General features: G+C 42.3%; 1 protein-coding gene across 3 annotated transcripts; it reads left to right on the top strand.

Annotated features, from left to right (window-relative positions):
* Positions 1–2,671: 2,671 nt before the first annotated feature.
* On the top strand, positions 2,672–55,099 carry WT1 (WT1 transcription factor). 3 transcript variants are annotated; one of them, XM_035121989.2, is made up of 9 exons: positions 2,672–3,910; positions 12,394–12,516; positions 14,326–14,428; positions 28,057–28,134; positions 39,176–39,278; positions 40,133–40,283; positions 47,581–47,670; positions 51,223–51,315; positions 53,025–55,099. In XM_035121989.2, the coding sequence occupies exons 1-9, from the start codon at positions 3,508–3,510 to the stop codon at positions 53,144–53,146; spliced, it is 1,266 nt and encodes a 421-aa protein (XP_034977880.2). In that variant the 5' UTR covers positions 2,672–3,507; the 3' UTR covers positions 53,147–55,099. The 3 variants fall into 3 exon arrangements, with proteins under 3 accessions (XP_034977880.2, XP_034977960.2, XP_034978044.2); XM_035122069.2 differs by having other exon boundaries at positions 2,900–3,910; positions 51,223–51,306; XM_035122153.2 differs by lacking the exon at positions 28,057–28,134 and having other exon boundaries at positions 2,900–3,910.
* Positions 55,100–60,948: the final 5,849 nt, after the last annotated feature.

Here is a 60,948-nt window from a genome sequence, read left to right as displayed (position 1 = left end):
TCTCTCTCTCTCTCTCTCTCTCTCTCTCTCTCTCTCTCTCTCTCTCTCTCTCTCGGAGAAGTAAAGGTCCTTTACAAACCATATCCCATACTGAAGTTAAACACGCGCCGATAGACACACGATCAGGAAACAAAATAATTTTGCTGACTTGGTTTGATTCGGTACTTGCTTTTAACTGAGAAATATATATACTTGGAATAAGTACCGGTAGCTAGCGCTCTCTCTCTCTCTCTCTCTCTCTCTCTCTCTCTCTCGAGAGTTATTCCAGGTACCTGTGTATCCAAACTTTACAAGATCCTTTTAAAAGGTATAAATTGCTGCACTAGTTTTGAATGGTAAGAAAGTCTCATAAGCTGAGTCTGAAATTCTAGATGTTGCCCTTTTCATGTACCAAGTAACCTTGTTCCCTAGAGATAGTTATGTTAACTAGGTTGTTTAATACCTGCTGAAAAACTGCACGTGACACCAGAAGAGTGATTTGCAACGTTTTGCTTCCTCTCCTGTAATATACACCGGTAAGTTTACTGCATTAAATTTCATCGGTTAGGAGCTGTCATCAGAGCCAGATGTAAAAAACGGCTCAGGCTGCCATCTTGAGGCTGAGATTCTCTCGGCGAAAGCGCAACTGGTCTCAGTGCGGTTTACTTCCGAGTCGATGTTATTAGCGTCAGCGTCTACTCCTCCTGTTTTCACTCGTAATAAAGTTCCACTAAAACAAGGAAGTGACTGCCTAAGTAATCCCCCTCGCCATAAAGGATCGGGAGTTCAGTGGCGTGCCTAGGGGGAAAAAAATTCAGGGTGGGCACAGAAGGGGCAAAGCAAAATAGCAGCATATATGAATGACAGGCGTTCAGAAATGGGAGGGCAAGTGGGAGGTGAGATTTTTTTGGGGGGGTTGCCCCCCGCGTCTCTGCGGGAATTAGTTGCTTGGAGAGAAAGTCACAACCTCTATAGGTTACATAGGTTAGTTGGAGTGTAGACAGCTCAGCTATTTGGTGGAGCAATTTCACTATGATTTGGGCCTCAGGTTTGCAGCATGAGTCCCTAGGACGGCTGGATGGCGTCTTCTTCCGGCAACTCTTGCAGCCAAACTGGTGCCAAACTTTGCTCTGCTTTCCTTTGGATCACATCAGCGAGGCCAAGAAGTCTTGTATTCTGGGCAGCCCAGGACCTCCATACACACTGCGCAGGCTGGCGCCCCAGGAAAGTCACTTCTGTGCTGTTAACGCAGCAAAAGCAATTATGAGTTACTGGTCTCCGCAGCCACAACAGGCGCTGTGATTCTCTAGCGGTTTGACTTCACCCTCCAAGGCGCAATCCATTGTCTCACAGGACAGGCCACCGATGCCAACAACTGCTTTAAATCCTGTTGAAGTGAGAATTCGCCCTCATTGTTTTTACTGTCCTGATGTATATTAACACAACTACCGGGCTCACGGAGTGTGAAGGAAGCAGTGATTTACTTTAAAAAACACTCTCCCTTTCGTTCTACTTTTCCTGTTAAAACATCGCCAGAGTCCCCCTTTCCCTCTTTTCAGTGGTTGTCACCTTCTTGACACCTGCACATCTACTAGCATTTATATAGTGTTCGGTGCCCTTGATAGTTCTTAGAAACGGGTTGTAATTCGTCTAACTGGCTCGGAAGGTGATGGACACCCACGTATGTTGAGGGAGGGAGACCTCCTGGCTGAGGTGAGATTCGAATCGGAGGTTTCCTGTTTCGCAGCTCAGAGGTAGAGCTGCAAGATGAGCTTCACCAACTCCTTAAGGCCATCGTTAGCTAGACCAGCTTCCATAAAAGCACACGGGGGGAGCCCTAAAGCAGGATTCGACCTCCAGTGAAATTCAGGAAGAAGCATTCTCGGATGGCAGCCGGCCAATCTAATGAATATGAGATGAAGAAGAAGAGGATGGAGTATATTTGTGCCACTTAACCCTGGGCGCATTAGGGGAATCTGCGACCCCAATCGGATGTCTTTAATTTAAGAACTTCTCAAATTAAATCATTGTGTGCTTCTAGATGATGGACGGACATACTGCCAAGACACAGCATGCATTTAAAGAATCCTGGGAACTGTAGAGCTACAATTCACACAGAGCTATAATTCCCAGCACCTCGTGTTTAGGATTATTGCAGGCAGGGCATGCTTTAAAACTCCTGGTCCGTCTTATTTAACAAATTTTGAGCATCGCTTGACTGTAATAAAACCTCCAAGCGGTTTACAACCCACCCCAAGAGAACCTTATTAATAGATACAGTTAAAAGCCGGTATCAAAACATTCAAAAACTAAAATCAGCAATAAGCTAAACATAAATCAAAACACACATAACTTCTCCATGTCCTGACAGGCTGGCCTAAATGTTTTAAGCAGCTCTCCGAAAGTTCATGACGGATGTCAAGGGGCAGGGAGTTCCGAAGTGTAAGGACTGCCATACTACAAGATCGGTTTTTAGTTTTGTTTTGTTTTTACCACTGCAAGATGATTATTGAGAACAGGTGTTATGTGGGCCCGTGGGAATAGCCTGGCTCAGCTTTGTCCGCCCTGTCTCCCAGGGTTTCATCCAGGGAGGGGCATTTCCTTGGAATGGCCGGGCGCTGAATTGGGCATCTTTCGCTTCCAAGTGCCCTTTCTCTCCCTGAGCCTTGTCAAAGTTCCTTTCGCAAACTAAGCCGCTTACTGAGCCAAGCCAGCCTCCGAGCATTTCGCCTCAGCAGCCTCCAGCTTGCCTGGGAAAGAAACCCGGGTGTGTTTCGGACGGGTGGCTGAATTCAGGACTCCGCGAGGTGCGGGAGGGCTTGGTGTTCCGCCCCTCCGCCCGCGCAATGGCGGGAGAGCGGCAACGAGAGGCGAATGCCTTGTCCCATCCTGCCCCCGGGGCTGTGAGTGCTTCTGAGGCGGCGAGCGAAGTGTGAAGGGAGCTCCCGCGCGCTGCCGCTGCTGCCACTGACTCCTCCTCCTCCTCCGCTGCCGCCTCGCGCGGCTCGCCTCTCTCAATTAGCTGAGCTTTGGGGACTTGAGGGCAAAGCCGCCGCTGAGGTAAGAAGTTCAAGGCGGCTCCTCAGTCAGTCAGTTCGCGCCTCCCTCCTCCCGCGCAGCCACTTCAGCAGGCCAGGTCTTCCCCTCAGCCGCTTCCCGCCAGTCCCACGCTCGGCTTTTTTTGTTACCTCGCTCGCCTTTCTTTTCCCTCACACTCGCTCTGTCTCTCTTGTCTCTCCTCAACTTCGCTGTCCGCCGGACCCGAAGGCGACCCTGGAGACCAACCTTGCGCTGTCGCTTTTGCCCGCTCCCGCAGGGCTGGAGCCGGGGACTTGCGTGCCCAACCCGGACCCCGCGTCGCCGAAAGGGCTCGGCTCGGCCGCCTGGTGCCTTCAGACGGACCCGGGCAGGGGCCCGAGCGCTTGGAGCAAGTGCAGCGCCGGCCCCGGCGGCGCCGGCGGCGGCAGTAGCGGCGGCGGCGGCAGCGAGTGGTTCCCGGCGCCGAGGCGGAAAGTTTGCGGCGACGCCATGGGCTCCGACGTGCGCGATCTGAACGCGCTGCTGCCTCCGGCCGTGCCCTCCCTACCGGGCAACGGTAACTGCCCCATGCCGGTGAGCGGCGCGGCGCAGTGGGCGCCTGTGCTGGACTTCCCGCCCGGAGCGTCGTACGGCTCGCTGGCGCCGCACTCGGCCTTCATCAAGCAGGAGCCCAGCTGGAGCGCCACGGAGGCTCACGAGGAGCAGTGCCTGAGCGCCTTCACGGTGCACTTCTCCGGCCAGTTCACCGGCACCGCCGGAGCCTGCCGCTACGGCCCTTTCGCGCCCCCGCCGCCGCCGCCCAGCCAAGCGCCCGCCAGCCAGGCGAGGATGTTCCCCAGCGGCCCTTACCTGCCCAACTGCCTGGAGAGCCAGCAAGCCATCCGCAACCAAGGTAAGGCCGCCGCGTCCATTGGACACGCCGCGTATGCGCGCCAGCGTGACTGGCTGCCTCGGGGGTTCTCGCTAGCCTCCATCGCAGTGATTGACAGCAAGGGCTGGAAGATGCTCCCGTCGGACGGTGCCATTGCTGGACCACAAGCCGGCGGTGGCAAACGTGGGAACCCGAATCAGAACCAGTCTCGCAGGCGGGCAGACCTAATCATCGGTCTATTGAGCTAACCCCACTCTCCTCATTTAGCCACGGGCTGTGCGTTATATGTGTGCTGTTATATAAAGAGTTGGTATATACGGTGGCCTGTGCATATATATATATCTAGATATTTCAGTGGGAATGTTAACACTGGGCCATCCAACTCACACGTGCTGCAATGCGAGTCCACGCGAAAGCAAGTACCGCCGAGTTCAAGGGGCAAGTCACGCTGCAGCCTTCCTCCCGAGGGAGTGTCACTGTCATAGGATTTCAGCCGTACTTCGCCCAGACAGAGTACGCCAGCAATCTTAACCATTGTAGGGATGCGCATTGTTGGTTTGACTGCATTGTAAATATACCCCTTCTTAGTCAAAACGACAGCCATGTCTATGTGGAATCGAACGGGAGTTGCTTTTAAAGGAAAGTAAAAATCGGGTTGTTAGAAATGTGAAGTTCCGCCGCTCTGGAATTTCACATTTCAGACTACCGGAAAAGCAATAGGTACCGGATTAAGCAGGCGGCAGGTGAATACTTTCGAGCTAGGCGACAATGGGGGCATGCCTTTAATTGTGTCCTATCCATATTGCGTTGTGAATTATAGTCCCCCCCCCCACATGCAGAGAAATTACTACGATATTAAGCGGTTTGAGGGTTCGGGGCTTCAAAACTGCAATTCAAAGCGTCGGAGGTTCTAATCAGTTGCGGTCCTTGCCACGTGTAACAATTATGACATTTAACGCTCCACGTGAAGCTGGAAGGAAGGGGGTGGAAGTTATCGGGCGCTTCTTTGGGTGCTGCGATCCAGATTCACTACTGTACAGTCAGTGGAACACTTAGCACTGATTTTGTGGTAGCTGCCATTTATAGTGTTAGCCTTTCCGGCTGTTCAAGTACCGGATGAGCATAAACCATAGCTGCCAAGTTTTCCCTTTTCTCGCGAGGAAGCCTATTCAGCATAAGGGAAAATCCCTTAAAAAAGGGGATAACTTGGCAGCTATGGCATAAACTCCGCAGACTTCTCTTTTCCTAGTGGCCTTCAAAGAGAGAGATTCAGTGGTGTTTCAGGAAAATAAACTTCTCCACCCTAGTAGCAATGCTGAGTTCAACAGGACTTAATTTCTTCTAATAACTGTACTTCAGGAATGTAGTTGTACATAGGATTGCAGCCTAAATGAGTTTATGAGAACACTTGCTGTTTTTCCTTACCCAATGTGCAAAAATTCTCCGTGTATGTGTGTGTAAATTATCTTTAACAGTTCCACTTTGGGATATCAGTTTTCCTGTCAGTTAGCGTACGTTTACATATTCTCACTCCAGTGGTGCCTGGTGTTAGTAAAACTCTAAAATCCGTGCCCTGAACACACGCCCACTTCGTTCCATTTTTAGCTAACAGGTTGTAGTGCTACTTGGCGATATCCTGTCAAGTACATAATTGCGCTTTTGATTACCCAGCGAAGTGTTTGGTTAATGTTATAAAAACCAAACCGCGGGAATGACACTCATAGCTGCCAAGTTATCCCCTTTTTTAAGGGATTTTCCATTATGCTGAATAGGCTTCCTCGCGAGAAAAGGGAAAACTTGGCAGCTATGATGACACTTACCAACAGGAATTTTAAGATTGATTTGACTGGAACTAAATTCCATAAACTACCTTGTACAGCTTGCACGCAGGATTCTTTTGCCAGTCTATAAACACTGGAGATGGTGGGAATTACCATATAATGGGTTTTTTTTCCTTGCAGCGTTTTTTTTTTAAAGGCTGGGGTGGGAGAAAGGTAACATTAGGCAATTGGCTGACCTGCTCATATTGAGAAGCTAAACCTGCATTGTGCTGAAACCAGTGGGTTTTTTCCCCGGCAGGTTTTTTCCCCGCGCAGAGCTTGACTGAATAACAATTTTTACACAATAGCTGTAAAGGAATATATTAAAGCTGCCGTCTAAAAGGTCTAAGTTCTCAGAGGAAGGCTGTACTAAACAGTACCCCCCATCCTCAGCAATAAGTGTGTAGTAGTAGTAAGTTCTGTTGAAATCCATAGGACTCAAATTGCGATCCTAAACGCACTTTCCTGGGAGTACCAGGATAGTCAGTGGGGTTTACTTCTGAGAAGACGTGTGTAGGACTGCACTATTATCTCTTCAGACTTGGGGGTTTATGAGAACAGTTAAGCTCGGAAACTTTGCTGCAGCCTAAACAAATAAATTGACCTAGACATATAAATTCTATTGATTGCGGTAGAGGACACGTCCAAATAAGAATATATAGAATCCCATTGGCTCAAGGAAATTTGTCTTGAATCGAGGCATGTCATATATAATATATGACACACGTATGGGGCTCTGTTGGTTCTCTTATTCCGGCTGCTCGTCTATTTAGGAACAGGAAAACAGGTGACTGTAAAACTGGAAGCAGCTTGAAACAATTATTTAACTAAAATGCTAAATTATTCTTGGTTTCATCTAGATTCCTATATGCAAAAGAGAAAGGCGTGTCCTCTACTGGGAATTAGTGGGACCTAACCTTAAACACTGCAGCTCCGAATAAATTCGGGGGAACCTCCAGGTGGATTGTTTGTGACCTGAACAGTTTATTGTGCCCTGAGTTTTCCTAGTCAATAGCCTACTTTAGCAGATGCACGAAGTGGAAGTACTATATAATTATTGGTGAATTCCAGAGAATCATTTGTTGTGAATTCCATAATTACTCGTGTTTGCTTCTGTAACTTGATCTGTTGCAATACAACACAGACTGAGGCTCTCAACAGTGTCTTGGAGGGAAGGCATCTTTGAGAACAGCGAAGGACCTCCTTTCGCTTACTTTGCAATTGTCTCTTGAAAATGCGGTTCTTGAACAATGCAGAGCAGCCCAAAATATGAGTAATTTCCAGTAAGAATTCATTTAATCGAATTAACAGTTCACAGTAGTTCACGCAGTTCTTACAGTTCTCCAAGTTTTACTTTTGCACGAAACTACTCAGTTTATCAATATTTTAAGGAAGTTACCAAATCAGCATGGCTAAAATTTGTAACACTTCCATGGATAAAGTGAAGAGAGAGAGAACTTTTAAAAATCATTTTTAGGAAGTGTTACCTTGTTGGCGGGTTTCAAGACCTAGAGCTTTGTCCTGCAAAATGTTAGGTTAGGGAGGCAATCTCTTTCATTATTTTGGGAAGACACTCCTTTTCTAAATAACAGTTAACCTCTCTCCCTCCCCCCCAATCAATTTCTTGCATATGGGTCAATAGTAATTTTTTATGGACCCTGCCCTACTGGAATGCTGATGTTTGGTTATTGGGTCTGACAATTTCTGACTCCTTAGCGAATTCCACATGATGATGACGATTCCTATATAATGTGTGGGTTTCTGTGTATCATGGGGGAGAGTAGTTAAATTAATCAGAACTGTCAGAATGGAACAGAAGTGCAATTCAATTTCTTTTGATGTGAACTGCCAACCTGTTTGCCACCAGTTGATTTTCATTTATTTTCATTTAGATATTATTTTTATTCCACTCCTCATTCAGAAAAAGCTCCCAGACAAAGACTTGCAATTTGAAAATACACAACACAAAAGGAAAATCGATTGGGAAGGCGAAGGAAATAAGCAAACTCAGATATAAGTGATTAGAACCTCAGAGTACTTCTATTGCTATGTTGACCCAATTGCATGTTCTTCGTGTATCTTTCTCCCAGTATGTACGCATGCACATACCTGTGAACATATATAATATACACAGTAATTTTTTTTGAAGAACATTGCTTTGGAATTCTCTCATTGCAGTTAGAATTGTTTTGCATTATATCACTTTATCATTTGTCGATTCAAATTCACATCCCTTCTTACACCTTTTTGTGTGTGAGACCAGAAAGATATTTGTTGTCAGTTATTGCAAAAGAATCTTTATAGATTAGCTGAAGTGTATAGATATAGGAAAAGAGTTGAAATGTAATTGTTAACATTAAAAGAATGCAGGGAAAATTAGCACAATTTAGCCTAAATCCATGCTTTCCCGTGGACACATTAATCAACAGCAACGTTTATATTCTGTTTTTAATCAATCAGATTAGTGTTGTTGAAAAGTGTTAAATAGAAGTTCCACAACTGCATTAGTTCTCCTCGCCTTGTTTAATGATGAGAAATCGCTTTTGGAGGCGTGCATTTTGTCCATACGTCCTACGTCCAAGACACTGTAATTCTGTCAGAAGCCAGAGGCTATATATTATACTAAATCAGAATAGCGAAAGAAAATAATTTACTTCGGTAGGGCAGTTAATGCTTGTAAAGTAAGAATTCGAGTTCTTATAACTGTTGTTCTGATATGATGAAAGTAAGTACATCCATACTTTTGATTTTCAAAAGGGCGCATTGAGAAATATGGGTTTCTTGGCAACGTGAGTCCTGGTCCTGATGAGTGACAGGTTCGTCCAGATACCTTAGATTCAAACTTAGATCCCCGATCTTTATATACTGGAAAGTGAGAAAGTGGGTGATAACAATATGCTGGGTTTGTTTTAATTACTGCATCACAAGACCAACGGTGAGGAAGAGTATGATTTAAAAAAAATGTAGAGAAGAAATTTAACGATAATCCAGAATAAAAACAAACCACCAGCGTCTCGAACCAGGCCAATGCAAGAGAGGGCAGTGGAGAGCACTATGGCAGGACACCAAGGTTTCATTGGGTGGCTGGGAAGAATTTGGGGAAGCTGGCCAACAATGTTTTGGGCACGAATATAATGTTCTTGCTTTGAATCAGTCAAGGTTGAAGTTTAGGTTTCAGACGAGTTTTCCACCGTGGGAAAGATATTACCTTGACGGTTTTGCCAAGGATGGGGGGGGGAAACCTTCCTGCTTTGAATCTCTTGCCCCGTCCGCGTCCCCCTCCCCCGTCGCTTCTATTCTTCCATGCAGCTGGGCTCCTCCAACAATTGTATCCCTTCAGAAGATTTGCCTTCTCCGCCAGATGTCCAGGTCTCAATTATTTTCAGCACATTTTAATCAGCCCGGCCTCCGATAAAGTCCTAATTAAAGAGCCCTCGCTATCAGAGGGCTGGTTCAGAACTCAGTCCCCTTATCGCATTCCTGAAGCTGTGGGTCAGGCAACACCGGAAAATGTGGCCAAAACATCATTCTGCTCCGAGTCGAATTGTGAAGGTCACCCAATAAAGTTGCACGCTGGGCCAAGAGTAACGAACAGATCTGAAGTGTCAGTGCTTCGGGGAAAGTTGAAAAGGAAAGAGGAGGGAGAAAGGGAGGAGGCAAACCTTTGCTTTGTGGGTTATGAGCGGAGATAAAGAAGGCCGGGACAGCTGCAGCAGGGAAGTGCAAGGGTTGGGCACCGGCTGTCAACGCCGTCCGTGCGCCGGGGGGGAAAAGGAAGGCTGCGCGCCACAAAACGCGCCAGGCGCACGCAGCAGTCTTGGAGAGGCGCTTCCCGCTCCCTGCTCCACCGCTGGCCGACTGGCAAGGGGAGAACAGTGCTGGGTACCTTCCTTCGCTTCTTGCGGAGGGAACTCTCTGCCTTGCCCTTCAGGCCCAAACATTTTTGCACCCCTGTGGCAGGGATAGGGGTGGGGAAGAGCAGTTTCCAAAAGCGCTTGAGGAAACCGCGTTTTCCAGAGAGGACAATATAAGAATGCAGCCCATTCCATATCACTGTAAACACTGTGATTTAAGCCCATTTACACCCAGATCTAGGATATACTGTACTGGAGCTGCAACCCTATGCGCACTTGCTCGAGATTAAGCCCAATTGAGCACAGTGACTCTTGCTTTCGAGAAAACAGTTGCTGAGGAAATATCGTGCTACAAAGAAACTTGCTTCCAACTAGGCGGCCTTTAGACTCACTTCAGCAGAAATAAGTTCAGGTTCGGGACCGGCTTTTAGTCCTGCTGACTTCAGTGGAAACAGATCGATTCAAATCTAGCTATTTTACTGTAAAATCTACCTCACTGTAAAAGTTTGCAAGAATAGGAGCCACTGCAAACATTTTATACCGGAAGCAGGTACTCCAATCTACTTTATGCTGAGATCCTAAAGCAAAAAAGTTGCAATCCGCGTAGATAATTTTCATCTGGATCAGTGCCATTGGCATCAATGTGGCACTCCAGGAGGCCAGCACAACAGTACTTTAGGACAAGAGCTTAATTGTACGATCGAATCATTGTTTTCTCGAGCCAAGTTCCATTAAAAGCCGTGAGATTTACTTCTTAAGCAAATGCCTTCACGTTCCGGGTCTTATTTACACTAAAGCAAAAGGGCCCGGTACTCCGATTTCCTAAATTTGTAAATAATAACATAAGTTCCGTTCCAATCGGTACGTAAATCGGTTCACAGGCAGAATAAACCAACGCGGGTGGCGTCCAGATTTCATCCAATGAATTTCAATGGGTTTTCACTATCAAGGATGGTTGAAGCGTGGGCAAGTTTACCAGGGATCACGTTTAGGAAATCAATAGTACTTCTGCGTAAACATACTAAGGATGTTTGTTCTCAGTACACAGATATGTGTTTAAGACTAGAGGTCTAAATTGTCTTCTACAAGAACCTTCTGTGTTTTATGTGTTTTTGCCTTTATTTGGGTTGTCATTGAGTGGTCGGGAAGAATTTCCCTTTCGCCCTTCTCGTCCGAGTTCTGTCACAATCTGTCTAATATCCATCATGATCACCCCCGATCTACTGCTTATTGAAAGAACGGTCGCTCCATCAGGAGTCCGCCAGATGCATCTAGCGAAGTAGGCTGTTGCCCTAGGAAAGCTCATGTCACAGGAAAGTGTGCAGCGGTGCTTTCCCTCTCTGCGTGTGTTGCACAATCTTGCCTGCCCCCATGCCGCCAGTTTGGTGTTCTCTAAATAAACGGTGGTTTTGAAAGGGGGGGGGGGGTTGAGAAGACGCTAGTCTTTAAGTATAGTATAACTAAGAACTTTGCAAGCATAGAGTTTAAAATATATTTCTAAGTCAACATAACGTGTGGTTGGGAAACCAAGGGTAGATCTCATAAGGGCTACACTAAACATTCTTTGGTCTTGGGGTAAATGCTGATGAGCCGAGAAGCCTCAAAGATAATATTACTTTGTAATTACTTTTTAGCTGAAGTTGTTTAACTGGCTCCAAGTAATTAATGAAAGTTGGTGTCCAAACGCCTGATTTACGATTCGGTGTCACCCTGAGGTCACTAGAGGCGATCCGTTTCCATCTGAATTCACTCCGGTTTTTTTTTTAAATAGGCTGTTTATTATTATTTGAGCGAGCAATTTTCGCTTAAAGTAGGAGGCTATTTTTCATTTAACGGCCTGCCGTTTTTATTGCAGGCTCTTCAGAAAGTTAATCTTATAATATAAGTGAGAAGTTAAGAGAGAGCGAGATTAAAGGGTACCTTTTACATGTGAAACGGCAGACGAGTTTGCTCTACAGACGGGGGACTTTCTCTTAAATATGAGGAAGAATTTATGAAAGCATCGCTCACTGCGAGAAGCGACCGGCCTGCCCTTTCCAGGCGTAGCCAAAACGCCTGACTCCTAATTTCCCACCGAAGCATCGATCCCAGGCTTGACTAGTCTTGACAACAACCTTTGAGACTCGCCATCCCAACAGCCTATTTGGCACCTAGATTTCCAAACACAAGTCATTTCCTAGTAAACAAACTTATGATCTCGTTATGACTTGGGGGCAAGTCACATTGAGATCAACGTTAAAAAATAAAGTGCTTAGAACTGTAAGATTCTCCCCCCTGCCCACAGCTCCTGCAGCGCGTGCCTGAGCGCGTCCTACTCAGTCCTCCTTGCTCCCAGAGAGACAGAGAGAAGCGGCATTGCCGTCATTTTACAAAAAAAGAATTGAGGCAGGCACAGCGGGGGGAAAGTAATTAGACATGCGCCTCGCATGTAAAAGGATCTCTTAACACCCAATGATTCCCCTCAGCAGTTCTTGGCCACTAGCAGCCTGTGTGCTGATGTTTATGGGAAGAAAGAGTTACCTTCCACTAGGCCGAGCTCGGATGCTAATTCAGGAATTAAGGAATGACGGAGAAAGTGACGCAAACAGCCCCAAAGACCAGATTTAGAATGGACTCGCACCACAGTCATAAACACAGAGAGAACTATTTTGGTCACGCCGTGGGTTTATCTGGGTTCATTGAGCAGACTCTTTCTTCCCGAAGGAAGTAGCCACCAGCGGGGGCTTCAGGTTTTCGACGCCTGCCTGTCCGGGGAGGGGACATTCTTGCAGGAAGCCGCTTCATGAGAAAGTTCAACTCCTGGTTCTTGACAACGTTGTTCTCTTGGCAGGTTACGGCACGGTGGCGTTTGATGGAACTCCAAGTTATGGCCACACCCCCTCTCACCACGCCGCGCAGTTTACAAACCACTCCTTCAAGCACGAGGATCCCATCGTCCAGCAGACGTCTCTAGGTAACTACTTAGGCTTCTAGGAACCAAACGGAAGTAGTTTTGAGACAAATAAGTAGCGAACAGGTTAGTGGTACTGATAATCATGATCAGGATGACAGTGGTCTGCCCATAAAAACTCCACTGCTGTTCAAAATACCTTCTCAGAAATTACACCATTGATAACGGAACACAAATGTGGTCTTGTGCACATAAAAGTACATTAATCATAGCCTAGGCAAGTGTAGATTTCCTGAAGCTCATATGACCTCAATAGTGCACACCTACCGGTAGGCCTGACTGCGCCTAAGTGTCTCAGTGAACTCAGTGGGATTTATTCCAGTGTAAGAGTGGAACAACCTGCATTGAATACAGTAAGGATTACTTCTGAATAAACATGCTGGACATTATTGTAATATTATTGACTAAATATTCAGAGCATAAAGCAGTCAAAATCCAGCAAATCCCATTGAAACTATCTTGGGATTTCAAGCTTGATAGTGTCTTTTGCTTGGATGATGCTCTTAGCATTTACAAAAGGTGTTTCAAATATTGGAAGTCTTAATGCTACAATCCTGTACACAATTACCTGGGAGCAATTCCTAATAAAGTCATGTTTGGGACAGCCATATAAAGTTGGCCAGTATTACTGCATACACCAGAGCATGGGGAGGCAAACTAAGGCCTGGGGGCCAGATCCGGCCCAATCACCTTCTAAATCCAGCCCGCGGATGGTCCGGGAATCAGCATGTTTTTACATGAGTAGAATGTGTCCTTTTATTTATAATGCATCTCTGGGTTATTAGTGGGGCATAGGAATTCGTTCATTGCCCCCCAAAAATATAGTCTGGCCCCCCACAAGGTCTGAGGGATAGTGGACTGGCGCCCTGCTGAAAAAGTTTGCTGACCCCTGCACCAGAGTAATCGTGCTGCATACAAAAAAGTCCCAAATTTAATCTCTGGCTCGCTTCTGTAGGTAGAGGTGGGAAAGGCCCTTGTCTGAAATCCTGGAGAACACTGCCAGTCAATGTAGTGTTATAGGCAATACTGAACTAGATGAATAAATTATCTGAATTGGTATAGGGCAGCTTCCTATGGTCTTACTTCCATGTGACAAATGGGAGGCTGAGAAAAAAGCACTTTGCAGGTTTATGGTTGAAGGGAGATTTTTAAGGCTTTATCATCCGATAGCTCTCACAGAACTGGGGATCTGACGGAACACTTGCAAAAACAAAGTAGTGTTTGCCTGTTTTCCGTAAGATTTTTGTCAACAACTACACAGCTTAGAAATAACTATAGGCATTAGCTCTGTTCTACTCAATGATGAAATATCTACTGAAAATGGAAATAATTATCGGTTCCAAATTGGAGACTCAGGTGCCCCCTGCCCTGAGCATGAGAAAAAACCCTTCCTCTAGCTTACAGGATGTCACATTACAGGGGTCAGCAAACTTTTTCAGCAGGGGGCCGGTCCACTGTCCCTCAGACCTTGTGGGGGGCTGGACTATATTTTGGAAAAAAATATATGAACGAATTCCTATGCCCCACAAATAACCCAGAGATGCATTTTAAATACAGTAAAAGGACACATTCTACTCATGTAAAAACACTAGGCAGGCCCCACAAATAGCCCAGAGATCCATTTTAAATAAAAGGGCACATTCTACTCATGTAAAAACATGCTGATTCCTGGACCGTCCATGGGCTGGATTTAGAAGGTGATTGGGCCACATCCGCCCCCGGGCCTTAGTTTGGGAACCCCTGCATTAACCCTTCTGAGCATGAAAATCAGCCCTGCTGTGGGGTAGTAACTTCTCTATGGTTTGTCTGCAGGTGACCAGCAATATTCGGTGCCTCCTCCTGTCTATGGCTGCCACACCCCCACGGACAGTTGCACGGGCAGCCAGGCTTTGCTCCTGAGGACCCCATACAACAGGTGTGAAGCCTTTAGTTCTGGTCTCTTCATCTTCCAGTTCTCTTGTGTACAGTTCACCTCCCAGATATTGGCAAAACAGCTTTATTGTTGGTGCAAACGCCTCCGAAGTTGAATTGCTGTCCTATACCTCCTCCTTTCTTCTTCACCTCACCAGACTTTATTTATACAAAACTCTCATATTTAGGCCTCCAATAACATGAGGAAGATCTAACTTTAGCATGTCTCTAATTCTCCTTTCAGAGAATTAAAGTTGACAAAATATAGCTGTCAATGTTAAAATGCAAGGACAGAAAACCGTGTTGCTCTTAGATGCTTATATTTGTTTGCTATTTTTTTAATGATGTGGCAATGTTATTGGAAGGTGCATTGGATAGCATCTAGCCCAAGCCCCTTGATTAATGCAGGATCGGCAATGCCTTTCCTTACCAGAATCCCTGATAGGCTGACCTCCAGCATCTGCTTTAAGCACTTCCAGGGAAGAAGAACCCATCACAACCAGAGGCAGTCTCATCCACTATGGAACAGCCTTTTGCAGTTAGAAAGTGTCTCCTAATGTTTGGCCAAAATCTATTCCCTTGCGGTTTCTACCCTTGATTCTAGTCCTGCCGTCTGGCAAACAAGTATTTTATTCTTCAAACTGCCCGGAGATCTTGTGATGAAGGGTGGTACATAAATGAAACAAACACCATATCTATTTTTGTTATTTTAAATTACTCCACTCTTGTTGCAATTTTTTAAAAATTTAATCAGTAGATTTCTATCCCACCTTTCCTTCCAAGGAGCCCATTCAATTCTCATTGAAAGGATTTTGTGGCTCTAGGCCCATATTTGTTAACAGTGGCTATCATTTAAAGTGGAGTAGTCTTGATAATACAATGCAGCAAAGGCAAAAAAAAAGAAAAGAAAAAAGAGTCTTGTTGCACTTTAAAGATGAACAAATGTATGGTAGCCCAAGCTTTCATGTCCCAATTAACCAGCCAACCTCTTCAGTTAAAAAAATGGTTTTTGACACAAAATGGGTGTATAGATTATAGAGCATTAATTACTTGTATTTGGTGCTAAGCCTGGAACAACTGGGTTTATTCTGTGTTTCATCCAAGGCCTTGTGTCTTGTCCTCTGATAAAGCTGCATTCAGATCTAGAGAGGAACTCAATCCTTTTCTCACAGTCCAGTTTACTAGGACCTTGGAAGCAAGTTCAGTTTAGGGTCCACTGAAGTTAATGGGACCAATCTGGCGGGAGACAGAAGTATTACTCAGTTTAAATGTGCTGGGTGCCTGGTCTGTCAGTGATATGGAAAATTAAGGAGCTCTTCATTTGTTAATTAGTAAGCCAAAGGAAAGGATGCGCTCCTTAATTTTTCTCCATTCTGGTCTGTGGCAAAAGTCCATCTCTCTGACAGAAAGGAGGAAGGGAGTTATCCGGGTGTGTTCCTTTCCACCACCTCAGAATGGCAGGACCAAATAGGAGCTACTTCAAAATGTCAAGGCGTCCCTGAGATAGACAGCATCCCGGAATTCTGGGGATGTAAAGTTTAATCAGCGCAAACGGCCTCTTACCAGAGATGGATACCAACTGTGAGAAAAAAGATCAAACTGCGGGGTTTCACAGCAAAATAATATTCTCATTTTTTCAAAGTCGTATGCGGGATGCAGTAACTGAAATAACACCAGTACAGGAGATGTTGGTCGTTAATAAGCTTTTTCCTTCCCCTCTCTTTTCGCTGCCGATGGGGGAACCGAGGTTGAAAATGTGACTTGTTCAAGGCCATCCACACTGTGTTGATTTTAAACAAAACCGTCCCTTTCCATTCTATCCGGGCTCAGCTTTGTGGTGGCCCGTCCAGCAGGCGTTTAAAAATCAAAACAACCTTCATCTGCTACCCTTTGCCTTGGAACCGGTAGCTGTTGCCCTTTGCTTTGAAGCTATGGTGGAGCGGGCCCGGCCCCGGGGCTGAGGGGAGAAGAGGGAAGCACGTTTCAAGTTTGTTTTGAGCTTGTTTAGGAGCCCGAACAAAACCCTCCTCTCCGCTCTCTCCCACCTATACTTCAACTTTTGGTGAACTTGGAACCAGTCCCATGTCTAGGGAGCTGCTAAGAAACGTGCGCGCGCAAAAACAATGTACGCCTGCAAAGGAGAGAGATACGGGCTTTTGTTCTAACTCTACTGATTGATATTGTGCCGCTCAGTTCTAAAAGGCCCTTTGCTAGTGAGCCTGACTTAAAGTCTTTGAAGGAGGAGACGCGGGGAAAAGGGGTGTGTGTGTGCATGGATCGGAGGGAGGGAGGGAGGGAGGGAGGGAGGGAGGGAGGGAGGGAGGGAGGGAGAGAGAGAGAGAGAGAGAGAGAGAGAGAGAGAGAGAGAGAGAGAGAGAGAGAGAGAGAGAGAGAGAGAGAGAGAGAGAGAGATGTTGCACAGGAATAACCGTGGGGAGCAAATCTCGTCTCTGCGCAGTGCGCACCTCTGTGGTACACCGTAATTTCTTTCTTTGCTGGGCTTGTTTAGTACAGTAGTCAGTTCCACCGTTTCTAAAGGCGCCTGCTCCCAAGTCTGCCTGCGCTGGGTAACCTCCTGAACACGGTTCCAGTAAATCAGGGCTGCGGGGACTTCTGTGCCCCTTACATTATTTCAGATTAGGGCAGATCAAAGGTCTCCGCCCCACGAAACCCCACAAGGGTCCTGTAAGGAGGGCCAAGGTGGGGCGGGGCGGGGCGCGCGGACCTGAGCGCCTCTCCTCCTTCGGAGGTGTTGCTCTGCAGGAGTTCCGGAGCCGAGCGCTGCGCTTGCTTCATTAAGCTTAATGAGTGAGATCCGAGTGTGGAGCAGGGCTGGGGTGTCAGCAGTTAGCGGAACCGAACAAAGTATCCTCTAGGCTCTGTTTGTCGCTCAGCAGTCGGTGCCAGAAGCAATGCGGCAGCAAACGAAGCGGAAAGAGATGCATTGTGTAGCCAAGACTTCGGCTCTAATAGGCTGCCTAGATTCTATGTCCCATTTATTATTGTCGGATTAAGGGTAGCTCTTTTCTGCCCAAGTAATGCATCTCTCACCCGTTTCGCCTCGCACATAGTCCGCGCGGTTTTCTGCTTTAGGTTGCCCAAGTGTTTCTTGCAGAACAATGATTTGCTGACTCCAAACGCCTCGCAGTGGCATTAGCCTTCTGCAAACTACTTTTCTCGTAAGCTGACCTTCCGGTTTGATTGGTTGAGGGGCCCATACCTCTCTCCCCTTGCTTACAGCCCCCCCCCGTACTACAAGTCAGGATGTTGCTCCATAGGAACCACTTCAATAGGACTTACTATTTCAAACCAAATACTATATGCATGTTATCAAAATGCCTCTGCCACCTTAACCTGCTTCTTCATTTATTTGAGAATTTGTTTAGTTTTGCTTTCTCACTGTGGAGATATGAAGATACTCAGTATGAAAACTGAGGAGCAAACTCTGAGAAACTGAAATGACTACATTCCTCAAGGATACTATCTTTGGAAGCACAGTTAATAATATTTAATGACTGGCTGGCAAGACATTCACTCATTGAGCACAATTCCTGTCAGTGACCACAGTAACTTGTTTATCAAAAAAAAATACTTCATCCTGTTGACTTAATAACAGCTAGAATTTCAATAAGATAACTTTCATTATTTGAGAGATAGTAGTCATGTTGATCAAACTGGGTAGTAAGCCTTCTGAGCTGCACAGGAGCCCTCTTTGGACAGAACCACCCTCCTATGGAAAACCCCTTGATGCCAAGACACTTCAGAATGCCCAATAGCAAAGGAGTGCGGAACAGGCTCCAGAAGATTTGGTTCCTAAGCAAGAAAGTGGCGTGCTTCCACTCACTTACATCATGTCCTTACTCTGATGCTTCCGTTATTTCCATTTTGAAGGCCATGGCATAACAAGTAGCAGTACATTTTGAAGTGCAGGAGCTTCTCATGACAGTTCCCACAGCCACGCTCCCTGAGGAAAATGCAAAAATGCAGGCAGCTTGTTGATACACCTACACTCCACCAAAGAGCAGCAGTACGTAGTGTAAAACCCATTTTATTAAGATCATCTATGGCAGTCATAGAATAGTGATCTGGCAACGGGTATGTGTTGTGTGTACTGGTTTGCGTGTTGGATTTGGGCTGGAGAGACTTAGGTTCACATCTCAATTCAGACATCAAACTCACTGAGTGAACTTGAGCTAGTCACTGGGTGAGCCTTTCCATTTTGCCCTCCCCCCCCAAAAAACCTTACAACTCTGGCATATGAAGTCCTGGCATATTACACCATTGCTCTTTCTATGCAGAGAAGTATCAGAGCTTTGCTCCCCTGTGTTCCTCGTCCACTATACCAAGGGGCATGACAGCTCTGTGCATACGTTGCTAAGAAGCAGGGAATGGGGATACCATGGCTTGGTGCATTGCATCTGCAAACATAGAGTCCTAGTACTGTGGACAAGGGCCTGTTTAAAAATATGGTCTTTAGAGCCCCAATTGACACCATTTTTTTTGTTTTTGAGGTTTAAAATATAATTTACAGTGTGTTTTCAAAACTTTATTTGCAACTGTGGACTAAACATTATTTAACGCTGATGTTCTCATAATTCTGACAAAGCAACCAGATTATGTACTAAGCAGATACATTTTGCAGTTTATAACATGAGCAGAGCTGTTCAAATCTGTATCTCTCAGTATCCCTCCATTTAACAGCTTGATCCATCCATGGCTAAAGAAACAATTTCTAAAAACAGTTCCGTCAAAGTATCTAAAAGCATAGGGTGAAAGTACCTTTGTACTTTTCAATAACTATTAAAAAGCCATAGCACCTACTGACTTGGTTAGCACTTTAATAAAACTGCTGGAAGGTGTTGAGTTGTGGCTGCTGCAGATGCACCGTGGCATTTATGCTAACTGCACTCCTCCCTTTTCAAGGAAGCTTCACTTCCAATCTGTGCATGTCCTTAGCTTCCTACTGGAATCCTACAACTTTTCACAGTACAAATATTATGGTGGACTTTCCCCCCCTGTCCTCCTTTAGTTTTAGTAAATGTTTCTTCCTTGTAGCAAGAGCAGTTGCCACGATAGCTCCTTTATCTATGGGTGTGTGTACACACTGTGTGATAATGTGCAGCCAGTGCTGGATTCAGGTACTGTATATTCCTGCGTATAAGACTACTTTTTAATGCAGGAAAATCTTCTCAAAAGTCGGGGGTCGTCTTATACGCTGGGTCGTATTTCTTATACAGCGAGTATATCCCAAACTCTATATTTTAATTGGAAAAGTTGGGGGTCATCTTATATGCCCAGTCGTCTTATACGCCGGAATATACGGTACCTTTTTGGAGTGCTGTATGCATGAATCCCTGTGACGGGGTGAGCTCCCGTTGCTTGGTCCCAGCTCCTGCCAACCTAGCAGTTCAAAAGCACGTCAAAATGCAGGTAGATAAATAGGAACCGCTACAGCGGGAAGGTAAACGGTGTTTCCATGTGCTGCTCTGGTTTGCCAGAAGCGGCTTTGTCATGCTGGCCACATGACCTGGAAGGTATACGCCGGCTCCCTCGGCCAATAATGCGAGATGAGCGCGCAACCCCAGAGTCGGTCACGACTGGACCTAATGGTCAGGGGTCCCTTTACCTTTACCTATGCATGACATCATCCCAATGCCATCCCCATCTTGCACTATTTGCTAATCCAAAGAACATTTTGCTGAAACCGTTGCAACCTGCTTTGTGCCTAGCATGCACTTCTCAAGCACTTGCTCCAGATGTGTGTACAGAGAGAGTGCTTTGTCAGGTCACCTCCTACTGGGGTAGACCTACTGACATTGCAGGGCTGTGCCACTCCCCCTCACCATGTTTAATTTGTCAACGAACGAAATAAGTAAAATAGGAAACAGTACAGTGACTTACTCACCTCTGTATACTTCTGAATACCAGTGTATCGGCACACCAGTTTCCAGCCTCTCTCTTTTGAAAGGGCGAAAAGTACCTGAACTCAGCGGACATACTAATTGAGGAGAGGGGTCTAGAGAACACCAGTGTGCACTAGTTCAAAAACATGCCCACCGGTGTGCATAGACAACACAGATAGTAGCTGCTGCTTTAGAGGAAGTTATTGTTTGAAGGTGTGTACAATCGCAAACCGTTACGTACAAAAGCACACTGTGAAAAAAACAAGCCCTATATGTTTGAAAGGCTGCGTGTATATGCAGTTTATGAATTGAACTGAGCGGGTCTGAAAAACTTGCATGGGATTATGCTGCATGAGTGAAATATTTGGGAATTTGCCCAAATACCAGCTTCTCCTGTCATAGCTGAACTGTTAAGTAGGAAAGCTGTATCTGAGAAAAAAATATTAGTTCGTTCTATATAACCCTTAACAGACAGGAATCTCCTAATTGTTGACTTGGCAACCCTAGTTGCAACATAATATCTGTTTTTCAAGAACGTTGTGTTGGTGTTTGATGGTCAGGCGCAGAAGGCAAAGAAACACTGACTCCAAACATGCATTAGATATCCAACATTTGCGGATCTATTAAAATGACATTGTGAACTTTTCTGTATCATGCAGTTTGATGTAGTAAACATGTTTAATGCTGAAAATTTACTATGAGTCACACTTACAAAGACTTTAAGAGTGGAGGAGTTGCAGCGCAGATTATAGCTCTTTTTGCACCAAGGTCAAGAATTCGTAGGCAGCAGTACAGGCCAAAACAAACTCTATATGATCTACTACTGGTTTCCTTTTAAGTCCCCCCTTTTTTGCTTAAAGTTAACTTCCTTTTATTTCACTCCAACTGACATTAATCCCTGTTGTACGAATGTCTTCCCCTCCCCCTACTTCATTTTCAAAACATCTCTGGAAGGGAAGACTGACTTTTGTAGTACTTTCTTTGCAGTGGCTTAGGAGTCAGTTCATAATAATTGAAATAATCCACTTATTTCCAATTAGTTCTAGTACTTCAGACTCATTTTAGGCAGATATTTGAATAGATCCATTGTATTCTATCAGGGCCATCTCAAGCAGGTCGGGCGCCCTGGCGCTGAGATCGCTCTGGCGCCCCCGCCCTCGCAGCGTGCAGCATGGCTTCCACGCGGCTTTGCCGCGCAGCGCCCCCCTGCCAGCCCGGCGCCCTGGCACCCCGCACCAGCGGGACTACACCTAGAGCCGGGCCTGTATTCTATTGCACGTTGATATGTAAGCCAATTTTAATGAGATTTGAATATTGTTGTGTGCCATCCCAATCTATGAGTGGTGCAAGATTCCAGGGGTTGCAGGCACAGACCCAGGGTTCAGTTTCCTCGTAATGAGGGACAGCGGAGACTGTGGTGTCTTTATGATATATGGTTTATTTACACATATATTCAATCTGAGCCTACAATGGAGGGGCTCAGAGCATTAATGCCCTGAGAAGGTCTTGTGTATCCCATAGTCACAGCCTTGGATTCAAGCAGATATCAAGTATGTCTCTCCCTCTCAGGCTTCTGCATGCCTCTTGCTTCTAGCCCAGCTCTCTCTCACAAAACTCTGGCTTTTGTCCTTCTAACTACCAGCCAGTTGAGGGAGGGGAGGCCTACCCACATGCTTGGTGAGGCATTACCAAGAAACTGGCCTGGCTATTCCAGCTGCATCCAGGAATTAGAAGAGGGACAGGCATACAGCCTAAGCCCTCAACCACTCACAACACTATGTTACCTATATGACATAGGTTCTAGCCATTATAGAGGGCCTCATGGAATTATTTCCTGCTCCCTCATAAATCAGAAACAGTCTTTATTTCCTCACTCACTCATTCACTGGATCTTCCAGGCTTCTATTCTGGTTCATTGTCATGAATGACTGGAGTAGAAACAGAAACTAGCAACAGCATATTTGGGCTGCATTCCTGTACACAATTACCTGGGAGTAATTACCAATTTATTTAATGAGCCTAACTTCTAAGTAGATTGATTGCACGGTCAGGGGAATAATCTGATCATTCTGGTTAGAAGAGGTATCTAAGGCAAAGGTCCTCCTGCAGAAGTGAACTGAGGTTGCATTGACACTATCTCATTTGTTATTTTTCTATACATGTATCCGCAGGTGCTCTGTTGCAATCAGTTACTGTGCATTAGCCATTCAGCAACTCTTCTCTTCAAATTGCAGTCTTAGGGTTATATTACGTATGTTAATGAGTCTGCACAATTGCAGCATTTACACCCCTGTGTATTGTCTTCCACTTTACAGCCTGCTCACTTCAACAGCAGCTGTTTTCTTCTTCTGGGAGGCAGGCTTCAATCAATTAAGCAGTCATGTGCCACAATACTTGTCCTTAGTTCAGGGGTGAGCAATGTGGCACCAGTGGGTGAACATACACCCACAGAGACATTCCATGTGTCCACAGGGTCCTTCCCATCATGGAAAGAAAGAAGTCTGCTACACAGCTTGTTTGAGGGGTGTGTGCATAAGACCCAATACTGGCCTAGTATCTGTGCATTAAAAAAGCTGATCCTTTTCTTATTCACTCTGTGTCATAGGAGCCAACTCATAGGGATCAAGGTACCTTTGGCTCCCCCCAATAAAATATTTGAGGGGTCCAGCCCCCCCAGTTGAGTGGAATTGCCATTCAAATGGTGTGCATGCTCCACGTCTTATGATCAATTATGTGGGGCAGGGGTTACCTGGGTCCCCCAATAGTTTATTTAGGTTGGCACCCCTGCTCTGTGCTCTATCAAGTTTTGATCTCTGCTTTGAGATCAAACAAAGCTTTGTGGTCTTCATTCATCATAATGAGGAGTTTTAAAATGGTGATTTCCTTTCCCCCCTTTTGTCCAAAGTGGATGAAATTTACAGGCACAAATTTATAGGTGAATAAAGTCTGCCAAATTTCAGACAAATTGGTCAAGGGGCTTTTGTCAGGAGAGTTCCTCTATAAAAACTGTATTAGGGCAATATCTTTATTAGGCCATCTAGAACTCCACTATTCATAGTAACGTCATGTTTTCAACGGAGGCAGAGAAAGGTGTGTTTTTTGCTCTTTTTTACCTTAAAATAATTAATAGGTGGCCAAGTATTTTATATTATTCCTTGTACATTTAAAAATAAATAAATCCAGGACTTGCTTGTGTCCTCAGGCCTCCAATAGACCTTAAGCATGAGGCTCTGTTTTTATGTGTGTGTTAAAGCAGAGCAACACAGGATTTATAAAAAGTCAATGATGCTTCAAACTTTTTTTTTTAATCCTCCACTGCTGTGCTTTAACAAACAACCCAGAGTTCTTCAATGCTCTGCAGGAACCATTTTGCACAGCCTCACTTCTTGCAAAGTACACGGACCTAGAGAAACAAGGAGATATAGAAAAATATAAAGCTAAGAGTTCAGAAAAGTATAGAAAAAAACACAGAGAGTGACATGAGGCTTTTGGGAGCCCTGATCCTACCCAGTGGGGTTTATTGACATTGTGCTTCAACCCCGGAGGGGGCTGGGTGGACCCTCAAATCACCCCAATTTGTCTCATTATTCTGCATAGGCAGCCAATGCACTCTGCTAATGTGTGGTGCCCATGACAGTTTCTCTTGTTTGCAAATGTGTTCATGGGTCCAAAAAAGGTTGGCGACCTCTGCCTCACTTAAATGATTGATTAAAATAGAAACTTTGAATTCTCAAAACTTAAGCAATACACCCCAGATTTTTACTAAACTGGCAAAAGGCACAATATCATTCAATTTTTGACACAATCTAAAGTGCCAACAGGGTAAATTTAATGGATGTTTTGGTAGGCACGAAAATAGTTGCACTGTGAAGGCTGTAGTGCAAAAACTGATATATAACTTATCCATTCTTCACCAGAATTTTCAAGATTTTCAACTCGGCAATTTTTGGAAGATCAGTTTTATATCTGATGCAATTGTTTCTCACTGTTTTTTAGAGTTTGGGTGGACTGTTTTCTTCTTTTAGAGTTCATTGAATTGATTTTATTTTTCTTAGAACATCCATATCTGTGTTTTGCTCAGTTTTTACCACGTTCAGTGTGTAGCTAGCTTTAAACTGTGAAGCAGCGTATGAATTTGTGTAATAAACAAACAAAAATTTGGTCAGATTATACCCCTCACTGGTTGCTTCTCCATACAAAGTATATACAAGTTGTCCTGACTGCATGACAAACAGAATTTTCAGGTTTTTTAATGACAGAATACTGAACGCTTAGCTAGAGTCAATAGTAGCCTATGGATCTATAATATTGTAGAAGTAGGAAAAGTGCAAAAGAATGCAACTATGACAAGGAGTTAGGAGCAGCTTCCAAATGAGGAAAGGTTTGAACATTTTAGGTTTTTTAGTTTAGAAAAATGTGAGCAAGGGAGGTCCTGATAGAAAACCATGAATAGTGTTCTCAAAGTGGATAGGGAGCAGTTTTCTCTCTACTGTAACCAGAATTTGAGGTGATTCAATGAAACTACAGTATTTTGCAGCAGATTCTGGAGAAACTAGGTACTTCACAAAAGCAAAAATAATGTATACAACTCACTGCTAGGTTAGATGGCTTTGAAAGGCAGTTAGACTGATTTTGCTCCATGAGTCTGTCAATCAATGGTTATTAGTTATGATGGCTACCTGGAACCTGCTTGTTCAGAAGCAACAGTCTGAGATGTATTGCCTTCCTTCATGACCTATTTGTGGTTTCCTATTTGTGGTATCTGGTTAGCCTCAGTGGGAAGCCGTATGCTGGACTAAATGGATCCTTGCTTTGATCTAGCAGGCTTCTGCTTAGGTTCTTAAGATACTGTAACCTGTGCCTGACTTCAAAAATTGTCCTGATTTCTAAATCCTTTTGACAATTGCCTTCTCCTGTATTTACATATATAAAATGGGTTTTCCATTCAAGCAAAAACTGCATATGATCTGGCTACTTCTGTCACTACAGCACTGCAAGATGAAAATGCTGACCTGGCAGAAATCTCCATTCAGTGTAACTCATAAAAATATATGATACATACAAGTCATTTCAGGGCCTGGCAGGGCCATCTTAAGCAGCCGTGGTGCCGTGGTGCGGCGGGTGCCCCCCCGCCCCATTTCCCACCGTGGCGGGCGGACGGGCTCAGTGCGCAGCGCGGCTGCCGGGCCGCTGCTGCGCGGCTGCCGGGCGGGCTCAGCGCGCAGCATGGCTGCCGGGCACTGCTGCGTGGTGGTCGGGCGGGCGGCCTCAGCATGCAACGCAGCTGCATGGCACCCCCCCCGGCGGGAGGGCACCCTGGCACCCTGCGCTACCCAGCCTGGCCGTAGGGCCGGCCCTGGGGCATGGGCCTGGAATCCTGAGTGGCTTTCTGCTGGTGACAAGATGAGTAAGTGTATTACTTGATGAAAAAGCAAATGAAGGAAAAAATGAGATCTTGTGGAGGAGGCCCTTATAAATGAACTGTCAAATGAAATAAAGTTAAAGGAAAATCTCCTGCTGTAAATGCACAAGTCTGGCGCTTCTAATAAAAATCAGGGTCCTGGAGGAATTAATTACATCAGCATTACAGGAAGAATTCATGGAATTGCAAAATGTAGTGGCACAGACCAGCACGAGCTGCTGTTGCAAATGGGGGAAACTGCAGGAGAGTCTTAACAATTTCTGAGCTGATATGCAGGACATTGTAGTCACATAATAGCAGTTTAGACACTCTCATGAATAATAGTATTCAGGGGTAATGACAAATGATATTACGCATACTTCGCAGCTGAAGTCATTTAACTTTATTTCTTTGCTTCTAAGGGTGTATATTAAAAGTGGTCCAGTGAAATCTGAAGAGAAAATGATATAAAAATATATATTTGAGTGAAATTAGTTCTAATTATATTTAGAAAGGTTTGGTGATTTATAGTGGGGTGTGTGTGTGTGTGTTTGTGTGTATCTATCTCTACTGCTATCTATCTGTATCTCAAAATTCACAGTGAATGGCCAGCACAGCAAGACTTTCCCCAGAATAATGTTTTCTGATAACAAAGAACACGGGCAAATGGATGCCTGATAGCAGAGCAGGGCTATGTGCAGGCTGCAAGAAAGTCTTGAGGTGCCTGATATGGCCCTGGGGCTTTATGTTGTCTTACCCCTGATGGAAGTATGAATGAGAATCATTGAAGGGAACTTCTTTTCCTTCATCAGGAAGGTTCCTTTAGCAACTTGTAAGAAAGTTGATCTTAGCTGTTTGTACATCAGTACTTTTCTCCTAAGAGCTCCAAGGAAATGGGAGCATTTCCATGAAATAATTAGCCCTCTGAAAGAACTATGCAGTAACAGGAGCACCAGCTGCGACTGTGGGTGCCCGGGGCCGTGGGTGCCCATGCAGCATGCATGACCCTAGATCCGAAATTTGTAGGTGCGCAGCCCCTCCGTGAGTAATTTTGTGGGTGCTTGGACACCCAGGGCCTCAGGGAGTTGGCACCTATGTGCAGTATTTGCTTGGATCACTACAGTACTAACCTGCTGTTATGAGGTGGAAGTGTCCAATGACAACCATGTAATTGGTCTTGCAGCTACAGTGTTTTAGTTCTCTTTTTTAAAAATAGAAACATTTACATACCACCTTTTGCACACATCAATGCTCAAAGAATAGTCACCAGATATTATATTAATAACATTAAGATGATGTTGTCTAAGAAAGTTTTAATAATAATAAAACTGAAACAATAAAAAGCATTTGTGTTCAAAAACTTCACAGCTTGTCCACACATGGTGGAGCCCAGTTTGAAGTTCAGGTTCTTATGGGTTTTTTTTTTTTTACTTGGAGTCAAGTTACTTTTTGAAGCAATATTAATCACCTATCCCTATAGCTGTTTCAGTTAATTAACTATTGCAGTCTTCATTGAAGAGTAAAAAAAATATAGGTGGAACTGAGCTAACAAGCCCCATCAGTGGAAGCCCTGCAGAAGGACTTCTGCTTGCCATTATAGGGCTTTCCTTCCTCTCCTCCTCCATACCCCCACACCCCTAAAAGTTGATGAGGAGGGATCCTGGAGAACCCCTAGAACATCACAGTCATAGCTGCCAAGTTATCCCTTTTTTTAAGGGATTTTCCCTTATGCTGAATAGGCTTCCTCGCGAGAAAAGGGAAAACTTGGCAGCTATGCATCACAGTGGGGAAGGAGAGGGGGGTTCAGATCAAAAGAGCATGATGCTGAATTCCACCCCAGCTCTCCCAAAGCAATAAATTGCTGTTATGGGTCTATAAATACTGTAATTTAATTGCATGTAATGTTTTTCTTCTTTGCAGAACTAATTTCGTTATATCATATTTTATGTACATTTAAAAAACACTATAAGGGAAGTATTCAACGAAGTGTTACTCTGAGTAGACCCACTAAAATTAATGACCTTAACTTGTTCATTAATTTCAGTGAGTCTATTCTAAATAAAGCTTAGTTGACTGCCACCCTGAAAGTAGTATGATATATACTCCTCTGATATTCTTCTCTTTTATTATTCTTTTCTTTCTTTTTAATTCAGCCTTACAGATAAGCACCATGTTGGCAAACCAATAAGTTACTTTAAACTGGTTTACCTTTATTTTTGAATTTTTTTTAAAAAAAGAAGAAAATAAGAATATTGCTTCTCAGTTAAAACAAATTGTTTGAACTGGATCACATAACTTTAGTTCTAACTTTAAATATTTTTATAACAGTGACAATTTATACCAAATGACCTCACAGCTTGAATGCATGACATGGAATCAAATGAACTTGGGATCTCAACTTAAGGGGTAAGGTTTATGTTTATGTTTTGTTTCTAAATCAATCTTATATTGCAGAATTATGAATTTTTTAAAATAAAACAACTTATCAAAATATTAAACTTCTTAAGCATGTGGATATTTGTCACTGACATCCTGGCTGTTTATGTTTTTGTGTGTTAGATTTTGAAATGCTCAATAAAACAAAAATTTTTCTTGAGCGTGTTAAGCAGTTAAATTGCACAAGAGAACAATATAATCTAATTTGTTATGAGCTAGAATATTTTATATAACACATTATAGACGTGGATTGCATTCATTTTATAACTGAAAAAAATATGGAGCAGTCATAAGCACTTCTGATAATCATGCTTTCACTTACACTGGTGTAATCTTGTAGATTTCCAGTGTCCACTGATGCACAGTGAAATCTTATTTATGTCTACTCAAAAGTAAGTCCCATTGAGTTCAGTTGAACTTACTCTCAGGTAAGAACATATATGACTGCAGCCTGATAGTCCCATAGATGCCTTGGCTGGACAGCATTCATTCATCGATGTGGATGGTGTTCTGGCCTACCAGTCTTTTTATTTTTGGGGTGATTTTCAGAACAGCGGCACTATTTTTCACCAGCATTTCTTAACAAAACCATACACCTTGAATAAATTTGCAGCTCTTTGGAATAACTCAATAAACGTCAAAACCTGTGCCTACTGCATCCAGCCTTCCCAAAACTGCAGGGCTGTGTCGGAGAGAGTTGGCGAGATGGAGAGTACCTAGGATGAGGGCCAGCATACAGAAAAATAAGATTTGGGCATAGTAACCACATAGAAAAGGCCAGGCTGACTATTGCCTAGTATAAACCCAAGCCTGACCAGGGATACCAGATGTTGGGGTCTGGGTGATGCCTGGGGTTGGGGAATTGAGTTCTCTGGGTTTGGAATGGACCCAAGTGCTAAAGTTCATCAGTTTGGAAAGGGTGTGGAGGCACGGTCCAATACAACAGGATTTTATTCACTTATGATACAGAACAGAGGGTGGACAGGTGGGGAAAACCTTGTTTGGCCCTTTAATTTTCTGTCAACTGGCCCCAAAGAGGGGAAACCCTAAGCCTGATCTAGAAGCTTTTACAGCTTTGCTAGGTCAGAAGAGACCAGTGGTCTGCTTGGACGGGCTGTGTCACTCTGGAGCCTGAGGCAGGACTGTGGGCCTGGAGATGGTCTGTGGCCTTGCTTGCTCACAAAAAGAGCAACAGAGCTCAGGTCAAAGCTACAGTGGCTCCCGGATCCAGCCACAGTGGCTCCTGACAGTAACAATGCCACAGCCCACGCTTTCCTTTTCTCCATCCCTTTCCACATGTCTTATTTTAATCTTCCTCTCCATTTCTTTATACTTTTTCCATCTCTCATGTCCTTTTATTACCTTGAATTCTCATAGATCTTACATCCTTTGCCTTTGCTTTTCCGCTGTCCCTCCCATTTTCCTTAGCTTCCTCCCTATGGACCAGACTGTTGTTCTCTCCCACCTGTAGGGAGTGGGCTCCAGTCTGGCCACTGCTTGCCCAGAAATTGTTTCCTGTTACCCTGGAAGCAGGAAGTCCTTCTTGAAGGAGCCGCATGCTACTAAAGATATTTGATGAGGCTGCAGGCAGGATATGGGGGCTGTTATGGACAGTGCGCTCCTTTCTTTCCTGAAGTTGGAACAGAGTGGGGAGATGAAGGTCATTATAAGTATAGCAATCAGAGGACAACTCATAGAACTTAATGTTGGCTAGCATGTTTTGGTGGAGTAGAACCTTTCGACTGTGTGAGTTATGGTGGTGTGTAGATTTGAAATCAACATTTGAGAGAAAATAAGAAAATGCATTTTCACAAATATATAAAAAAAGATTCACTATATTTTAAATAATTATAATTGCTTTATTTTCATTTATATGCAATTGCTTTTTTCTGGCAAGGTGTTTACTTGCATCTTCTGAGAGTAAAGCTGTAGTATTTTATTTTATTTTTTAAAAGATGGATCAGTAGTACCTCTGGTTACGAACTTAATTCGTTCCGGAGGTCCGTTCTTAACCTGAAACTGTTCTTAACCTGAAGTACCACTTTAGCTAATGGGGCCTCCCGCTGCTGCCGTGCCGCCGGCACATGATTTCTGTTCTCATGCTGAGGTAAAGTTCTTAACCCGAGGTTCTACTTCCAGGTTAGCAGAGTCTGTAACCCGAAGTGTTTGTAACCCAAGGTGTTTATAACCCAAGGTACCACTGTAATCGCTAATAGCTGGATTCTTCTGGTGTTAGCATGTTGAAAATAATTTTGGTTTGAAGAAGAGCAAATTTCCTTATTCTATCTTATAACAATATTTATTTGTGGACTGAAACCCCACAGTTCAAACAGCCTAGCTGCAACTGGAAGAGTTAGGCTCACTTAGTCTCATTGAGACCAACGTGCGTTAAGTGCACATTTCTCTGTTGGAATTCTTCCACTCCCTCTCATTTGAGGTTTTGAATAAGTTTTTCCTGACTATGCTTTGTGTATTTGTTGAAACCAATCCCTAACAGAAGGATGAAAAATTAGATCTGAGCATTCCCCATCCACACGTAATCAATTATTGTCAAGAGAATCTTTCAAAAAAAAAAAAAAAAGTGGGAAGGGAGACATAAAGATGAAGAAAAAGTAGCTGCTCATCCTGGTCTCCCCCCAAAAATCCAGCATGTGCAGACATAGTATGTACTTATTATACAGAAGCCCTGGAATGAGCTGAAAACTAAATAAGGATAGAGTGTAAGTAATGTGAGTTTGACATGACACTAAACAGAAATGGATTAACCTATAGTGCAAGAGATATCCTAACATGTCACTGGAAATCTTAACCAAAATGTATACTATCTAATTATGGGGAGGTAGCATTATTAGCTAACACTCTTATTCAGTGCTACTTGTTTCAAATGATTTAGCATTGCATATGCTAGCAATTAAAAAAACAACAACACTTTTTCTATTTCAACTCATTTTCTGTGTGTTGGACACCAGGAGTCCCCCCCCTTAAAAAAGAAAAGGAAATAAAATTGGGCCAGTAAGCAAATTTACAGTGAGAACAGTATGATGGAGCCCATTGTTTATGTTGCTATGGCAGCACTGAGAAAATGTGTCATTTATTATATGGAAACTGCTACATATAAAGTCACGCTAGGATGACTGAAAATCGAAACCTGTAGTTATCTCAGTGGTATGGTTGCAATCCGTTGCAAATAAACGGAAGCTAATGATGCTACTTATTCATCCTGGTAAGCTTATAAAAACAAATAAGCCCTACTCCTAGGATGTAGCAAACTGTTATATCCGCTCTTGCAGGGCTTGGTAACCCTGCAACCCTCCAGATGTTATTGAACCACAAATGCCATAATCCCTGATTATGCTGGGGCTGATTGGCTTGTTGGCTGGGGCTGATGGAAGCCCAACAACATATGGAAGACCACAGTTTCCCCATCTCTGCTGGATAGTTTGAGCACAGATGGGAATAATATTAACAGCACATACCTCCAACTGATTCTTAAGGATTCTTAAGCTACTTCCTTGGTGAATGTTATTGTATGACCCATGTAATGTGTTTGCAGACTTGCATGAGCCCCTGTCAGGCAAAAATGCAGGATAGAAATAAATAACAACAACAATAACAACAATGTACACTTGTATCCCATTCAGATATGGTACTTGTTACATTGCAAAAGAAAAAAGAAAAAAGTGCAGGATAAAATTCACATTAAATAGTAATGTAAAATGTAATGGTATCATGGTAATGAACTGAGGCCAATGTTTCCAGTGGTACTTTTGAGTCAAAGCTGCCAAGTTCTCCCTTTTTAAAAGGGAAATTCCATTATGCTGAATAGGCTTCCTCGCGAGAAAAGGGAAAACTTGGCAGCTATGACTTTTGACATCTGGCATGTAACTCACAGGAGAGAGAAATCAGAAAGAATAACCAGTTTCTCAACAATCCATCACATTACATGGTTTTGATTTTTTTTTTAAATCCCAATACAATACCCACGTCTGCCTCTTTTTTTGGAGACCATTTCAGACTTTTCTCTTTCATTGTCTGCAATTTCCTCTTTAGATATGAAGTTTTGTCTCTTCTAGAGAAAATATCCTGCAAAATGAAGAAGCATATAAACTTTGTCTGAGATCCAAGTAATTAAAGCAAGGAAGAGGTTACTCTTTAGGGATCTGAGTGGTGGTGGAGGAGGAAACCCCCTGGCTTAAACAGAAATATTGAAAGTAGAATGAAGACAATAAATGGCATTCTACGCATCCATAAGTGCAGACTTTTAGCAGTGATGCGACCTGGGTTGCTTAGGACAAAAAAGCAAAGAGAAGATGGAATCATGATGAACGATCTATGGTAAAGTCAATTTAAATGTTTTGGTATAGGCCAAGATTGTAGAATCTGTGGAAAATCAGAGCTAGACATAGCCTCATCGTTGGTAATATGAGCCAAAATAGTTATCTGTCTTCTTTGGCTGAGAGAGTTACAAAACACAGCGCCTTCAGTTTCAGTTGCCATGAACATAAGCTACTCTTCCTAAGATTTACATCTTTAAAATATATGGGCTGTTCATAAGGGATTCCCAGGAGTTTAGTATTTCAGATGTTTCCCTCCTTCTTGAAGAACTTAATGAATATTGGCATCCTTCTTTGCATTGAAATGTGTGGCTTCTATATATCTCTTCACAGATTATAGCCTTTATATACTTGCTGTCATTTCCCCACGTGATTCCTATGTGATTTCCTTCCCATACTATGCTGCAACAAATGATTGAAAAGGCTTTCCAAATCTGAGAAAACAGCTGCCATTGGGGTGTGATGCAACACAAAATGGTTCCATGGGTGTGGCACAACGCACAGTAGATACTGTGGAGGCGCAACCACATCAAAAAGAGCAGAAAAGGAGATGGGAACATAAAATGGTGTGGGCATATCACCCACCCAATGTCAGCAACCTCATTAATTAGTGGGAAAGGTACCCAAATCAGCCACTGCCACACTCGCTCAAAGAGAGGAGCTCTTTGCAACTCTCCTCTGTTCAAAACAAATGGGAAGGTGGGTGTCCAATCCTGGAATCCAGTGAAGTGTGGATATGTTTAATGGGGTGTGTTCAATGTAGAAGAGTCTGAGCCTGTGCAAACTGGAACTGGGCAGGAAGAGCTAACATGTTATCATGTATTTTTGAACCATAAACAACTTACCGAAGCCACACACACCCCCAACGCTATATCCCTGTCCGGCAACTGCGCTCCTCAGATTCAGCACTGCTGAGAGGATCACCTGCCCTAGAAGAAGTTCCACTTAGAAACTGGGCTTTTAGTGTTGCAGCTCCAGGTCTTTCGAATTAATTATGAGATAGGCGTTCAGTGTTTGCACCTACGGAAGATATTTCCCTGAGGTGTGATCCAATCATTTGTGAAAAATTAATTGTACATCTATAGAGTTTGCAGAAATGGTTTAAATTGTTTTTAGAATTTGGATTGATCTTACTTTTATTGTGTTGCACACTGCTTTGATGGTCTCAATCTGCGAAGAGGTTTATAAATTTGGTAAAACACTGTATATATATATTCTGAGACCTTTCACCATAAGAAGTACTAGCAGGCATGCTGGTGTCTGTGGGCACTGCATCGGTGACACTGAAATAGTAGCAAGTTCATGTACTCTGTTGTGAGTAAACCTTAAACACAGATCAAGTGATGTATATGACATTTGGTAAAACCACGCATGCACAAATGAGATGTGTTTTTCAGGACCCTAACCCTGCTGCTGAGACTGTGATGTCATAGAACCAGAGTTATAATGGACCCAAAGGATCATGCGGTCCAACTCCCTGCAATGCAGGAATCACAGCTATATTGAACTGTTTTTAATACTGATTCTTAAATTGTCCAAACCTACCCTGAGACCTGCTGGTGAAGGGTGGGTAATAAATTCTTTTTTTTATTAAAACAATACACTCCAAATATAATTAATTCACATGACCCTAAAATTAAATTGCAATTAAACCAAACCATTCATTTTGTGTTTGACAAAAATGCATTTAAAATTATGTTGATGACTTATTATTTATTAAGTGCATGATATTCTAGATACAATTAAAAACAAAAGCCAAGCCCTTGCCAGTGGTGAAACGGTCAATGAACAGCAGTGGGAGTAATAACAAAGAGCTACAGAAGGAAATGATATGTTATTGTAAAGGAGGTTCATCTACTGCTTCTTTTTCATAATTTATCTGCTAACCTACCACTTTAAGCAACCCTCTTTTATGCTACACACACACACACAAGTAGAAACTAGGATTCCCTGCTCTGTGAATAAGTTATTATATTTCTACTGCTGAGATTTCTAGTTTTTATAAATGCTGTGTGGGCAGAGCAGTTCTAACAAGGGACTAGCGAGGTGTCGAGTGGCAAATTTACTGCTGCCTCTCCAGTTGCCTCCTGCTGGCCAGGCAGAAAGGTTGTGAAAGCAGTAGTTTTTTGGGTTTTTTTGCTGTGTCAGCTCCAGGATGGCATATCGGAAGGAGACATGAATCTAGCAGATCCAAACCTCTGGTGCCCTCAGTCCCTGACCCCACTCATTCCCTGTTTGGCAGTTTTCTGCTGGATTCTGCCCACCCGGATGAAGCTCATACCTTTCACTGTGGCAGAACCTGCCTCCCCACCCGGCACCACTTCTCTCTGCTGGTGCCTGTGCCAGCCTACCCCTTCCCCAGCCTTCAAGTGGGGCTATGGATTTTCTCTTTTTTTAAAAAAACAACAACCCCCAAACAATATACAATATATATTTAAATAACTGTAGAGGTTCAAAGCCACATATTAATCATAAAGCGGAACACACAAGGGCTTATCAGCAATGTTTTACACTCTTTCCCAGGGATCAGCAACCTTTTTCAGCCGTGGGCCAGTCCACCATTCCTCAGACCATGTGGTGGGCCGGACTATATTTTGAAGGAAAAAAATGAACAAATTCCTATGCCCCACAAATAACGCGGAGATGCATTTTAAATAAAAGCACACATTCTACTCATGTAAAAACACCAGGCAGGCCCCACAAATAACCCAGAGATGCATTTTAAATAAAAGGACACATTCTACTCATGTAAAAACATGCTGATTCCCAGACCATCCGCGGGCCGGATTGAGAAGGCGATTGGGCCCCATCTGGCCCACGGGCCTGAGCTTGCCTACCCCTGCTCTTTCCAGATAGGTCATGCTGAAGTAACACATGTTCACAGATGTATACCGCCTTTTCTTTATCTTGATTTTACTGGAATGGGAATGCATGCAGTATCCTCTGTTCACAACAGGGCTTTCTCACCTCCTTCCTATCCCATCATAGCCTGGCATGGCTTTTGAAAAAAAGCTGGTCTTTAAAAAAGATCTTATTCAATCTAAGCCAAAAAAGGAAGAGGTGTATTAAATCTATACAACACTGCCAATCTTTGACAATTACTTTCTCCCATGGTAATGTAGTTTAAACACTAATGACCCAACTACATTTCCGTCATCTACTACTTTTTTCCATGGTTATGGTGGTTCCACTTGCAAAAATAAAAGTTTTGGTTCTTTACTTCTTCAAATTGGTGACTTCCCAACATGATCAGCATGTTAAAAGGATTTCCAGAACACTGACTCCCAGCAAATGTCAAGTACCTGCCATCATAAAATTTTCTGGGAGCTGCCTGGTGCTGTTTCCAAACCTGAATATAATTCAAATTAGAACTCAAAAGGCAAAGACTGCAATAAGCAATAGGTGCGGATCAGGATATGCATGAGCAGAACCCCATTCCCAACTTCCCCTCCCCAGTAGAGCTGTTCTTTGGGCGTTGCATAGGTGGTTTTGCAACAAGATTGGATGGGGTGTTGGGGGATGAAGCAGAAAGGGGGAAATGGAGAAGCTAATTTAATAGGTACAATTAGCGGAGCTCACTGAAAGCAATGGGCTTAAGAGAACCTAACTCTGTTCTAGACTGTGGCACTGGCCTTGTTTGGGCAATGAGAATGCCTCAACAGAGTTTTATTTTTTCTTTAACAAATGTAAATAATCTTCACAATGCATCTGCATTATTACCAAAGAAACCAGCAGTGTATATTTTTCAGTGCTATGATGACAATTATTTTAAATAATCAGTCATATTGAACATCATTTCATTATTTTCCTAAATGAAAGTGGCATATTTCCCGTGCCTCACATTTTTGGCTGCTTCTCCATGCTAAAATCCTGATCTCTTTCTTGAACTGCTATTAAGTTATGGCTTAATGTGGTATCTGTTCTGTGTAATCTCCCCCCACTTCTCCCCAACTGTTTAAAAAACATCCAGGGTTGATGGTGATGAATCACTCAGTTTTCATATTTTATGCTGATCTTTGCTGACTTGCCTCTGGGTTCTCTAGAAAAAGCTTAGTACATCTTTATTAACCTGGGGCTCTGGTTTATCCATCTTATGAACAATGCCAGTGCAACAAAATAAAGGTTGTGGAAGGAAGTAATTCAAGGATTCCTACTTTTCAAATATCTTTTTATGATTTTTTAAAAACAAAGTTGTCATGATTCTTCAGAGCGGCTCTGTTTTTCATCACACATTTTATTATATAAGATATACATTTAAATAGCCTTGGACGTACTATATACTACTATTATGCTCAATCATTTTACATTTCTTCTGTCCCAAGGATCAAGGATTTCCTGGTTTTCTAAGCAGAGAAATATATAATGCTTGCTTAACATTTTTGGGGTATTTTTTGTTTCTCGGTTGTGAATGCATCTTTTTTTAGCACTTGAAATAAGGTGTTCAAACTGTTTGAATTGGCAGTTGTGTTTTATACTGCTCTAGGTTATTGTGGGCTATTGCAGTATAATCCAAGCTGTGGGTTGTATCAAAATAAGACATACTCTGAGTAGACCAATTGAAACCAATGGACTTAAATTTATTACATCAGTATCAACGGGACTAATTTTGAGTAGGACTTAGTTGGCTACAGACTATTTATGCTGTGCTGTTGCAAATATAGTATTCATCTTTTATTGATTTTAATTATTAATTCAGTATTTTTAAAATAATGTCTTGCTTGTAAGCCACCCAGGAATTTTTTATTTAAGGGCAACTTTATAAATAACACTAAATAATAATAATAATAATAATAATACCGTAATAATATATCCACCCATACTTACGTAATGCACAAAGACACATGGATGTTCTTTTATTTAGGAACAGCAGTGGAAATTTTATTGAATAGGTACATACAGTACATCTTGGGGCCCTCCTGTGGTGCTATGATTTAGTGCATGTGGCTGTTAACCAAAAGGTTGGTGGTTTGAGCCCACCCAGGGACGGCTGTGGGCAGGATTCCTGCATTGCAGGGAGTTGCATTAGATGACCCTCAGGGTCCCTTCCAACTTTACAATTCTATGATCCTATAATATTCGTTTTTTCTAAAAGACTGACTGATGAGGATAAAAGCTACAGTTTCTTATTGCTCTGCAGGTTAGAGAATCCATTTTTTTAATTCATGCCCCTTTCCTTTTCCATGTTGTTTGTGCGGGTCATTATAATAGGATGTGATATTTGGAGAGAGTTCCTTGGATTATACCAGGGGCGGAGCACCTTAGGTCTGGGGGATGAATGGGACCTTTCAGCCCTCAGGACTCTATACAGGACATTCACCCACTGGCATGACCCTCAACATGGTATGCGCCTGCCACTACATATGGCTGGAATGTCCCCTTGAACTGTGATAATACTTCTTGCTTGCCTGGATGGAGGATAGATAGTGTGTGTGTGTGTGTGTGTGTGTGTGTGTGTGTGTGTGTGTGTGTGTGTGTGTCTAACCACATTCACTTTGACCGCTCCCACAACTGACATGCATTCCCCAGAAGTTTGCCCATAGGCAAGTAACCTAGCTTCAAGGAAAAGAAGAGTTCTGAGCACAAAATGGTTACCCCCCCCCCAAAAAAAGGTCTCCATCTATGCCAGTAATTTCCATTCTGTGTGCTGTGCCATAAGGAACAAACTACCTGAAGCTACAGTCCTTAAAACATACTTACTAGGGAGAAAGCCACAATGAAATGTACTTCTAAACAAGCATGCAAAGGATTGGCCTGCATATTTGCAGTCTTGCACAGTTACCTGGGAGTAAGTTCCATTGAATTTCAAGTTAGGAAGCACACTGAGATCAATGACTGATCAAGTCAAGGGATGGGTGTTGTGTAATTCTTAACTCTTACATGACTTAAAGGTAATCTTTTCTCTTCAAGTGTAAGATTGAAATGGTTCTCCAGTTTCATTTTAGAATAAAAGTGTGTGTCTCAGCTATCAGAAGTTTGGTAAATACAGGCTTATATTTATAGAAAGTTAAATGTTGCAGGATGAAGTTCACTTATTTTTAGCCTTAAATTGAAAGTCCTAAATACTTCAAGGGAAATGTTTGGGTTGCATCCTTGTTGCACAGAGGGGGATCATTGATTTCTACAAGGTAACGATTTCCTTGTTTGTTGATTTTACTAAAGGTTAAGCTACAGTACATCTTCCAAGCTGATATGTGGGTTAAATAGTTAGGACTCTGATTTGTAATCCTATCCTGTGGCTGCACCACTGCTGTTCTTGTAAATGTCATCACTTTCTCAGTCCTATCTGGTTATATCTGAGTCATGAGGTGCTGACAAAAACCCACTGCACTTAATGTGAAACCTGAGGCATTTTGCTCATTCCAAAGATATTAGCAATAGCCAACTTGGCATTTAACTGATAAATAACTTGCACGTATCTACTGCATTAACTTTTGCTTCTCTGTGTTCCCCCACCCCTATCTGTACTATTTTTTTAAGTAATCAAAATTTAAAGCTCTACTAGGCAAATCTTACGTTCTCACTTTGAAACCTATGTTTGAAACAGAATCACTAAGTTTGCATTACGTTTCCTTGTTCTATTTAGTTGTTTTTGGATTGAATTGAATGAAGGCATGTCTCTAATACTTCATCAACAGAGTATAGTTAATTTCCAACCTTTGGCCTCTCTTTATTTTCAGCCATGCAACAGGATATGAAAGTGATAACCATGCAGGCCCTATGTTATACAGCTGTGGGGCCCAGTATAGAATACACACCCATGGGGTCTTTAGAGGAATACAGGTAAGTATATTGCAGAAAATGTACAATTCTAAATGGATTTCCAGGCTGTCATTGGAAACTGCTGCTTTTAACTGGATCAGGCCAGTGGTCCCAGATGCCCATAGGGAGCTCGCCAGCAGGACCTGAGCATGACAGGATCCTCTCCCTTCCTGTGGTTTCCAGAAACTGACATTCAGAATAATTACTGCATGGAGGCAGCCATCATGGCTAGTAGCCACTGATATACTTAACTCCATGAATTTGCCGAAACCCCTTTTAAAGCCATCTAAGTTGGTGGCCACCACTGCTTCCTGTGAGAGTGGGTTCCATACTTTTAACTATGTGCTGTGTGAAGAGCTTTCTTTAGCCTGCCTTGAATTCTCCAACATTCAGCTTCATTGGAGGACCATGAGCTCTAGCTCTTTGAGAGGGAGAAAAACTTTTCTCTATATACTTTCTCTATGCCATGCATTATTATTTTTACACTCCTTTACAGGATCTTTTCTCCACTGTTCCACTGCATCAGTAATAAACTCAGTGAGAAACTATTGGCTGACTTAAATAAAAAGAACAACAGAAATCATTTTCATTAGAACAAGCTACAATATTCCTCTAAATGGAAAACTTCAAAGTGGCGTTGCACTTTCCTAAATATATTAACTGAAGGCCTGAAATTTTTATTTTTTTGCTAAGCAGTAATATGTTAAAGCTTGTTTTACAGGAAGAAAAATGATTAATAAACAAATCAAATAAATATTAATTACAATTGATATGTTTTGAGTTTAAGGTAGTATAATTGGAGCAGTTATTGCTTGCACTGCTTCCAGTTCTGAAAACTGGTCATATAATAACCCAAATTCTTAATGTCATTATAGGATGTGAGACGAGTACCTGGAGTAACTCCTATGATTGTTAGATCAGCAGGTGACACAAACGAGAAAAGACCTTTCATGTGTGAATACCCTGGCTGCAATAAACGATATTTCAAACTGTCTCATCTGCAGATGCATGGAAGAAAGCACACAGGTAAGTATTTTAATTGACTGCAAAATTGTCCCTAGTTAGAAGTCTGATTCTGTGCTTTGGTGTTCACTGTGCTGGGAATTGAACCCATTCATATAAAATGGCTATTTACATACCAACAGCAAAAGCAAGTGCTGATTTGCACAAAATTCACATAGGTTTATAGGTAAGCAAATTTATATAAAAATTCATATGATGTAAATAGAAATACAATATAATAATAATAATAATAATAATAATAATAATAATAATAATTTATTATTTATACCCCGCCCATCTGGCCGGGTTCCCCCAGCCACTCCAGAAACACTATGACTAGGTGACCTTTGGGCTTTCTTACTGCTGATGGGGAACTTCAATGAAGTTTTTAATTAAGACTTGGAGTGGACCCTTCAAGTAGAAGACTCCTTCAGACAGTGGGATTACATGACCATGCTGTGTTCATCCCTCCAACGTGGGACATTGTAGGGGTCCTTGGGCTAAAAAGAGCAAGATAATCCTTCACTGGTCACCTCTAATAGGGATGTGGTGTGTGTGGGTGTGTGTGGTTGCTTTGCATATACAGCACAACTGAATGACTACCTTATTTGTCATGGCCTCACAGGTCTTGAAGGGATTTTTTTTTTAAGGAACAAAATGCTTCTGCATATCATTCCAAATTAATGATTTGTATGTTATTTTTTTCCAGTGAATTGTGCTTGATAATACACACACACACACACACACACACATTGGTGGTGGTGGTGGTGGAGCTGGATGTGCTCCATAAGATTCCTCTTTCTCATCACCTAGATATTTATACATGACTGGCTCATTACATTTCCTGCAGACTGCTCACTCAGATAGTGTTACCCACAGCTGGATTAGAAAACATGCAGAGAGAAAAAATTGAAATTCATATCAGCATTTCTTAATGTTTCAACACAGCTTTTGCTGACTTCTCATGTGCCCTTTAACTGCTTATTGAGTGCTTTCCTGGTTATTAACAATACCATTAACTGAAACATATAATAATAAAAGGCATCTGGTTGATTTGGAGCATTAGGAAGCTGAGAAATACAACGGGGGAAAAGCAATATAAACAATACACTGGATTAAGTGGTAAGATTTCATGGAGCTTTCAATCACCATTAACATGATCCAGCAACTATGATTTGTGTTTTTGAAGGTTTTTCTTGAAATTGGTGTATGGTTTGGGAGTCTGGAAGGAATGCAATTTCGCACTTTCCAGCCAAAATGACCCCCAACCTCCTTCCCCCATGCACTGTTCCAGGGATTCGCCTGATCCCACCCTCCACATAAAGAGGGGAAGCCCTATTGCACAAACAGAAGTCCTTATGCACTGACGTGACTCATCAGTAGAATGACACTCTTAGTTTTTTAATCAGTGAAGTGTACTACTTTGTACCCATCGAAGTTTTCTTCTCAGCAAAACTGTAAAAATGTTTTGCACAGAACAACCAACAGGCACAGTTCTTGCAACAGCTTTTTCTACTGTAGTTTTGAAAAGCAAAATTTCATTAATTTATCAAATTTATATTAAAGATTTTGTTTGGAAAGTCATGGCTCCTTTTCCAGGGAAGGATACAGAGTGGGTAAACAACTGTCTCTTCTTCAGAACATATGCATAAGTCACTGTCACAAACCTGGTGACCTGGAGCAGCTCACCCCAGTTCATACTGGGTCTTGTGGTTCTTATTACACATTCTTTCCTGACCAGGCCATTTTGTTCCCACCAATCACTGTAGACTGGTCTCTTCCAATGAAAGGATTGCCTTTAGAGTTAGCTTATGAAGTTGTTCTCTGTGAGCACTCACACTCTGGGTGTGCAGTCTTTCCAACCTCATCCAGTACCCCATTCCTCTTCAGAACAATAATGTTTTTCAAGGCCCATGGATATATTCATGAACTTGGAGAACTATACCAGTTATGAGGTATTATACTATGAGAGAAAAAGTATCAGCACATATAAACCCTTCTGTAAACATGATGCCAATTTTTCAGCTCTGGCTATACATTAGGATGGCTACACGGTAGTTTGAATGACAGCCTACACCTGCTGCAAATCCATTTTCTACATAGGTATTAAAGGTGCCGGAGACACATCTTCCTTTTCTGGTCATCCTATGCTGCACTGATGCAAGTTGCTGAGCTTGCTGCAAGCACACATGCACATTCCAAGCTAAGCTAAAGATCAGCATTCCCATAATTCCACCTTGATTACGCATAACAGACAGCATCTCCTTGGTATGACTGGTTTCTCGCTCCCCTCCTATAAGAAAAACATTATTGAAGATGCAATTGTGCTTCATGACTCTTTTCCAATCAGGAAAATGGATGGAATTAAACATTGAGCTAATACAATTGTTCCATCAAGCATTTCTGCTTGCTAGACTAAATGACCTCTGCTCTTCTCTCCCTGTGAGCTGTTCTGGAGGTTCTGACTCTCCAGACCTGATGGGAGTCGAGAGGAGAAGAGAAGAGGGGAAATCTTCATTGTGCTGGTGAAACTCATTGCCCTGCTTCCCACTAGCACAATTATTTAGCAGAATCTGGCTCCAAGTCTTTTGCACCTTAGATTTGGGACCAGACAGTGGGAAGATAGCTGTGAAGATGAACCTTCCATGTGTTTTCCTAATTAGCAAAGGCAAAAGGGGCAGGAAAGGAGATTACTGGTGACCAGTATGGGGATGTCCCTTAAACTTCACTTTTCTGGGCCCTTATCAGTCTGCTGCCTCAACAGAATAGAATGAAGTGGTTTAGCCTTGAGGAGAAACGAGTGGGAGACAGCTCTCTGGGGAACATCTGCTATTTCCTGGAATGTACGCACCGAGTGTAATCTTGAGGCCAGTTTAAATTTATAGATAGCTAGTGTATAAAAAAAGTATCATGAATGGGGTTTTCCACATAACCGCAAAGCTCTCTGAAAAATAAATACACATGGTCATTCTTCCTGTAGATGTTTCATAGCTGGTTTATCAGGTATTCCCCATTGAGTGACTTTCCACAAGTTTCTGTTGCTTACATTTTCAGTAGTAATAGTTTGATATCTGTCTTCACCTTTTTGGAAGGAGATGGGAATAGGTTTTCAGATGTTCAGCGCATTAAATTTACCATGCTCTAAGAATAATTTGTGCACCCAAGCATGAGTGCACAATAGCAGCAGTCTGCATTATGGATAGATATGTGGTGGTCAGATGTTGCTCACCCCTTGTGTGCTGCTGAGCAGGTGCTTTCTATGAGCCCAATCTGTGTTGGAAAGTGTCTGGAATTTAGCATTGTGCTTCTGGCATCTCATATCTCAGCATGTGTCTGAATCAATCCTGATGTTTACTAGAAATTCATAGGTAGCTAATTATAGGGAGGAGGGCAGTAGCCCAGGGGCAGAGCACATACTCTGCAAGCAAAAGCCCCCCCCCCCCCGGTCATTTCTGCATAATGACACTTCACTCTGAATCTCTTAATGACACCTGCCAGGGGCTTCAAAAAGGTGTTACATAGCATGGGGCACAATATGCAACCTTGCAGGATACCACAGGGCAACTCCCATGGCACTGTCCTACGTTCTTAACCCTTATTTCAGGACACAAATTGTATTGGAAGCACAACAAGATGCCCCATGTTATCAGTCAACAAAGTGCTTGGGACCTAGCATACTTCTTACACTGAATAAATATCAAATAATAGTAGCAATAGCTCAAGAAGAACACACAGAAGTGATAAGATTTGTAACAATGCCAAAAGCCATTCACACATTGTACATGGTTTGCTATTCAGCATATAATTCCTGACAAGGGAACTGTATGACACCCATGTTTGTGTTTATGGGTGTAAACTTGAAACATCTTAGGTGTATAGGGTTGCATCTGACTAAGTCACACTGAAAAACAGTGCTTTTTTCTTAAAAAAATATTTAGGGGTACTCTCATTTTGTCTCAAGAAAAACACCATTTTAGAGTTCAAAAATAAATACAGTAAATGGACAAAAGTACAAAGATACACAAAATGTTTAGAGGTATGTGTAACCCCTGCGTACCCCCAGAAAAAAGCATTGCTCAAGAGTAGACCCACTGAAACTAGTGGAGGTAAATTGATTTTAATGGATTGAACATAATGGATCTACAGTACTTTGAGTATGGCCTAGTTGGATACAACTCATGAAGTGTGACGAGGTCCCTGGGTTATTGAAACATTCTTGATTACGTAAGTGGCTTCATGCACTTTTTACATTTAAATTTAACGTGATTTCCTATAATGATGAAAGTTTCTATTCAGAAATGCAGAGACATGTAAAGATAGTAAAATTCTGAAAAGGGTAAATGACATATTCTGTTTGAAAACATTCCCATACATAGATGAATGACAGCAGAGGTCTGTAGGAGATGGTTACTGTAGCTTAACTTGAGAAAGATACAACTGTTCCAGTAAGCCTGATAATAACAGAAGACCTTTGTTTGCAATGCGGAAGCAGTGTGAAATGTATCACTTCATGCTGCTCAAACACACATGCTTTAGAACTGCATTTGCACTGAACTTTGGAGACTATAGTCTGCTCAGTGCATTCTGTTCCACCGACATTCTCTGCCTTAAATCTGCCAAGGCTTCAGCCTTCCTCACAATCAGTTTTAAGGCACAGCAATTCCTACGGGAGACCTTATGGCCAGATTCAAAAGGAACCATTTTAAACACATGTGACAAATATAACTTTTTGCATAAATAAATTAATCTGAATGGACATGGAAACAACCCACTTTGGGTTTTAAAAGCCAGTAAACTCCTTTGGGTGACTTCCACAGGAAGCTATAAAGATTCTGTTACAGATATCCAACAGAAACATTTAGCTGTTGAACTCCTTGCTTTCAGTGTAAATGTGAAAGAGCAGTTAATATGGGTGATGTTGCTTGCCATTTGGAAAAGACATAACGATGTTTCAAAGCGGCTGCTTTATGACATGCAAAAATAACTCTTTTTAATAAGAATAAACCTAGTTTACAAAAGAATCATTTGCGTGTTCAGACCCAGAAACCTCCCCCCTAAATAAATTCAAACATGACTCAAATTTTTGTTTGGTTTTTGGCAGAATTTAGGCCACAACTTTATTGATTACAGAAAGTGAGTGGTTGCATAGGCTATGATTCAACTAGCTCCCTGCACCTTTGCAGGTAGCTCTGACCCAGGGCACCAGGATAGGTCAGCCAAGGGTGAACACCTGGATAGGCGGAAAGCTGGGAACAGGCTATGTCCGCCACCAAGACTCAGGCATGGGCACAACCCCCTCACAGGGGTTGATCAAACCATTTGAGGCCCTGGATTCCTTTAACGGAATACCCTTCACATAGGGATGGCGAGAGCGTTCTCCCATCCCTATCATCTGAACCAGTGCCTATCTGCAGCCTTACAAGTTGTGACAATTTGCTACGCGGCAGGTGAAACCCAAATGGCACCAGCCAATCAGCCAAGTGGGGAAAATTCCTGCCGTGCCCCTGTCCCAACGACAGACGACACACAACAGCAAAGCAAGGTCAAGCGCAACAAGCCCTAAAAGTAGGGAGAGGTGGGTGGGTGAGTGTTCCGAATGCACGCACCGAAAGAGGAAGCTCTGGGTCATGTGCATGGGCATATATAGGTCCCTCGATCTGTTTGGACTGCACCCCATTGGCCAGATTGAACTCAACATCGAGGGACCTACAAATCGAGTGTTGTGGCTGACCCATCTTACCCACCCACAACACAGGGTGTTGGTTTCCAGGTCTCACCACAACCTGTGCCCTCTTTGAGGGAGGACCCTGTATATAGCATCTTGAATAAACTAGAACTGATCCAGTGTTTATTAGCCCTGAAGAAATGTAGAAATGCATGCCACTATGCAGGATTCATAGCTGTGTGGTCAGAGCATATGCTTTGCATGAACAAGGTTCTAAGCTGAATCACTAGCATCTCTAGAAGATGAAAGGGATGCAGGGGAACCCAGCCTGAAACTCACTGTCACTCAGAGGAAGTCTGCTTTGCATTTGTAACAAGTTAGTCCTTGAGGGTGGCAGCACCTGAACTTTGGAATTCCCTGCCTATTGATATTAGGCTGATATTAAATGACTTATTGTGACAGAATGAGGGATGTATAGAGTTATTTCCTAAGCCTGCAAAGGGCGAGAAAGCCCTACTAAAATCTCATATGAATCTAACCCCAGTATTTATTTATTTATTTTGCTAAATCATTTGGGAGGTTATATTAGACATGGTTTCTTACTTGCCAGTCTTAGCTACAATTCTTTATGCTCAGAAATGGAGATTGAGCAATTAAGCATCAATAGAAGAATTTGGGATGGTGCCCTCCCTTATGGCAAAGATGGAAGAAAATAAATATATTATTTATGTAACTTTATCCTTAGTGGGTTTTTTTTTGTAAATTGCTGCTTGTGATCTTGAATTATCAGTCACTTCCAGTACATGTTGACCTTCTTCAAAAAGAGAAAGAAAGAAAGAAAGAAAGAAAGAAAGAAAGCATGGGCCCAGCTGTGACTTAAATAGACAGTGGCTGAATATTCTCATAACATAAGATGCAGTTAAGAAGCAACAAGAGTCCTGGTCATGGAATGGGCTATGAATCCACAGAAGCTCCTGTTCAATGTGATTCCCCCTTACACTGCAGTCTCCAGTAACACCTCTCACTCTCATTTGGAAGGTTCCCTCTTCCTCCGAGCAGATTTAAGGGGGCTCAAAGGGCTACTGCAGGCAAAAAGGTGAACTGGAAGAAGTCACCTTCTCCCCACCATTCAATGAACAGAAGTGTTCTGTAAGTGGACCTTCATTCATGCTTCGCTTGGATCCAGCCCACTGAAAGCCCCATTATGCAATCGAAAGTCCTCATGCAAGTCTTCTGCTGCTAGAGTTGTTTTGGCAAATCTCACCCTTGGTACTTAAAATCTACAAGGTTGTCAGAACAGCTTTTAAACTGATTGATGGCAGAAAACTGACAGAATCCAACAAACATCTGTTTCAGGATTATCCTAAAGGAATTTTAACTTACTTTGCATTAAGTACACAGATGGGGTAACTGCAGTATACACACGTTGTAGCAAAATAAACTGCTTTGCCACAATTGAGATGTGACTGCACACCCAATTCTTCCCATGCAGAGATTTTCCTTGAAAATGACTTATATAAAGCACCCCTACTACAACACAGACATATTCACCTGCTTTAAAAGTATATATGATTGAAAATTGTTCTAGTGTGTTCGTATGGGCTTTTATTTTCCAACTTTATTCACCTTTTTCAAATGAAACTTGTTCTCCCTAAGGTGAAAAACCATATCAGTGTGACTTTAAGGACTGTGAACGAAGATTTTCTCGTTCAGATCAACTCAAACGACACCAAAGACGACATACAGGTTTGTTGCATGCCTTGGCTTTTGAAATTTGTAGCAGTTTGCAGTTTCCATAACCTAGAGTATGAAAAGTTGAATTCTGATTCCTTTCTCTCCTCTTTACCCCTGTAATTCAGGATTATGGGCTCATGTGTCATCAATTGTTTGGATACGTTCAAAGTTAAATTGCAAAAAAGCAGTTTATTGAACATATGCAGTGGATATTTTCATGTATCATTAAAATTGTAGCATGGCTAGCAACACTATCACTTCTGTTTTGGGGAGAAGCAAAAAGATTTGTACTTTTGGTACATATTGTTAGATGCAGGAGAATCCAATTGTTTTTAAGAGGGGTCAATGCAAAGAACATTGATACAGGTGATTCTGATGAATCCTGTGAAAGGGCTTATACAAACTTCACTAAGTAGAAACATTGTTATTTGGAGAGCCATTACATGCATTTATACATTTCATTTACATGCATAATTTATAATATATTATTAATGCAAACTTAATGCCTGATGATTTTGATGTCTTTATTCTGGAATTGTTAATTCAGTTGCGAAAAGCCTCTTGTCTGTGTCTCAGTATTTCAAACAAAGCAGCAGATAATATTGCTATTTTGCTTTCTTGGTTTTCTTGACAATGGGGATGGGGAAACTTCATCAGATCAAGGGTCATGCTTCCTGATAGGCAACCTTCTGGGGGACACATGCCAGTGGCGGGGAGGGTCAGGCACAAAAATGAGCGGCTCAATGGGTGTGACTCGTGCCTTTGTGCAGTAGGTCACATTTGATCTAAGTCAGAGGGACCTTTTATCAGTTATGGCTGCTTCAGCTGTGGCTGTTCCTGTACAGATAGCCTAGACACGGTGATCTGGTAACCTCCAAGCTGGACTACTGTGCTGCATTAAATACTTCATTTAGTGCAAAACATGACTACTAGGTTTTTAACGGGTACAGCCAGAGCAATTTATATTACACCTATTTTGGAAGACAAGTACTGGTTGCCTATTTCCACCTGAGCCCAATTTAAAATGCTGGGGTGTATTTTTGAAGAAAGTAGGAACCTCTGAGCTGCCAGTCTAATTTGATCCAACAGGCTAGTTTGGTTCATGAGGTGGTTTTTTTCAGCCCAAACATCCAGCTGCCAATCACCAGACACCAGGTGTGCTTACTGTGGCCATCAGAACTGAATTTTGTGCAAGATGCACTTTTCATGGCACTGTACATTATTAACTTCCAGCTGCCTTGAAGCCCCCAATTTCAAAGGCTGGTTCTAGGAACCATTTCCATTTGGCACCATTTTCAGCTGCTCAGAGCAGCACACCATCAGGAACAACCTTCAGCACAAAACAGAACATCTGGTGCAGTACTCTTATATTAAGAGTAGCTGCCTTCTTACTCTTTCTCATCTCATCAGTTAGAAAAAGGAAGGACCCCCCCCTTTTGTTCTCTCCATTTCCCAGTGAGTAAACATGCACACACACTCTTTTAATAGTTAGTAGAGGTGAAGTTCAAATTTGTTTGGCCATAATGATGTGAATGCAGTACTTTGATTGGTTTGAAAATCAAATCATACTTGGGATAGACCTATGGAAACCAATGGTTCTGTGAATGGGCAATAATCCTAAGCATTTTATATGTTTGTTTTAAGAAATAATGAGAACATTTGCTAATGCAGAACTTTCTGTACCAAATTTTGGAATCTCTGGAGTTAACATATATAGGGTTGTACCCAGTAGTGCCTTCGGCTTAGTGCAGGCATCACTAGCCATAGACTTGGGGGCTTGATGCTGTCACCAAGCAAATTTTGGGGGAACTGCAAAGATCCCACATATTTTGTGTTGTGCCAAAAAAGAAAAATTAAGAAAGTAGAAACAGTGATGTGATGGATGGTGAAGTTTAACTCTCTCTGTCCAGCCCAACACTCTTGATGGGGATACAATCCAGCCCCTCCTCAGTCATCAGATCAATCATGTGATGAGTAGGGAGGGGGCAATAATCTCCCCTCAGCTGATCTACAGGGGGATGTAGGGGGATGTGGCCTGTGCATTTGCAAGTGAGAGTGTGGGGCAGCCACACCAACTTTCAATTGCACCCACGAGCAGGGGCGTACCTAAGGGTTACTCAGGTTGGCCCCTGCCAAGGGCACAGGCCCAGGGAGGTGCAAAAAGTGGCTCGGAGTAACTAGAAGCCCATCTACCCATCTGCATGCTCCCTGGGCAGGACTTCCACTACTCCGGGCGGCCAGGTGAGGCACGCAGGCTCCTCTGAGCACCTTGGCAGAAGAATTTGGTCACTGGTGTGAACCGTCACAACATCTCTGCAGGGGGCCCATCTCAATTGGCTGGCGGCACTATTAGAAGTGTGAGTGGAGCACCCAGCAGGGCTTGGAGGGAAGAAAGCTAAAGAGAGTGGGTGAGAGTTGCAGAAGGAGGAAAAAGGAAGGGAGGGAGGAGGAAGGATGCAGAAGTTAAAGCAGTGCGTGGAGGGAGGTGGAGCAGAGAATGGAGATGGCCATGGAGGAAATCACTGGAGGAGTGCAGAAGGCAACAAAAAGCAAACTTTTTGAGTTTCTGGTCCATGGTCTCTCCCGACTTTGGAGGCACCAATGTATCTCCTACCAAGGGTGCAAGGGATGGGTGGATGGGTGCTGATACAGCTCCTTGCAAAGGGGACAAGAGAGCCTAGGTATGCTGCTGCCCACACGTAACATGTGCCCCTCTCCCCAGGTTGGTCGAGGATGAATGCCATCCATCAGACCAAAAAAAGGTTAAGTACCCTTGCTTCAATGGGTAGTGTGCCATCCAGTTTCTCCAATTTACTTCATCACTCCATGCCATATCCCATACTGTCCCAGAAGTCTCCAAACCAAACCCTCAGGAGCAGCTTTTGGGAAGGGTTGGGGGAACGTAACCAGGTAGGGAGTGAATTAAAGAAAAGAAAATGCCTTGGTTTGTGGAAGTGCTTTCTGCTAGGAGAAATACACAACTAAACATTTTTTGTGGGCATCAAACATTTTGTTAACAAATATTAAAACCATAGGCTTGGTGATGAAGGACATGGAATATTGTGCTTAGCTTTATGGTTGGTTAGCTCTTTTGCTGGATATAGAAGATAAACTTCCTAGGTTAAAGCACATAATTGATGGACCTTTTTTTAACGTGTTAGGAAAATATGTAGAATATTGAACAAAAGTAAATTTCAAATTTAAATGAAATAATGCCCCAAACACTAAGCTGCAAAAATAATCAGCACCAGAGGGTCATCATTTGCTCCCTTTCAAGTTACAAATCTGGTAGTGAGTTAATCCTTACTTGCTTTGCCAGGAACAAAGGCACTGTGAAAGCACTAACTGGAGAAAGAGGGTTGAAAAAAGGTTCTGAAGTTGAGAAGCCTGATTAATGACCTTTGGGATGTGTAGGCATGTGCAAAGAGAAAGATTAATTTCGGTAACTATTAAACAACAAAAGCAAAGCAAAAATCCATAGTTTGGAGGTCATAAGCAACTGGTGTCCCTCACTCCTCTGAAAAGGTATTGGAACATGGGACTAGACTTCTTTTATCTATTTAGGTGTGAAACCCTTCCAGTGTAAAACCTGTCAGAGAAAGTTCTCCAGATCTGACCACCTGAAGACTCACACCAGGACTCATACAGGTAAAACAAGTGCGTATACTTTTTTCCCATTTATATTTTTAAATTTATTTTACCTGAATTGATTTTGCTATGTTTTAAATGCATATGGTAGTTCCAGGAAATTAGTGAATGTAATAAGAGGCAAGGGTTAGCGTTATCAAGATGTACTAGACAAGTGATCCTGCTTAGTCCATCCTATGAAGCTTCATGTACTTTCACCTGAACATTAAGTATTTGAAAAATAGTGACAACTGCACTGAAGCTGGAGACTGTAGGATCATATTTTGAAAGGAATGTAAAAATTATCTGCTGCTTTCATTAATGGGTCATCTACAAAAAATTCTTAGAAGTTTAGAGTGGTGTTGCCACTACAAATAATCAATCCCCCTCTTTGTAAATCTGTGTCAGGACTACAGCTCAGCAGAAGAGGAGATTTAGCTTTCCCCCTGCCCCATTTTCTTGTAAAAAATCATATCCCGCAATACATAGCTTCTGTTTGTCCCCAAAGCTGCCATTTTCTGCAGCTCTGGAGGCAAGTTGCAGCTTCAGGTAGGGGCAATTTTCAGCAGCGCAGGATTGCTGCCATAGGAAGAGTTAAAAACCCTACTCCCTCCCTTGTGCTAAAGTGCGGATCTGAATTGTGGCCTTGGTGCTGCATGAGATTAGTGCCGGATTTAGGGTGCTGCAGGCAGTTTTCCTGCACAGGGAACTGAGGCGAGGGGGCACTAAATAATAATAGTAATTTTAAGAAACCAATATTTATAAGTGTACCTTTTAAGATCCATAAAAAGCCACTGAACCAAAAGGAATTATTGTGAAATATCAGAAATAGAGGGTGGTGGTGGCAATTTTTGTCCTTGCTTAGGGAGCCATATTACCAAAGTTTGCCTCTGAGGGGGTTCAAATACACCATTAACATAGAACGTAGTCCACTCCTGAAACTGCAGTGCAGAGAGTACTAGCTATGCCACGTTTGTGCTGATCTGTTCTTTTGAGGTTGGATGCCTCTCCAGTACTGTAGTGTTATCATACTATGGTGTTCATTGCTGAAAGTTGGTGGGGTTGAGATGGCCAATAATAGGCTGCCTTCTAATGTGAAAAGGAAGCTAAAACTGGCTTAGCCAAGAGTAGAAGTTGCCCATTCCTTTGTTTAAAAGTGAGTGGCACTTCTTAAATATTATTGTTGATTTGGTTGTTTTTATTGTTTAATGGTAATTATCTGTAAGCCACCTTGTGAGCATTTCCCCATAAGGCATATAAATCTGTAAACAAACCATAAACAAATAACTGCTTTAAACTACATGATAACAGGAGAATATCATTTCATAGGTCTCAGGTCTGTATAGATTTTGAATGTTCATTTCCCATTGAAAAGAATAATAGAAGCTATTGCCCAGAGTATGATATATAGGGGAATGAAGCACACTAGATCTACTCCTGAGCAATGCCTGGATGGAAGATCTGTTGGAGGCATAAATAAGGCACTCTGAGCTCTTTTGGAGGCAGAGAATGGTGTAAACATAATTAATATTTTTAAATGAAAAGTAATAGAAGCTAAAAGCACCATCCATCTCCCTTTGAAATCACTGGGCTAGACTCCAAAGACCTTGATGGAGTACCATATATTTAAAAGTTAGGGACAAGCTTCTATTGACATTTTCTATTTGCTAAGAAGGGATGGGCCTAGATGATAAAAACTCATCCTATGACAGTTTAATAACTCTGTGTTTTGTTGACAGGTGAAAAGCCTTTCAGTTGTCGGTGGCCCAGCTGTCAAAAAAAATTTGCTCGGTCTGATGAATTGGTCCGTCATCATAATATGCACAACAGGAACATGACTAAACTTCAACTTACACTTTAGATGTTTCACACTGTCTGTACAAACCAGATGGACCCTATGAACTACTGCAAACATTTCAACCATTGTCTGTCGAGTCTTTAGGAAATCTCAGATGCCTTCATAATGCGGTTGAGACAAGTTAACTAAACTGTAGGATAATGTTCAGTATCGGCCTCTGCTTGGAATTTTGAACCTTCCTATTCCAAAACCTCCAATTTGTAACATTATTATATAATTACAAGTTGACTATGTTATACTTTAAATATTACGATAGACTTTAGCTATGTATATTTGTTCTTTCCTTAAAAGGTTTTGTACTTTTTATTTCTTACTTGAAATTTGCAAGTGCAAGCTAGTGCTATGTCATACTCATATATAAATGATTGGTATGTTTGAAAGTCTGTTCCCTGTATATTGTGTGCTTATTGCAAACACTGAAGTTTCAAAATACTGCTGCAGTCCTGTATAAATATTCCGTCAATTTTAGTAATCTTTGTACTGCCCAAATGGGACAATTTTATATCGTTCTGTGAATCTTCAGTGTCAACCATTCCAATATCTTGCTTGCAATCCTCAGAGTTGTGGGTGCTCTAGTAGTTTCTTATATGAACATGCAATTCATCTGGGGGTTGGATGCACACTTTGATGTACACCAGAGCCCCACAATTCACATAGGCTTGTGCAGTTCCCACAATTGTTTATACTGAAGAGAGGGAAAACAAAGGGAACAGTGTGGCTGGTTTCAGAAAGTCAATAAATAGATGTATATGGGGGAGGCCAGGACCACACGCCTTTCCACAACCTGTGCATGCTCAGTTTAAAGTCTGCACAGAACCTATGAGCATGTAAGTATATATGAATAGGCTTCTCTATGTGCGATCGGGAACCTTTGTTTTTCAGGATTCCTGTTCAAGTGGAGAGAACCCTATACAGTGGTATAGTCATATGTGTTATGCAGACTGGTAATTGAATGTGCCTTAGGCAGGAGCAACATTTAATGAGAGGTGCTTATTGTCCTCCTAAGCAGCTGAGATGTGAGTCACCTGACACCCATATTTAGGTGCCAGCCACCACTGAGCACAATATTTTTTTGCACCCCAATGACTTGGTTTCTAACTGACTCCAGTGTCCTGCTATTGGAGACCCTCTTTCTCCTCCCCTGTTGCCTTGATGAAGGGCAATAGAAAGAAGTGCTGGTATAGTATACATGCAGTCTTCTAAGGAAGCTCAAACAATATATTGCATTGGACTTTCCCTTCCCATAGGAGACTATGAGAGAGAGACTATGAGAGTGTGTACAATCTGCAAGATCACTAGCTTTGCTTCTAAAACTGGTAAAGTTAGAGGAACTGATATTTTTCTATACTGAAGATGAAAATCTTGCATTGAAGTTAACTTGTTTTAACACAAACAGCATTAATGTAGAGAAAATGTATCTTTTTTGTATTTTGAAGCTGGTTTAAATTTCAACTTTTTAATGTTAAATATTCCACTTTGAGATACAGATCCTCACACAAAGTAAAGTCAGTATCATTGTAAATGTTTAGGATTTGTTTAACATGCAGCCATGCTGGTTATATGGCTAGCGAAATGTGTAAAATAAAGTTAAAGTTGAACTCAAGAAGAGGCTGGTCCAGAATTTCCATTAACATATGGCTCTTAAGCTACACAAATAGCTCTTAAGTGACTTGAACGTCTTCTCATTTACAATTATATGTGCAAAAATAAATGCCCAATGTGAGGAAATATATTATTTCAGGGTTTAGGGGTTATTATTTACGATTAATTGTTTGAAGTGGTGTATATATGTCTATAAATATATATCTAATAATGTATTGCTCTTAAACAATTAAAATTAGAAAGTGAACAAACATAATTTAGATGCATCATGGTTCAGATGTTGCTACAAGCTATTGATACCACAAAGACTGTAACCTGCATTTTTCACTGAGCTTTCAATTAAAGACCATTTAAAAAGAAACAAATAAGAGTCCAACAGATGTCTTGTTTCATGGCTGGTATTAGGTTTCAAATTTCTTCTCCAATCGTGTTGACCTCTTTTTGTATATAAAAGGTACCACCAGAAGGGATGACCACTAGTTAACCTGACCAGGTCTTGACCACAATTTATCCTTCTCACTGGGGAATTGTACTGACAACAGTATCAAATTTCATATTATGTTGTAGAGAGTTGGTTCACTCTTCTTCCCAGATACTTGCAGCAGTTTTCCTTTAAGAGAATGACCCATAGGCCACACTTGAATTGGTCTCATTGACTTCTGTGAATTATCTTTCCCTACTTTGGAATAGACAAACATAATGTAGCTACACCCAGATAAGGATTACAGTCTCACTACATTTAATCATATCACCACACAATCTCAACCTAACCATGGCCGAGTGCATTCTTATTTTTAACCACATCTGTATCCCACATTTCTTCCTATCAGCTCAGAGTGGTGTACATAGATCTAGGCTATCTCAGTTTATTCTCACAACAATCCTGTAAGGTAGATTAGATTTGAAGAGAGTAAATGTCTGAAGGACACATGGTGACCTTTGAGGCTGAGTGGGGATCTGTTCTCCATAGACACTCTAATCACTACACTATATTGGTTTTCCATTTCCTTGCAAGTGTGCTGAACTTAAATTTTCTGACTAGTAAGTTTGGCATAGTAATTATTATCCCACTGCTGTTCAAATCTCAGGAAATGCTCAACATGAAATGACTACCTTACTAGATTAGAAAGTTACTCTTCATACTGGCCTGCTCCAAGGTGGTGCCTTCCAAATGTTTTAGACACCAACTCCCATCACTCTCAGCCAGCATGATCAATGGCTAGGCATAGTGGGAGTTGTAGATTAAAATATCTGCAAGGCACCACATTGGGAATGGTTGTCTTATATAATTATATTTAATTTACAGCGGTGGTGTACATTTCACCTATGTATTTCACACATTACCAAAATACATGATTTGCCATTAAGCATACACTCAACAGGGAATGGTTGCCAGTCATAGTTCCTTGATTAGAGTACCTGCATCATGATACATGCTTGCAAATGGACATTTGTTGTTGTGCACTTTAAAAACATTCGGTATACACACACACACACAAAAAGTCTGAAGTGACCCTTATTTCCAGCACTTGAATCATTGTGCATAATAAAGTATGGATATGGGCATCAAATATATTATTACTGTTGTTAATAATAATAATAATAATATGGACATTTTCTTCTTCTTCTTCTTCTTCTTCTTCTTCTTCTTCTTCTTCTTCTTCTTCTTCTTCTTCCTCATCTTCATCTTCTTCCTCTTCCTCTTCCTCTTTCTCTTCTTCATACCCCACCCATCTGGCTGGGTTTCCCCAGCCTGTTTGGGTGGCTTACAGCACATATAAAACATGGTAAAGGTAAAGGGACCCCTGACCATTAGGTCCAGTCATGACCAACTCTGGGGTTGCGGCACTCATCTCATGTTATTGGCTGAGGGAGCCGGCGTACAGCTTCCAGGTCATGTGGCCAGCATGACAAAGCCGCTTCTGGCAAACCAGAGCAGCACATGGAAACACCGTTTACCTTCCCGCTGTAGCGGTTTCTATTTATCTACTTGCATTTTGACATGCTTTCGAACTGCTAGGTTGGCAGGAGCTGGGACCAAGCAACGGGAGCTCACCCCGTCACAGGGATTCAAACCGCCGACCTTCTGATCAGCAAGCCCTAGGCTCAGTGGTTTAACCACAGCGCCACCTGGGTCCCTCATATAAAACATAGTAAAACATAAAACATTAAAAACTTCCCGATACAGGGCTGCCTTCAGATGTCTTCTAAAAGTTATGTAGTTCTTTATCTCCTTGACATCTGAAGAGAGGGTGTTCCACAGGGCGGGCACCACTACCGAGAAGGCCCTCTGCCTGGTTACCTGTTACTTCGCTTCTTGTAGTGAGGGAACCACCAGAAGACCTTTGGAGGAGGATCTCAGTGGAGACCAAGTATACAGCCAATTGGAGTTTTCCACAGTAACGGATAATATATTATATGGCTTAGTTGGTGCATATATGCCCTTCATTACTTTTTAAAATCTTGCAGTTTATCTGGATGTGTATGTTGTTGGCATCCATCTGTCTCAAGACACAATGAATGAAGTCTAACTGCTGTGTTAGCAGCACCGAAGTGGCCTCCCCAGGGTGCAAGCCTGGGGAGTGAGTATGGAGGTCCTGGGCTCCCCAGACAACAAGACCCCCATCTTGGTCTGACTTGGTGTGGTCCAAAGAAAAGCATAGCTATACCTTTGGCAGCAGCTTGGCTGCAGGAGTTTCCAGAAGGAGGCATACAAAGCATCATCCCACCGTCTTAGGGACTCTGCTCCAGATTTGTGTTGGCTTTACTCCTTAACCTTTTCTTCTCTCAAAGATATCCCACAAAGCAGCTGTGGTTTAGGATCAAAGTTTTCTTTCTCCTAGGTGGGCTACCTTCCCAGGTTGACGAGCCCTATCTGTCCTTCACTTGCCTCTACTGCACATGCAGAAACTGCTTTCTTGACCTTTGGACCTGCTATTGGTCTCATCCATTCAATCCACTGGAGCCTGCTTCACATGCAGGGGATGTCCCTAACTCACTGAGGACTTGAGACTCATCAGCTACCCTCACCTGGTTTAGCTGGCCAGTTGAAGCTGTTCTCAGGGTATGGCCACTGTACCATGCTGACAGCCTTTAGGAACCACAGGTGACAGCTAAGTTCAGGGTGAAAACCAAAGGTGGACAAACTACGCCAGAAGTAACATGACACACATCAGAAGTAGGGTGTGTGTGTGTGTGTGTGTGTGTGTGTGTGTGTGTGTGTGTGTGTCATTTCCCCCATGGTAATATATAGAACAAAGAGAGCAAACATGATGAGGCTTATGCTTTCTGTTACTGTTTACTGATGCGTCTTTTAGGATAAAACCAACAGTTAATTCTTCAATTCCTTTCTTACATAGGAATTGAATCATCTTATTTCAAGGGAACAGTGACTAATTTGTATTAGCCACCTTTATCTTTTGCTGTCAGAAGACAGTAGGCCTCTGGAGAAACTCATAATAAGAGTGGTATTTTAAAAGTCGTATGTTTAGCTGCTTATGCATATTCACATGCACCCCCATATGGATTAGAAATAGATACACACACAACATATGATTTCCAGATTATATATCCTGATGATTCAGGTAAAAATGCCCTCTTAAAAAGTTTAGACTTAATAAGAATGCATGCATTTAATATATTGAGGCTGGTTTGGTTTTAACTTGCATCCCAAACACCTTCTATAATGGATTTATACTACAAGTGAAAATGTACAATAGTTAAATAATTTTAATATCTTGTTTATGATGAATAAAACTGACACATTGAGAATAAAATCATAAAAATGTTTTGAATTGTTGTCACCAATTGAAGAATTCTTAGTCAAAGAATATGAGATTATAAATACACTGTGTTGAGTTCAGTGGCATTTACTGGTAAGTATAAACATATGCACGCTTATCTGAGAGTAAGCTCCATTCAGTACTATAATGCTTGCTTCTGAGTAGTTAGGTATATGTTTGCACTGTAAATCTGCTTAAATCTGCATATATACATAAACGAAAAGAATTCTGAAAAGTAAAATCTCATTTTAGGTGATGCATGGGTATGTCATAAGGGCTCTGCTTTGAAGCAACATTCCCTCCTCTCTGAAAGAGGAGGACAACAGCTACTTCCAAGAAGTGCAATTATATTCATGTCTACTTAGAAGTAAGTCCCATTCTCTTCAACAAACCACACACACACACACACTTTCCTGTAGCTGCAGCCATCCTCCCCAACACAGATCTGTTAATGGACATAAATAGGATTGCGCTAAATTAGGTATCCAAGAGAGGTGTGCCCTGTCTTAGATATTCTTCAAAGAATGGTGTCCCTCAACATGAGTTCTTCAAGTATGCCTTGAGATATAATTTTTACAAAGTACCTACAGTCATACCTCGGTTTAAGTACGCTTCGGTTTGAGTACTTTCAGTTTAAGTACTCCGCGGACCCGTCTGGAACGGATTAATCCAGTTTCCATTACTTTCAGTGGGAAAGTTCACTTCAGGTTAAGTACGCTTCAGGTTAAGTACGGACTTCCAGAACCAATTACACTCATACTTTGGGTTAAGTACGCTTCAGGTTGAGTACTCCGTGGACCCATCTGGAACGGATTAATCCACTTTCCATTACTTTCAATGGGAAAGTTCATTTCAGATTAAGTACGCTTCAGGTTAAGTACAGATTTCCGGAACCAATTGTGTACTTAAACCAAGGTACCACTGTATGTGCCTTTTTTGAGGTGTCATTAAAGGCGCATTTGACATTCTTCCATGATAACCAGATTGACTCTTCAATCTGATTTAGTAGTATAGATTGACTCTACTGTAAGAAATGAAAAGGCTACCGTATTTGTAGCTAGTGTGTGTGTGGTGTTCTTAGATCCATCCTTCTTTTAATCATTCCTAATAGTTCCAATTACCTCCCATGTGTGGCGTCTTGATGGTAAGGATCATAAGGAAAGTGGAACATTTGTCGTCACTTTTTCAGAGCAGTGTGTCACTAGGGACCATGCCAGTCCTGGTCCCAACAAAGTTTTAGAAACAACTACACTAGCATAGATCCCAGCCATGCTTCACAAAAATTGTGTATAGCTGCTATTTTCTTAGAACATGGAGTGACCACTAGAACGAAAATGGGTATGTGAATGATAGACTTCATAAACCAGAGAAAAGTCCACCAATATGACTTCCATCACTTTTCATCATCTCAAATACAGTAGTGTGAAGGAGTGTCAGTTCATAAATCTGCTACCAGCCAGCAAGTGGCAAGTAATCAGGTGAGGAACATGCATGTGTGAATAACATCCAAGGCTCTCCTTTTGCCTACTGTAGAATTCTCAGCTAATAAATGAGCTAGAGATATTTGATTTGGCTTTGTTCACTGTGAGGTTTAGTTTGTTTATTTTTAAAAAGGCATTTGAATGTTGTGAGATTCTGACTCCTCAGTTTTTCTCACCATCATTATGAAGCTGCATCAAGCCAAATCCATCCCACTTCCCCTTCCCCCCTAGTCCACTAAACCTGCACAAGAAAAGCCCAAACACAAAAAGACACACTTATCCTCTCAATATGCATGTGTATTTGAAAAACAGACTTCTGTCTTCAGGATACGAACAAGAAGCCTTGATATTCATGGGAGTGCTGCCAAAGCTGACATTATGGATCATCCAAGGAGCATGTAGACTAAGGTACCCAACGCCACCCTCCAAGGTATGGGAGCAGCCACTTTGTTAAACACACACACATCTGGGTCTGGTGTGACAATGAAGTCTGATAATCCTAAGTTTTTAGCAATACACAGTGCTTTTTTCCCTTTAAAAAATGTTTAGGGGTACTCTCATTTTCCTACTCATATTGAAATACTGCCCCTCAAGGAGGCCAAACTTAGATTCACAAAATGTTTAGGGGTATGTGTACCCCTGCATACCCCCAGAAAAAGCGCTGGCTATACATATGCTTATTGTTGCACATAATCGTAAAGTCTTCCCTACTGCAGTTTAAGGCCCAAATTATACTTGATGCTCAATTGTTTATTCTCCTCTCCTCCAAGTATTTTTTTAATAAAAAAAATAGCTGTAGAAGTTTCATGGGAAGGGTCTGCCCAACCGTTCCACCCCTAGCTATTTTCCCGTTCAAAGCCCGACCTTGCCTTCATTTCACCCTACTGCAGAAAATATGTGACTTTCAGTATCTCTTTGTCCATTAACATCTGAAGTGCTT

Source organism: Zootoca vivipara, chromosome 1 (assembly GCF_963506605.1).
Source record: "Zootoca vivipara chromosome 1, rZooViv1.1, whole genome shotgun sequence".
NCBI classification, from domain to species: Eukaryota; Metazoa; Chordata; class Lepidosauria; order Squamata; family Lacertidae; genus Zootoca; species Zootoca vivipara.
The sequence above is the reverse complement of the archived record's forward strand: the minus strand, read 5'-3'. Positions and strand labels throughout refer to the sequence as shown.

What these genes read in the sequence shown, in the direction of transcription:
- WT1 (XM_035121989.2), top strand. Translation starts at nt 3,508, where the DNA reads ATGGGCTCCGACGTGCGCGATCTGAACGCGCTGCTGCCTCCGGCCGTG. An exon ending in CGTCCAGCAGACGTCTCTAG is followed by an intron (nt 12,517 to 14,325) that starts GTAACTACTTAG and finishes GTTTGTCTGCAG; the next exon opens with GTGACCAGCAATATTCGGTG. An exon ending in CTGAGGACCCCATACAACAG is followed by an intron (nt 14,429 to 28,056) that starts GTGTGAAGCCTT and finishes TTTTTATAACAG; the next exon opens with TGACAATTTATACCAAATGA.